Source organism: Uloborus diversus, chromosome 5 (genome assembly GCF_026930045.1).
Source record: "Uloborus diversus isolate 005 chromosome 5, Udiv.v.3.1, whole genome shotgun sequence".
In the NCBI taxonomy this organism is placed as follows: domain Eukaryota; kingdom Metazoa; phylum Arthropoda; class Arachnida; order Araneae; family Uloboridae; genus Uloborus; species Uloborus diversus.
This window is the reverse complement of record NC_072735.1, coordinates 33,169,883-33,241,971: the sequence shown is the minus strand read 5'-3', so window position 1 is coordinate 33,241,971 and position 72,089 is coordinate 33,169,883. Positions and strand designations below refer to the sequence as shown.

General features: G+C 32.6%; 1 protein-coding gene across 1 annotated transcript; it reads left to right on the top strand.

Moving 5' to 3' along the window:
• Positions 1–31,985: 31,985 nt before the first annotated feature.
• Positions 31,986–60,671, top strand: LOC129222672 (BTB/POZ domain-containing protein 3-like). Its single transcript, XM_054857205.1, has 2 exons — positions 31,986–32,221; positions 59,482–60,671. Exons 1-2 carry the CDS (start codon positions 31,986–31,988, stop codon positions 60,569–60,571), a joined length of 1,326 nt encoding a protein of 441 aa, XP_054713180.1. The 3' UTR covers positions 60,572–60,671.
• Positions 60,672–72,089: the final 11,418 nt, after the last annotated feature.

The window sequence follows — 72,089 nt, the reverse complement described above, 5'->3', positions numbered from 1 at the left end:
AAAAATTGAAACTGAGTTAGATAGACTGGTCCAGTTAGGAGTTTTATCTCCTGTGGAATTCAGTGAGTGGGGAACACCTATTGTGCTAGTAATTAAGACGGACAATACTGTAAGAATCTGTGGGGATTACAAAGTAACGTTAAACCCAGTTTTAGAAATCGACAGATACCCTTTGCCTCGTATTGAAGAGTTATTTAATAAACTGCAAGAAGGTGAAGAATTTACTAAGCTGGATTTGTCGCAAACGTATCAACAAGTTCTGCTAGATGATGAGTCTCAAAAATTGGTAACAATAAGTACTCTCAAAGGACTATTTCGATATCACAGAGTACCTTACGGAGTCTCTTCGGCACCATCAATGTTCCAAAGATTAATGGATCAATTATTACAAGGCATAGATGGCGTAGGATGTTTCTTAGATGATATTATAATTACAGGAAAAAATAGAAATGAACATTTGAGAAGATTAGAAAAAGTTTTGAGCAGGTTAGCAGAAAGTGGACTTAAAATTAATAAAGCGAAGTGTATGTTCTTTCAAAAGTCTGTTAGGTATTTGGGGTATAAGATAAGCAGTGAAGGTTTAAATGTTTTAACAAATAAAGTTGAAGCTATTCAGAACGTCCCGAGACCTCAGAATACAGGACAGTTAAAAGCTTTTATTGGTATGATGATAAACTACTACGGAGCGTTTATTCCAAATCTTGCAAATATTCTGCATCCATTGTATAAATTACTGCACAAAAATGCCCATTGGGTTTGGGATAAATACTGTGAGCAAGCATTTCAGAATGTAAAAGTTTGTTTGTGTTCTGCAAGAGTTTTAGCGCATTATGATCCTACGCTCCCAGTTAAACTTGCTTGTGATGCCTCTGCTTATGGTCTGGGAGCAGTAATTTCTCATGTTTTTCCAAATGGGCAAGAAAAACCCATTGCTTATGCTTCAAGAACCCTCTCCAAGAGTGAGGAAAACTACTCTCAAATAGATAAGGAGGCATTAGCCATAATTTTTGGAGTAACTAAATTTTCTCAATACCTGACAGCAAGAAATTTTATTTTAGTTACAGATCATAAACCGTTAGTCTCAATATTTGGTCCTAAAAAGGGCATACCGCAAATGGCAGCAACTAGGCTGCAGCGCTGGTCATTACATTTATCAGGATTTGATTTTGAAATCAAGTACATTAGTTCGGAAAAAAATGCTAATGCTGATTATCTGCTGGATAATGCTGATGCCTTATCCAGGTTACCATTAAAGGTCGAATCAGCGGAAGAAGGAGAATGGTCTATTTGTAATTTTATGGCAACGAATAGTGAAATACCAGTTGATTTCAACCAAGTGGCTCTTGAGTCACGTATTGCACTATGTATTACATGGATGGCCAGAGGTAGATGAATCAACTGTAGAGAATGAGATTAAACCATATTGGTATCGTAGAAATGAACTGACCTATGAGCAAGGTTGTTTATTGTGGGGTTACCGCGTAGTTATTCCGGTTCAATTACGAAGAAAGATAGTAGAAGAACTACATGGCAGCTTTGTGGGTATAGTTAAAATGAAATCTAGAGCAAGATCAATTTTTTGGTGGTCTTTGTTAGATCAAGAAATTGAGAAATTGGTTAAAACTTGCAATGGCTGTTCGAAGACACAAACCATGCCCCCCAGAAATCAGCTCACACCTTGGGATTGGCCAAAGAAACCATGGGAAAGAATTCATATCGATTTTTTTTTTTGGACCTTTGTATGGAAAAAAGTTCATGGTTTTGATTGACTCACATAGCAAATGGGCTGAGGTTGCTCCTATGTCGAATACGACTGCACAAAATACTATAGAAAACTGCGAGGAATATTCGCTTGTTTTGGATTACCACATACTCTGGTTTCGGATAATGGACCACCTTTTGATTCAGAAGAATTCAGGCAGTTTACAGCAAATAATGGTGTAAAGCATATTCTACTCCACCATATCACCCCCAGAGTAATGGTGCCGCAGAGAATTTAGTGAAAACTGTGAAAAGCTGGATTGTAAAAGCAGTCACTTCTAAATGTGAACGACAGAGCACTAGTAAGTTTTCTATTCAAGATATAATTCACAAATCCTTGTTTGATTATAGGAATACACCTCATACTACTACAGGCGAAACTCCTGCAAAATTGATTGGCAGAGCTTTACGTACTCGATTAGATCTTTTAAGGCCTAGTTTAGAAGATCGAGTGAAAAACCACCAAACTGATCAAGAAAGGAATTACAGAGGAAAATTTAGAAAAGGTTTTGAGATTGGGGAAAACGTTATGGTCAGAAACTACCGTGATCGAAATGACAAATGGGTTGAAGCAGTGATACTTGATAAAATAGGTTACAGTGTATATTTGTGCAAAATAAAAGAGACTGGTGTAGTATGGAAGAGGCATATTGATCAAATATGGAGCTGTCATAATGAGGATATGACCAAGTTAAAGGAATTGGAAGACAAAGACAATAATTATCGTAGTAATCATGATAGCAAAACGTTGGAATCACAAGAAAATTGGCCATACATCCCAGAAATAGACAGATCTAGAGAAGAAGCGAACAAAGGGCAGCTAGAAAATGAAAATATTAGAACAGCAGAAGAAAACCCTAAAGAAAATAGTAAAGAAAATCAAAACGTGACATCTCGGGAAATCAACAACAATACTGGTGCTTACAAGCACCCTCATAGAATACGACATGCACCAGACAGACTGGGTTACTGACACATATTATACAAAAAAAAAAAAAAAAAAAAATATATATAGTACTTTTTTTGAAACTTTTGAAGGGAGGAATAATGTAATATATTAGCATGTTTCGGCAACAGGACTTTTTATAATAGCGATTGGCAACAAGACTGCATTCCATAAATTACCATAAATTACCAGAATTAATACTTTTGAATATGGTGTTGTAACAAAATTAGTAGTAGCGTTATTAAATATTTAGTTTTTATACTCGATGTTATATTATTGTGCATATAAAACAGATTGAAGAGAAGCAAGTAACATTGCGTTTGACCAGAAGCTCTCACAAGATTGGAGTTCGACTAAGATTTTTAGTCTATTCAATTACATGTTTCTTCAGCGACTGAAGTGCATTTTCTCTTCTACACTAGTCTGGGCGGCAAATGAAAACGAGTGACGAGCGAAAAAAGCTGAATAGTTTTAACTGAAGAAAACATGCTTAGTTAAAAACCGATGAACAAAAAGGAGTCTATTTTTCAAATGGGCAATGTTCAAAAGAAGAATCTTTGGCCTTTTTGCAATGTAATCCAGTAACAATTTACAAGAGAAATACCATCTAGCAATCAGGAGTGGTAAGGAACGTAAAGTGAGTAATAACAAAGTAACGTAAACGTAATAACAAAGAGGAAATTATTTAGATCGTTGATTCAGAGATGAAAACGATTCTCAATTTGTCGAATGATAAAATACGAGCATGCACGAATATCATACATTCATAACACCTAATCGGAAGGAACGTTAAACATCATTAAAAAAAAAATTAAAAAAATTTTTTTAAAAGAAAAAAATCTCAATGTTAGAATTTTGTCTCCAAATTTTCCAAATAAGAAGTTTTTTGAGAGGTCTCTTTTGCGTTTTTTTCTTTCAATCACGGAAATTTTCCATCTTTTCTTAATTATTTTTTTTTTTGGGGGGGGGGGGCGGCAGATTTCAGATCTGCCTTGGAGCGGCGTGAAGCTAAATTCGGCTCTGATACAAACAAATATTTTTTTTATCATTTTGCTTGTTGTTAGGTTTTAAAACTAAAACAAAAATACTTGCTATAATCCTAATATATGTCTCCAAAAAGAGTTAACTAAACATCCTAATTAAACGAGCTGGTGTGTGCATCACATGACTTCCTTTTACTCCAATTTAGTTTCATTTCCCCATTATTGGCAATTTTAATGTGATTCAATTGTTTACTCTCTAAATATCACCAACAGTGGACAAATTGAAACCAAATTTAAAAAAAAAAAGAAAAATAATCTCCAAATTTGTCGCCAAGTTGTCGACAAAATTTGGCGACCAAAAGAATGACAGTATATCGCCAAGTGTCTGACAAATTATAACACAACTTCAGTTTACATCGAAATTAACAATGATTTCCCCCCAAAAAGGGGCAAAAGACCCCCTTAGGAACATATCCGAATGCAACCAAAAGGGAAGGTGCACAACTAGACCCCACTAGGAGGCTACGTACCAAATTTCAACTTTATAGGACATACCGTTTTTGAGTTATGCGACATACATACGCACATACATACGTACATACAGACGTAACGAGAAAACTCGTTGTAATAAACTCGGGGGTTGTCAAAATGGATATTTCGGGTGTCTGTACTTTCCTAAGTATATATCCGCGTGTGATCGGGTCGAAAAAAAAAAAAAAAAAACACTCAACATTCATTCGGGGGGTGAGAAAAATGGAAATTAAGGCCGATTTTTGAGTGAAATTTTTTTCGCGAATACAATACTTCCTTTTTTGTAAAAGGAAGTAAAAAAATAAAAAAATGTGTTCTTCAATACAGCCCCACTTTACCCTAATTTATATCTCCAAAAAAGAACCTCTACTTCACCCTACATATATAAAACTATGCGTTCTCTACTGTGTTGGAAAAAGCAAAAATCTTAACTTCATTCATTCGCCGCTAATGTATTTATTTCACACCAAACAAACGAAGAGAAGAAGTCAGTCACAAAGAAAGTAGATCGTCCCAGGTGGCGTTAGCTTCCTTTCTTCTCTGGACATGGGCAGCGATTGACCACCTTTTCAAGCATGGTTAGTGATGTGAGGATGCTTACAGCTACACCTCATAGTTGACCACAATCATCGTAGACTCCACAACGGTGCTTTTTAGATGAAATTGCCTCCCCAGCGTTTTAGGGCTCCATTCACTTTCAATTGAATCTTGCCCACTAGTGGCGAAGAGGTATAGCTTGCAGAACTGAAGTAAGTTTCAAATGACATTCATTAGTTTAATTATTGATAGCTTTTTGATTTTAAAAGAATTGAATCAACTGTGAAATGATTGCAACTGCTGTAGGAACTTACAACCGCTTTAATTACTTGGAATATAAAACTTACCATGTGGGTTTTCGCTGAAACTAATGACACATAATGGCAGTGTAATTTAAGAATACGATTACATTAAACAGTTCATGTAATAAGATGTATGTTTTGTACTTCTGCAAACGTATATCATGCATTGAAAATCGGAAATGCACTACAATAAATTTAGTCTGGCATATTTTCATGCATGGTTCTTTAAATAAAATTTTAACGTTATGGAAGAGGAAAAAAAGCTGAAATTTAAAAAGTATTACACGGGAATATTTTGTCGTTTTTAAATGCGAAATGACAAGAACTTGAATTGCTTAAAATGAAAATAGTACAGTGCTCTTCTTTCTCTGCTGTATTCTTTTTCATATTTAGAAAGTTCGTTTCTGTTATTTAATTGATCCTTATTATGACTTCACTACTTTCGTATATTTCACTTCTTCGAAATTAATTAGAATCCTCTGGAAAATATCAAAGAGTATTTTCACGCCTTTGATAAAGCGATAACTGTGTGTCTGTAATTCATTAACTACATAGTACATATAGTTAGCATATAGTTATGATAGTTTTAGCACATCAAGACTAAGTAAGCAGATTGTACAATATCGTACTTTTAAATCAGCTCTTTCAGATTCAGGATGCTCAGACTTTTTTGTTCCTCATTCTTAAAAATTTCTACATGAAAAGTTGCCTTAAACTTAGCGGATAAAACTATCATCTAATGTTTTTATCCATCTGAAAGCCTCCTGGGAACATTTATTTTGTATTGACTCTTATATAACAAACATAGTAACAGAAAAATAAACTCTAATCTGTTAAACAGTAATTCTTTTGACAAGCTGCGTTGGAAAACTTTTAGTTTCAATCCCCTTCACATTTCATTGTACGTATGTTATTTAACTTATAATAATGAAATTAGGACTGTGGTAAAAATTTTATTCTATTTCTTCGACTTAGATACAAACGGGTACGACTGTAATACAAAAACATTTAACACTAGTTTTTGTTTGCGAAGTTCTAACTTTTTTACTAAAAAAAAAAAGATTTTATGCCAATTAAAATGTGTTGGAGACAAAAAATTGTACGTTAATGGGTTTTTTTTTGTTGACATTTTACATTGTATCTATTTTTTAAAACAATACTACAATGTTTAACACAAACGTTTACTTGAGAATTTCAATGTTTTTGCATAAGAAAAAAGACAACGTAAGGAAAAAAAAAAGAACCTCTTACATGCTTCCTGTAAATGTTCTTCTGCTTGGTAATATATTTAATGTTGAACACACATCTTTGCAGAATTCTTTAAATTGGCGAAAACTTTTTGAAATTCAAAAGCTTGATTTTATATGAATAAAAATGTGTTGAAGGCATTAGCTTATACGTAAATGGGAGAATTTTTTTATACTTTATTCTGTAGCTTTTTTTTACACAATACAAAGTATCAAATACTAGTTTTTACTTGCGAATTTCAAACTTCTCACCTAAAAAGAAGATAAAGTAAGAAAAAACGTGCTTATATACTCCCTGTAAATGTGGCTTCTGTTAGGTAGTATATCAGGTGTTGAAAAAACGCTTAACAGTATTTGATAATTTAGCGAAACTTTTGTAAAATGCCGAAAAATTAATTTTATGCCAATTAATGTGTGTTGCAGGCTTTTGATTAAGTGTTAATGGGAGAATTTTGTTTATATTTTGATTTTAAATTATTTTTGGAAGCAATAAAAATGATTCATACTAGTTTTTACTAGCGAATTTCAAACTTCTCACCTAAGAAAGAAGACAACGTAAGAAAAAACGCTCTTACATACTCCTTGTGTATGCGGCTTCTGTTTGGTAGTACATCTGATGCTGAAAAAACATTTTAACGGAACTCTGATACTTTTGCTAACACTTTTTGGAATTGCAAAAAAGAAAAAAGAGAGAGAGAGAGAGAGAGAAAATGATTTTATGCTATTTAAAACGTGTTGAAGGCCATTTAATGGGGTCGTTTCCAAAATTTAAAAAGTATTTTCTTTCTGAAAGAGCATGCTTAGAAACATAGGATCTGACCATTTTTAAAACAATTTGTTTAAGTTTAATATTTTTAAAAAAATTCTTAAATCGATGTGTTTTTATTGTTTACATTTCTTGGCGATGACATCACAAATGATGAAATGCGATTCTGTGTTGCCATTTACAGAACAAAATATTTAATTCTCATCTTTACTCACGTGTATTGGCAACGATATGGTTGATAGCAAGCGTAGAGCGCAATATTTAATTCGCTTCTAGATTATCATAACGTGGAAACGTAGTAGAAAGATGCGGCAAAGTGCATCATTTGTGACCTCATAAAGACCACGCCTTGTTTGAAAAACCGGACATTAAAAAAAATTAATTTAAAAAACTGTTGGGAAAATAAAAGTATTTTCTGGGTCCATGTTTTTTTTTTTTTTTTTTGCCCATTTTATCCATTGCAATGACTAAAAGTAGTATTTTTGACTAAAGGAAACCACCCCATTTATGCCTATTGCGAGATTTTTTTAAAATATTTTATTTTGCAATATTAAAAAAAAACAATACAAGAATATTTAATGCTAGTTTTCACTAAACGAATTTCAAACTTTTCATCTAAAAAAAAGAAGATAACGCAAGATAAAACTCACTTACATGATCTCTGTAAATGTGGCTTCTGTTTAGTAATATATATGAGGTTAAAAAAACAGCTTAACGGAACTCTGATGATTGGGTGAAAACTTCTTGAAATTGCAATAAATATATTCTGTGGTAACTAAAATGCGTGGGAAGAATTTGATTATTAGTGGGAGGAATTGTTACCTTTTGTTTCATAGATAATTTTGTAAACAATACAAAAAAATTTATACTATGTTTTACTTGCGAATTTCAAACTTTTCACCTAAAAAAAAACGCGCTTTCATGCTCCCTGGAAGCGTGGCTTCTGTTTAAAAAAATAACTACTAAATACCCTACTATTTGATGGTGAAAAATTATCTTAATAGAATTATTATAATCAAGCGAAAATTTTTTGGAATTGAAAAAAAAAAGCTAATTAAAATGTTTATTTGATTATGCACAGTGTTGTAATTTTTTATTTTATAGCTATTATTGTAAAACATTACAAAAATGTTTTCCACTAGTTTGACTTGTGACATTCAAACTTTTAAATTAAAAAATTGAGATAACGTTAGAAAAAACGTGCTTTCTTGCTCCCTATAAATGTGGCATCTGTTTAGTAGTGTATTTGATATTGAAAAAAAATCTTTTCGGAATTCTTATAATCTGGCGAAAACATTTTGAAATTGCAAAAAAATTATTTTTTGCCAACTCAAATGAGTCGGAGGCATTTGATTATGCATCAGGTTGTAATATTTTGTCTTATAGCTATTTTTGTAAACCATTACAAAAATATTTAACACTAGTTTTACTTGCGACATTCAAACCATTCCCCTAAAAAAATGAGATAACGTTAGGAAAAACATGCTTTAATGCTCCCTATAAATGTGGCTTCTGTTTAGTAGTGTATTTGATTTTGAAAAAAACATCTTACCAGAAGTCTAATAATGGGGTGGTTTCCTTCAGTCAAAAGTACTACTTTTAGTCATTGAAATAGATAGAATGAGCAAAAAAAAAAAAAAAAAATTACATGGGCCCAGAAAATACTTTCATTTTCCCAACAGTTTTTTTAAATTAATTTTTTAAAATGTCTGATTTTTCAAACAAGGCGTGGTCTTTATGACGTCACAAATGATGCGATTTGGCGCATTTTTCTGCTACGTTTTCCACGTTAGGATAATCAAGCAGCGAATTAAAATTGCGCTCTACGCTTGCTATCAACCATATCGTTGCCAATAGACGTGAATAAAGATGCGAATTAAATATTTTGTTCTATGAATGGCAACATTGAATGGCATTTCTTCATTTGTGATGTCACACGACAGAAGTGTAAACAATAAAAGCGCAACGATTTAAGTAATTTTTTAAAAATATTAAACTTAAATAAATTATTTAAAAAATGATCAGATCCTATGTTTTTAAGCATACTCTTTCAGAAAAAAATACTTTTAAAATTTTGGAAACGACCCCATTGGCAAAAACTTTTTGAAATTGCAAAAAAAAAAAAAAAATTATGTCAATTAAAATGTGTCGGAGGTATTTAATTATTCATCTGTGTTGTAATATTTTGCTTTATAGCTATTTTTGTAAAACAATACAAAATGTTTAATACAAACTAGTATTAAATATTTTTGTATAGTACCTAGCAGTACTTGCGACATTCAAACTTTTCACCTAAAAAAGGAGATAACGTCAGAAAAAAACATGCTCCCTATAGATTGTGATTACTGTTTGGAAGTATAAGTGATTTTAAAAAATAATCTTAACACAACTCACCTAAGTTGGTGAACACGTTTTAAAATTGCAAAAAATTGACTTTTAGCTAATTAAAATGTGCTGGAGGCATTTGATTGTACGTTAATGAGAGTATTGTTTTATATTTATTTTATAACTATTTTTTAAACAATACAAATATCTTTAATGCTATTTTTTTTTTAAATTTCAAACGTTTTGCGTGAAAAAGAGGATAATGTAAGAAAAAACGGTTTCGACATGTTCTCTGTAAATGTAGTTCTGTTTGGTAACATATCTACCATATTTTCTTCCAGTCCAATAGACTTTGTATTTTAAAAAGAAGGAAATATTTTGTTTCAACTGATTGAAATATTTTGTACACGGCGTACTATAAACACTATTTAAACTTTTTACACTAGATACCACTAATTAGTTAACCTTTGTATAAATATTTACAGACTAATTAATTCAGCGTTTTAGCAATGTTTAACATTACCCCCCCCCCATGACTTGTTGACTTTTGTATTTGCAGTTTATGAATATTGAGGTTTTTTTTCTCTTTGATATTTTCTCTTCGTTTCCTATATTTTGTTAACAACGAAACTAGAAATATTCAAAATTTAAACCTGTAAAAACTTAAAATCTTTACATAAAAAGTTTTTTTTTTCTTTCTTTCTGCGGGAATTCAGTGATTTTTGTGTATATGTAAACAATTCTTTAATATAAAAAGGTTTTACTTTCATGTTTATCAACACAAAAGGATGAAATTCGAGGAGATGTATGTTATCCGTAGGAAAGAACTTCAAAAGTTTTTTTTAAATATTCTTTTAAGCGCGAGTGAGTTATTTACATATACTTTTTTTTCGTTTTAATTACCATTTTGCCGCTACTTTCTTTCTATTTTCTTGGCAACGATTACAGAAGATTTCACATTAAAAAGCTGAAAAACTAAATAAAAGTTATTGTTAATTCATTTGTTTAAGTTTGGTCTATTCCGGTTTAAAATCTTGCATGAGGAATAATTTCTTTTTGTATTTTAATTCTACGGTTTGGCTTTTGGACGATTTTGGTTACAATTATACGTTTAAATGTTAAAAAATTGCTTGACTTAAAAACGGCTCTTAAAAAGTTATTATAAATTAAAATTTATTGAAACATAATGCCTGACAGTTTGGGAGAATAAATTTAATATTAATTTTATATTAAAAACAGCTTTTTATTTATAAAAAAGATAAATTTTGTTCTTAGCAAGAAATTTTAAATATTATATTAAATGCTTTATAAGTTGTGTTTGAACCAATTTGTAGTCTCATCCAGTTAAAAGACATTTTTTCCTGAGGTTAAAAAGTAAATGCTGCTAAGTAGGGGTGTTTAGTTCTTGACGGAACTTCTTGTTTTATGTTATGTTAGGTTAGCTTTATCGGCAGAAAGTAAAAAAAAAAAAAAATCCTTTGAACTAGGATTATATATATAATCCAGTGCATCGTTTTCAGGAAGAACTCCTCCATAGTTGATGTCACACTTTGAGGGATTAGTTAAACTATGACAATTTATGACTAGAAAGAGGGAGGGGTAACAAAAAATATGACATCACACATGTTGACTGAAATAAAAACATTTTCAATAACAATGCGTTTAGGATACATAGCGTGACATGTGACAAAAGGAGAGGAGGGTTAAAGTGGTGTGACACTTTGTGACAAAAAAAGGCCGGATCAAATGTGTTGAAAACATTGTGATATGTGCAGGGTTCGCCGATATACAATCATATCACGATATATATCCAATATTTGAAAATATCATGATATTTTGATATTTTCGATATTTTTTTTTTTTCAAGTATGGTATTTTCGATATAAAAGCATGTTAATCATAATAATTATGTTTATTCAATATTAAAAATAACCAAAAAGTTGTTTACTATATTTTATAATGTATAATACGTCATTAATATAACAAAGTAATATAATATTCCTTTTTTACTTGTTTTACGTGTTTTATCTGCATAAAATTCTTAGTAATGTAGCAATTTTAATTTATATTGAAAGTGCCTAATTAAATGTTAAACGTTAGTCAGAAAAAAACAGAAAATGTCTTATGACTGTGCACCAGCTAATGCAGATTATTTATTTCAGAATCATATGACTGTGTAAGTAAGGAAAAATAAGTAAAACAGCTAATACTAAATTACCTCCATTAAAATTGATGAAAATGTAAAATAAAATATTAGATATAAAAAAAAATAATGAAAAAAACATTATTTCAAGCTTTATTGTAATAATAATATAAGAAAATGAAGAGTGATTAAAGATTTATTTTATATTTTAAAGACTAGTTTGTGCTGATTGAAAATAGCGGATAGATATCAGAATATCTGATATATATCAAAAAATCGGATGTTTTCGATATTTTCGGAAATATCATGATATTTTCGAACCCTGGATATGTGTAATTTGTGGTATTTTGGACAGTCCCTTAGAATTTTTTTAACCGAACATTTTCTGATGATGAATACTTTAATTTCACAATTTCCATCTTTACATTACAATCTCAAAAATTGCAGGAACCGGCAAACGTAGGGCAGTTCAGTTACTGGATTAATAAAAATAGAATATATAGTAAGTTCACTTTACCAACGTACCCTTAAGGATTATTATTATTATTATTATTATTTTACAAATTTTGATTGAGTTTGAACTGTTGTAGGCAGTGATGAAGTGGAAAGAAACTATTTGGTGGAACTCACCTTTCTCTCTCTCTCTTTACAAGTTAAATGTCATGATGGACGGATTTACGTTGCCCTCCCCCCTGAAAAGAAAAGAAGTTTATCTTTCTTCGCTATAATTAATTTTTAAATTAGGCCTTTTTTATTTTTAAATGGTGGTCAAAGCCAGTTTATATTGAACTTGCATTACTACCACAAGAACAACCAAATATTTCGGAACACAGATTTCTTCCCAAGGACGGATCCAGAAATTTTCAAGGCAGATGGATTGATTTTATTACATACTCATTACTACGTATTATGGTTTACACATATTGATCACAAATGTTTCGGACTTCAGTTTTAAACATCTCATCTTTTCCTTGATATAGTCAAAGGTCGTTTTGAATTTCAATTTCAGAAAATTAGTGGAGAAGGGGGAGGGGGGGCTCATACCTCCTATCCTCCTAACGTCGTAGAAGATCGACTAAAAAACTTGGAAAAAATCTAAAAAAACTCTGAAATTTCGATTTCGAAAAAATTGCCGGTACTAAGTTCCAAACCCCGTCACATTTCCTAAAACGTCACATGCAATAATGTTTTAAGCAATTCAATTTCAAAAATTTCCAAGGAAAAACCTCAAAACCTCCTTTTTCCTAACATACTGGAAAATCGCCTGAAATTGTGTTTTTGTAACTTCATTTTCAAAAACTACCAAAATTTTCTAACTTTATGGCGAAGAGATCTCTTTTTCTCTAACCTCCTCCTTTGTCTAAAAGTGCCTTTTTTGAATTTTCAATATTGAAAAACTGCCGGTGGAGAGCTCCTCAAAGGGAAAGGCAATCGCCCCCAGCCTCTGTATCTGGTTCCACTTCACAAAGTTTTTGTCTAAGTTGAAGATATATCTTACATAAAAAAAAATTATATATCTTCAAATCAAGCATTTCATAGTGTAGCTCTTGAAACTAATCTGTAAAAATTACAAGGAAACTCAACTGTAAAATTTATGTAAGAATAGAACCTCCGAAGAGTTTCTTCTCATTTTATTTTCATTCAGACTTTTTAATTTTGCTTGAAACGTAACAAATAGGGTAGATCGGTTCACATTTACAAGGATTTTTTTCAATGAATTTTCTAATTTTTATGTTTGAATTTAGGAAATTTTAGACATGGTGATTTTATAAAGCAGTTAATAAAGTCAAAATTTGTATATTCAGTTGTTGCTCAGCTTCTGTGTTTAACCGTAAAAAAAATGTTTTTTAAGTCCAAGTCGGTTGCGTAAATTTGTCCCGAAAACGGGGCAAGTTTACGCATCCAGTGGGGCACGTTTACGCATAATAAAAATGATACCAAGGAGTAAGTGATACATATAGTTAACCGAATTTAAATGTTTTATTTCTCTTAAAGCACTTTGAAAATAAGAAAATCACAAATAATTAACTAAAGAACATTTTATAGGCTAAACTAAAATCATAGAACTTATTACTAATTAAAAACAGAAAATATTTAGTCATTTTCTTCATCATTGTTAGATTTTACTAACAAAAATAAAGTATTCCTTTTTGCATACTTGTCATGGGATTGCGTTTTGACATCTAAGACATGGAACCCTGTCTTGTCCTTTTTTCGATTGGTTGTGTGCATTCAACAAACAATAAATGCAAGCACAATTTTCTACTTCGTTAACAGAATCGTTCATTAATTTCCTTTTTACAGAGTGTACTAACTGTTTCCCTGTCGCAGGTTTTGGTTTCCTACTTTTTTCTTTGATGTCTTCTGTTTCTGCTTCAATAGAAACTTGTAAATTTTAAAGTAATTTTTCCTTTTTTTTGTAGCTTCTAACTGCTTTTGTCTGAGAGCTTCTTTATTTGGAGTATCATTTAGGAAAAAAAGAGAATGCTCCGAATTCTTTCCTGATTCCTAAGCTTTGGTCCTTCCTTTTTTAAATGGTCTCATTTGGAGTAGTCCATATGTACACGATGTGGAAGGTCTAGTGGAAGAAATACTTGGATTATCCCCCCTAGGATGTCACCGTTATATGCCAAAATGATGATAAGCCTTTTCATTATCTTGACATCTAACGTGATTCTGTTAGTGTTTTAAACGTAATGTCTTACCATCTTTAAAATGAAGAAATGTATTACAGGCTGAATAGTGTATAAAGTTAAAGCTGAACAGGCATGAAGACAACGCTATATGATTGTAACGTATGAGATACGAATCTGTTACTTAATTAAAAATGAATGTTGATTTTCAAAATTAAATAACTTGAAAATACTAAAGGTTTGAGACAGTGCAGATCAAAAAAGCATCCGGGGCCCGTTCAGAAGTAAGACAGAGTAGTAAGACACAGTACGAACGCGTGTAAATGTGCCCCGATGAAAATGCGTAAACGTGTCCCGTCGACAAGTTAGGATTTATTTTTAATGTGCAACAAAATTTAATAACTTTTCTGTCCGTATAAATACAATTCTCAAAAAAAAAAAAAAGAATAAAATTCTGCTATTTTTTATATATTTATTTTTTTTAACAAAATCTGCATGCTAAACTAAAGCTCGACTGATGCTCGAAAACTCGTGACAATATTTGGTAGGCAGTAGCATCAATCTGGTATGACTCTTGGCTCCCCATTTATATTTTGTTTTGAAAAAGGGCACTGCGTAAACGTATCCAATGCATAAACGTGCCTCGGTCTACCCTACTTCTGGTTTGTTGAATAAAAAGGAAAAAACTTTTATTTACGTGCTTCCAATGAATGATCCATTAAAACTACGTTAACTCACCGTGGCTTCGGATTTTTTCGAATGCATGAATTCACTTCTAAAGATCAATATGTCTTTCTTCCTGATAATTAGATTCTAAGCTTTTCCTTGTGTTTTCTGAATGTCTGACCCAATGATAGAAATAAAGATTTACACTTATTGAATATTAGAAAAAATACCCGGCGTTGACTGGGTCAGTAATAATTGTGAGAAACAATCGATACTTTCATTCGTTTTCTGTTTTAACTGAAAGAACTCAAAACATACCGCTTTGACGTGATTAAAAATCGAGCTTCTTCCTTACTCATAAAAGTAAAATAGCAATAAGTATATAGAACGAAATAGTATTCAGTTAGAAACGAAAGACCGACATTAAGCATATAAAAATTTGAAGAATTTTCCAAATACGAACTAACAAAAACAAAGATTACTAAAGAAACTGTGCACTTTTTTTAATTTAATTAAATAGTACATACACAAAAAAAAAAAAACAAAAAAAACTCTCTACTAAGTTTTCCTAAGTGTGCAAAAAGTAATGTTTCTAAATATTTAAATGACTTCAAATTCATGTTTGCTCCGGAGAAGCCTTGATTCAATATTTTCATTATGATTGCTTTTAATATTGCTGTTGTAAGTCAACGAATTTTTGTAACAATGGGTTTTATATTTAATCATTAAATGGGGAAATTTCATGAAATGTACTGTTTTCTATTGTAACTTTTTTACACTAAGTTTTTTAGAAATAAATTGTGGCCTATGTTGCTTCCTGATAATGTAGCTATCTGTGGTGAAAAAATGGTTAAAATCGGTCCAGTAGTTTTGAAGTTTACCACGGACATACTTACATACAGAAGTAGCCATTTATGTATATAGATAACTACCCGTCTAATTGCATTTCATGTGCAGAAGTATCAGTGTACCAGAAAAAATAACAGTAAAACGTGTTAGGGTGATTCGAAAGTTTTGCAATATTTGACTGGTAAAGATTTGCAACGTACTGTATGCACATGTGCTGAAAATAACCAATAAAAACCCCGTATTTAGTCTTGCTCGTCGCACAATTCATTGGAACTCCATTACGAAGCATGTGAAGTGGACGAGTTAAAAATAAGCAGTAAATCTTTATTAAAAAACTTAACTTTATGAGTTTGGATAAGGTTATAACGTAATCATGGCAGAGCGAAAGATACGCCGTGGAAAACGAGATGGTTCTTGAATCAAACCACTACAAGATAATTATAGAAATATTAATATAATAATAATGGTTATGGATATTACCATAATAGTCGTATGAAAATATTATTTTCGCCGTGGTATAGAAGACAGGATGAAAGAGGGATTAAATCTTAGAACATAATGCCCTGTACTTCGAATGCTAGACCTACAGACGGTCTAATTTTTACGCTGTACTACTGCACACTCCAGGGTCCTGCGTACCTACCACTATACGTGGTTTAACCGATAGGATGGTGTCCTGAAGACAGCTCTGGTTTTTTTTTTTTTAAATCCAGGCCATTAGCTGAGCAACTCCTAAATCTAGCGGAATTCTTATAATTTGGCAAAAAAAAAAAAAAAAACAATTGAAATTGAAATAAATTTATTTTATGCTGATTAAAGTGTGTTGGAGACATTTGATTCTGCGTTAAAGGACGATATTTTTTAATCTTATGATTTATATGTATTTACTGACAAATTTCTAACTTTTCAACCTAAAAGAGCCGATAACGTAAAAAGCGTGCATATATGCTCTCTGTAAATGTGGTTTCTGTTTGGTAACATATCTGATGTTGGGAAAACATCTCACTTGAATTCCTTTAAAATGGTGAAAACTTTTTTTCATTACAAAAAATTATTATTTTTTTCATTACAAAAAAATAATTTTATGCGAATTAAAATTCGTTGAAGATACGAATATGATCAAATTCGTACAAGAAAAAAATTCCTGCAGTTTGTGGCAAATTTTTTTTAAAAAACAATACATGGATATTTAATACTAGATTATAGTTACGAATTTCAAACGTTTTGCATTAAAAAGATAATAGCGTAAGAAAAACGAGTAACCCTGTTAATGTGGCTTCTATATGGAAGTACATCTGATATTTAAAAAAAACATCTTAACAGAATTCTGATAGTTCAGCGAAAACTTTTTGAAGTTGCAAAATAAATAAATAAAAATAAATAAATGATAATAAAAAAATGATTATGATTTTATGCTAATTAAGATGTATTGAGGGCACTTGATTATACGTTAATGAAAGATTTATTTTATTTTTTATATATCCATGTTAGTGCAAAACCCATGTTTTTCGCAATCAGAATCAATGCACGAAATATTTTCTGGGCTTTTGCCATGCGGATATTTCACTTGGTATCTTCACGCAAGTAATAAGAGATTAGTATTTTTTTAACACGAAATGGATTATTTACTTAATGATTAATATTGACACGTTAATTGATAGTGTTCCAAAAATAAGAAAATGTGGAGAAATTTGGGAAATTCGTGAGAATTTAACGATTAATTTCATACAAATAACAAAAACCTTCTTTTTCAATGCAGAAAAGTTTAGACTTTTCAAGGTTAAACCAGCAGCAAAAAAATAAAAAAGCGCGTAACTGCTGCATAGCAATTAACTTACTCATCATTGATAATCCATTAATTTCTTTGTGATTGCTGATCTGCGATTGAACAACTGAACCTTGATAACGAATTAATTACTTGATAGTGCCGTACTGCGTCGTCGATTTAGAACTTTTTTTTAATCCTAATTAAAAGGAGATACTTGTGACTACAAAAGGCATACACCGTATTTGCAAAAATGTTTTGCTATGATTACTCTATTCTTAGTATTTTATTTTTTCAAGGAAAGGGCCTCATTTTACTTCTTAATAAACTTCACGTTTGTAACCACAAGAAAAACAATCTGATAATCGCACAAATCTGAAAAAATGGCAGTCACGTGTTTCATGGTTTCAAGGCACTCCCTTTTCCACGCAGAAAAGACTTTCTAATAGTATTATGCTATAAAAGTTTTAGCTTCTTACTCAAATTTTAAGAGGGTGCTCAATGACCCCTTCATTTAACATTAGCCGTAGCATAGAAAATGCAAATTTAGAAATATTTAATTTCCCCAGCTGTTTTTTTTTTTTTTTTGTAATTGATTATTTTATTGCAACGTATAAGCATATTACAAGTGTATATTATAATATGTAGCATTGCTTCTTCAGTTCAATGTTTTTGAGATTTTTTTCATCAGGTCCTAGTTTTTCCGTGTGATAATGATGTTAATTTAACCCGGATTGTGTTTGTTTTTCATGGAATTACGCAATTTTTACTTTTCTTAAATATAAAAACAATTTTAAAAAATGTTTTAAAATGAGCAATATTTTTTTCTTTTGCACTTTTATAATGTTAATCCACGTTGTTGAAAGTTTATTACGGAAACAAAAATGCATTCCTCAGACCCTTGGCCTCTTGCTGGTCAAAGTATTTCAACCCTGGAAGATGCTGCATTCACTTTGAATTTAGTGCCAAAAAAAAAAAAAACAATCCGCTATTGCGGAATAACCTAATCGCCGGGATTTGCAACTAAATATGTTAAAATGATATTAAAATAGTATGTGTAATGACAGTGGCGTACCTAGCATGGGTAACACCGGGGGGGGGGGGGTAATTTGTGGTGTTACCCTCCCCCCTAAAGACACAAAAGAAAAAAAATGTAAATGTGAAATTCATGCAATTTTCAGAAACAACTTTACTTGTGTTATAACGAAATTTTAAGTGGGCTAATGTTAAATGGCAATGAGGTTCTGGAGTTTAGCCCCCCGGGAAATTTTCAAATTTGTAGTCTTGAAAATGCATTTTAGTTTCATATTTTTCATAAACTTGCAATTCTACATGGGGTGTCACTCCCTAAACGGATGACTCACGGGGAGGACCCACTCTCCCCGTAGTGAAGCCACTCTGATAATGATGCTCTTTTTATTAAATATATATTATACTTTTGAGTGTTATTTTTACTACCTTTAGGTTTTTTTTAATTTGTTTTTCTTTTCATCTATTTTCCGTACGTTTTTTAACCCAGTCCCTTGAGATACATAAAATCTGGGTTTCACTGCATTTAATGCACAAATTTTCTGGAGTACATTCGATACTGATTTTAAATAAAAATTAAATTCTGGCAGAATTTCATACAGTTTACTTTTAAAATCTTTGCTTAAGAACTGCTATTTGCAACTGTGCCGTGTCCACGAATTAGTCATAAGCAAAAATTCATTTTCCTTCAGTGCATCAGGCCCGGGTGAACATAAAATATTATGAATAATTATACACGGTTTAAAATTTATCGGTATGCAATGTTCAAATAGTCCAGCCAATAACTTTTGGTTGAAGCATTCCGTGTTTCGTTCTGTCCCGTACGAAACGGGACCTTTAGGTACGAGTAGGGACAACGGGACAGGATACCAGAAAACAGGACGTATGGTCATCTTATGTATTACGTAACTGAGTGTGAGTTTGAAATTTCAACGAAATTCCTTTGTATTTAACTTTCTTACGTAAGTGTTGCATATTTTACTACTTTTTTTTTTTTTTACTTTCTAGGGAATTCGAACGAATTGAAAAATAAAGGATTCACGTATTTGTGGTGACTTGTTTTATTTTGGTTTACTTATAACCTCGTTCACACTATGAGCTGAAGAAGCACAGACATGATCGCTACTTCAACACTTAGGAAGCTTCTGATGAAAATGGAATTTCAGGTAAAACAGTATTTCAATAAGATGACTGTAAATAGAAATTGAATGTGTTATCGAAAATTTCAGTTTTTTTCGTTCCTAGATCATGTTTGACTTCTAGTGTTAATAAATTTGATTGTTTTTAAGGGGTCTTACTATTTTTCGTCCATTTTTTTATATTTAAAGATTTGTTACTTGTAACATGCTTTTGTCATCAAAGGAGGTGCTTATATTGATAAAAAACATAACTTTCGCATGAAAGAAAAAGAAATTAAATGTCGTAAAAAATTTTTAATTTGATTTTTTCTTTTATATCAAGGATTTTGAAGTTTTATTTATCTCTTTTGTTGCCAAATTTTAAGAACCCTCATAACAGTTTGGGTTTTGCAATTTATGACTCAGCTTTTGAAAAAGAACTGAAGAAATTCAATGTTTGCGGACATGCAAAAACTTAGAAATTTAACAGGATTTGTGCTATTCCTTCTTTTAAAATATTTCATGCTTGAAATATGTAGCGAAATCCACCTCATTGTCTGTTGAGCAAATAAATGTGTGTCCAAGTTATTTCTTGTCATCCTGTACAAGCTTTCTTTTTTTACTTCCGATGAAGAAAAAGCCCGAAAAATCGTCTAATGGGGTTGTTTCCTTCAGTCAAAAGTACTACTTTTAGTCGCTGAAATTGATAGAATAAGCAAAAAAAAAAAAAAAAAAAATGAGCGAGAAAAAACTTTCATTTTCCCAACTATTCGTTTTTTTTTTAAATGTCCGATTTTGAAAATAAGGCGTGGTCTTTATGACGTCACAAATGATGTAGGGGAATGTGGGGCAAAGTGAAATAGTTAAGATGACTAAGTTTTTTCAAAATGAAGAAATCCGAAAATTGTTTTGAAAATTACAGTACATAAAGAAAGAACATTGTATTTTATAATAAAACTTGCGTTGAAACAGTATTTTTTATTTTTGGTGGTAAAATTAAGTCTTCAAAAAAGAGTGGAATTTTTTCAGTTTTTTTTTTTTTTTTTTCCATGGGGGAAAGTGAAAAATAAAGTATTTTTCTAATGAAATATTTTTTATTCGATTATAAAACATATTTCTGACCGAAAAAATCAGTTAAAAAAGGTTGAATGTACAAATGAAAAAATATTGAAACAAAAGACGAATAAATGAATAAATCAATTCGTATGTGAAGAAAAATAAATGAACGCGTAAAAGAATGAATAAATAAGAAAATTAGTGAAAGAATGAATAAATAAGTGAATTACTAAATGAAAGAATGCAAATTAATTAATTAATAAATGAAAACATAAACCATTTGTATTAAATGATTGAGTGAGTAAATGAAGCAAACTATTTCACTTTGCCCCGTACATACTTGACTTATTGTACAATTTATTTTAAGTACAACTAAACTAAATATTAACTAAATTAGTAGTGCATTGAATGTTAGGAGGTTTCAATAAACATTTAAAATGATTAGAACAAAAACTTTATCATTAAATAGTAACAAAAATAATTTTTCACTTACAACAAAGTATTACAACAGGAGTATCATATTTTTAAAATTGTCTGTGTTACCAAATGCTTTAATCTTCGGCGATATTTTCTTCCTGATCCATCAAAATATTACAACATGAGTATCAATATTTGAAAACTGCTTGTATTATCATTTTCTTTGATTTTCAGAGTTTTTTTTTTTTTTTTTTTTTGACTGGAATAGACTACATGTGATACTACATTGTTGAAGTATTACTAGATAGGTTGCACTAAAAGCAGAGTAAATATTTCACCATTTCATTTTCCCCCGCTATTTCACTTTGCCCCACATTACCCTACACTGAGATCCTGAAATTTCAAATTATTTAAAGTAAACTAACTTTGAATAATTGCCTTCTAAATCTACAGAAGTTGTGAATCAAATATTTTTTATGAACCCCCAGGGTCCGACTAAAGTTTTTGAAGACACTGGGCACGAAATTTATTCGGTGCCCCCCCCCCCCCTTTCCGAGCTTATTTTATATGGAGAAGCAGTAAAATATCTTGATACTTGCGTATTAACATATCTGTACTAAATTTTGTGTTACCTTATAGTACAAAATACATATGCATTATAAAAAATAGAAGTGACACAGCATTACGATAACTAAATATGATAATATTAGATAAAGCTGTCATCAAACTTTGCCCGTTGCTGTAAACTGTTTCTATCAAAATTATCTATGGTATAACTTTAAAAAGTATTGTAAATATAGAACAAACTTGGAGTGAAGTAACGTAAAGTAACAACGTCTAAAAAGCACAAATTCGCAGATTACTGCAGACATATGTTTCGGCGTTTCGGGGAACGCCTTTTTCAATGCAAAACGTAGTGACCTTATGGATGAAAAGACATCCGACTTGGAGTGGTTTTGGGATTTGCGAAAAGAGATTAAATTTTTACAGGGTTTTTTTTTCTTTCTAGATTTAATATTCACATCTTGTGTTATAGTGCGATATGAAATGAGTCCAAAATCAAAAATTTAGCTGTTTGATTTAGAAGCCTTTAGAAAATTCATAAGAGGCTGTCCATAGATGACGTCACATTTTTTTAAAAAGTATATTTGCCCCCCTCCCTCCTCCATTGTCACAATCACACTTCACCTTACTCCCCCCCCCCCCTCGTCACATTCATGCTTTTATTTCATATAACGAAAAATGCATCGTGTCAACTTCTTGTTATACCCATCCCTCCCTTTGTCACAAACAGTCACAATTTCCCGAACCCACCTCCCCCCACAAAACGTGACATCAAATGTGACAACCCCTAATATATGCTTGACGAGTTCATGGCTCCTAATTTATGGTATAATAAATTAATTGTACGCTTTTTTCAATTAAAAAGTAAGCGAGTATTTATCCAAGCGAAAAAATGCACGAAGCCAACCATCCTTTAAGCAGGTGTGGTCCAACGATAACTTTCAACCTTCCCACCTCCATTTCATTTGGTTACCAAGCGAACACGAATTTATGCCTAATATCTGATGCGTTTTAAATGTCTGCTGTAGGCGGCTGAAGGTAGTTGTTATGTAAACGTTTTAGCTCGGGTGAAATTTTATATGCAATAAAGATAAGCAGCGACTGAAATCCCTGCAATTAGAAAAACGATTTATTCTGCTGATATCTTTCTATTTGGTTTTATTGAATGATGTGGGTGGGCTGTAGGCAAATTAAAATGAGAAGAGTACTGCTGTAAGTTGAACGAATTTATATATGGGTCATTCCTAAAAAAGTGTAACTTTTCTGTCACACGCGTTTTACTGAAAAAACTTTATCTATTTAAACCTGCCACCAATTTTTCAGTAATAATTTTTATTTTAATATATTTTTGGTTCTCAACATGCGATTTCACACCTCCGTGACGTGTCACACACCTGGTGTGACTGTTTATGCGGCTTAATAACTTGTTTAATTAAAAGTATATACTTATTTATCTATTATTCCTTTCACAACAGTCTCAAATACAATTTGTTTAAGTACATTTAATTGCTTAAAATTGTGGTTTAATTCGTTTTAGTAGGATAAGGAATCATTTCACACAATAAATTTTCACCTCCGTTACCTAAACACAAAACGTCAATTCTCATTAACACGTGGTAGTAATGACATCACATTTTATTTTCCATGATACAAGGGTAACCCTTGTTTATTTTCAGCCATAAAGAAGTTGTGAAATTTTTGTCGAAAAACAAGAAGATAGATTTTGTTTGAAAAATTAAGCGTGGTTATTGCGAACTCTCACCTCCGTGAACTTGAATTTCAGGGATGCAAAATAATGTAAAAAAAAAAGATGTGAACATGTTTTCATATGTTTAACATGTGCAAATTGTAGCAACGAAGAAAAAAAAATTTCCCAGAAAAATGTATCCATTTGGCCTATATTAATGGAAAATTCCTCACCTCGGTGACAGACCTTATCAATGTCATTATGTCTAAGGTGAAAATAAATGATGGAGAGGAAAAACATCAATATTAGACAGGTTGCCAAAATTATAAATTGCCAGTATATTCTCAAATTTACTAAATACTATTTTTAACACACATTTGAACTAAAAGGATAACTAAACATTTAAGTCGTACTTTAATTAAGAGAGCTTATTATTAGATTCCCACTAATCATTGAAATAGCTCATCGTTTGCACAATTAACATAATTACTACTTAAATATTAATTGGCCTCGATTTTTAATCCTTAAAAGTTTTTTTTTTAATTTTATTATTATTATTATTATTATTATTATTATTATTATTATTATTATTATTTCCGTGAACAAGGCTTTTTATTTTTATTTATTTTTTTATTTATGAGTAAAATAATTGGAACTTAGCTGGGCCATTGTTTATGGTTACTCCTAGTAGGTAACACTTTCATGTAGGAATGAAAAAAAAAAGAAAACAAAAGGTTTCGAAATTAAAAAATATTTGCGTTCAAAAGTTACGTTTTCTGGAGAATAACCCGTATGAATTTTATTGTTGAAAGGAAACATTTAAAATAAATAAATACAATTGCAATAAAAATTTTAATCAATTGTGTAGGAGGGTCTCGTTGTACTGCGAAACACGTTGAATCGGTCTCAATAATTTTGATGCTATTAATATTTTTTATTTTAATTTATGACCAGCACAAATAGCCCCCATAATCCTTTAAAACCTGTATCAAGATCGCGTGGTGCAGTAATATTGAACAAATTTTTTTACTAACATTTTTTCAGTGCTGAGTAATTCTCATAAACCTACAACTCATTTTTTAAAAAATAGTTTTAATGAAGAATGGAGTAATAAATTGAACTCCTCTCCAACAGCAGATTCCTTTAGCTGATAATTATTTGTAGTTTCTTTTTTTTTTGTCATGAAGAAAAAAATTATAGCCACATTTCTTTGGACCAAGAACGCGAGGTACGTTGAACCACTCTTAAAAACCCATTAAAAAGAATAATAAGGTTTTAGAAGAATTAGAAAAGCAAAATTCTAATAAGAACAACAGTGAAGTTGTAAAAAAGCAGTCGAAAACTTTGTACTATGGAATGAGTAAAACCAGAACAACGTGCATAAAGTACAAATAAAGTAATAAAATAGAGTTAAAAACTCAGCAACTAACTCTATTTTATTACTTTATTTGTACTTTATGCACGTTGTTGTCGTTTTACTCAACAGTGAAGTTGATGAAGACCCAAGGTGTGTCAAAAGGGTATGTAGACCAATAGGGTTTCTCTTCATTTTTTGACGAAGTACATATTAAATAAATTCATTTGATCTGGACATTATTGTTGTCAGAAATTCTAACTGATGATAAAGTGCTACCAACAAGCAGTCTTTAATCTCCATGCACCAGTGTAGCAAAAGTTATTGCAAAAGAGTGTTGTCAAAATTATTAGACATTATTCCACAGTAAGTTTTGTTTCTATCATGGTTCACTGTAGTTCGCTGCTATTATAAAAAAAATGTTCTTTGTTCTTGACGCCTAATTTATGTAGGGGAATGTGGGACAAAGTGAAATGGTGAAATAGTTACTCTGCTTGTAGCGCCACCTATCTGGTAATATTTTAACTATATGTAGCACCATGTAATTTATTCTAGTCAGGAAAAAAGCACCACCGATGATTAAAGCATATGATAATGCAGGTAATTTTCCAAAATTGATACTCATATTGTAATATTTTGTTGCAAGTCAAATGTTATTTTTGTTATTACAAATGATAAAGTTCATGTTATTAACATTTTAAACATTAATTGAGACCTTCTAATAATCAGCGAAACATTTATTTATTTAATATTAAGCTTATTTATATTTTAAATATTTTCTACAATCAGTCAAGTTAATGCGAGGCAAAGTGGATGGGGCAAAGTGAAATAGTTTGATTTGTTTACTCGCTCAATCATTGACTAAATCACTTACGTATTCATTTATTAATTCATTCGTTTACATTCTTCCATTTACCATGGTTTGAGCTGATTCTGAATGTCCCTAATTGGCCTAGGATGAAATCTGTCGCCATGTTTCGTTTATTATCTGGTCATGATCGCCTACGAAAACATCTCTGTCGTATCAACGTGGTTCCTGACCCTTTCTGCACTTTGTGTGATCTCCACGAAGTAATGGACATGCCTCATTTGTCCAGATGTCCTGCTCTCCCTCGGACATCCATCTGGGAACGCTATTGGATTGCTCGTTTTCATTTCTAGTTTTGTTGTAATTCTTTTGATATTCAACTGTCTTTAAATGTGCCACTGGAAGAAAAAAAAACATTCTTCCATTTAGTAATTCGTTTGCTGATTCATTCATTCACTTCTTTTTATTCATTCACTCTTTTACTTGTTCATTTATTTTTATTGATAAATTAACAAAATTTTCAGTGTATTGTTTCAGTATCTTTTCATTTATAAATTAAACCATTTATTTACTGATTTACTTGGTTAAAAATATTTTTTATAATTGAATAGAAAATATTTCATTCGAGAAAAATATTTTATTTTTCACTTTGCCCCTTTGAAAAAAAGTGAACCTTTTTTTTTTTTTTGGAAGTTTTATTTAAAAAAAAAATAGAATGTTCTTTCTTTATATACTGTAATTTTCAAAATAAATTTCCAATTTGTTCATTTTGAAAAAGCTCTGTCATCTTAACTATTTCACTTGTCCCACATTCCCCTACTTGACGAATTCAAAAAAAAAAAAAAAAAAGTCATTGTGTGCCGTCATTTTTTTTTTCTGTGATTTGATATCACGTAAAAGCAGATTGTTTCCCAATAAGGGCCATGGTTCATCTTCTTAGGACGCAGGAAAATCGGATGGAGTATATGATCCTGAGCTGCAAATGCTGCACATATGTGCACGAGCAGTGCACAGGAGTGACCAAAAACAGAAATTAGCCAATCATCATTGCTCTGTATGTAATGATCGATATTTCTCCTTTCCATTGATGGAAATATGTATATGATAATATTTTTGAGTTTATAAAATGAAATAAGGGTCAAATATTGTTATATTGCGTTTGCTCTTCAGACGGCAGTCTGAAGAGCAAGTTTATTTCATTCATTTATTCATTCATTTATTAAATCATTTTGTGTTCATTCATAACTTAGCTCATTTGCATTCATTCCTTTCTTCATTCATTCATTTATTTTTATCTTATTCATTCACTATTTTATTCATTCCTTGTGAATGAATTAATTAATTAACTCATGAATTAATTAAATTAACATATTTATTCACTTATTTGCTTCATTTATTTATTCACTCATTTGAATCAAAATATTTTTAATAATAAAATAGAAAGTATTCCACTAAAAAAAGATTTTGATTAGTAGGGAAATGTGGGGCAAGTGAAATAGGTAAGATGACTGATGTAGATATAAAATAAAAATATCCCGTATTTACACTCCAATTCGCGACTATTGTTCGGTTTTAAATACAAAACATATATTCAGTGTTCAAAATGCGCCTATTTTTCTAGGAGTTATTTTTTCATTCTGTTTTGTGATATGTTTTTCAAAACAGCGGAAATTCAGTACCTCTTTCCCTACGGATGACGTGAAAATTAAAGTACTCCTAAGTTACTCTCCGATCCGTGAATAATAGGGCACCCTGGGTGCCCTATTATTTACTGCAGTTTATTTTTGACTCACGTTATTCCCAAGTTCAAGTATAGCATATTGAGCAACATGATAATAGGTAACGGCAACAAAATGACATTACCTTCCCCTTTTTTGTCGTCTCTTTATAGCTCTTTGATTAGGTCATTGAATTTGGAAAGATATTCCCGCAGATAAAGGCTGTAAATCAAACGAAACATCATAGATACTTATTAAGCGTCGCCATTGTGCATTATGCTACTGAGATTTATGTGGACCAAAAGAAAAAAAATGCCCGTATGGATTTTCATGTTCATTATGAAACCAACATCGTCTTGAAATCTTGTCGTCCATGTATGTTATTCTTAGTGTATGTTGTGATTTATGATTAAAGACATAAAGGCGTCATCAGAATTAAACATACACTTTTAACATACATCTTAAATTATCAATATGACTTCCGGGCGACAGCAGTTTTAAAAGTCAGAAAAAATGGTATAAGGGTCCTCCACAAATGATGTTACGTTTTGCGGGAGGAGGACTTCTTGAAATTGTGACAGTTTATGACAAGGGGGAGGGAGAAGGTAACAAGAAATCTGACATCACACATCACACATTTTGGCTGAAATAATTTTTTTGCATAACAAAATGCACTGTAAAAAAATGTTTAAGGTTATCAATATTATGGGTGTTAACGTTACACGAATTCTGAAGAGTTTAGCATCATTGCTTTAAAAACTCAAATAGTTGGAGGAACCTTGCACTATGGTTTCAGTAGAATTCAAAGCGCATGCGTAAGGATCATAAGCGGCGCTTCGAAACGAAAACCGTCCTTGGTGGCCGAGAGGTAAAGCTCTTGCTCTGCGACCTGCCAGAGTGAGGACCCCACTGCCTGATCCCACTCAGGTCATTTCTTCTCTTAGTGCAACAAAAATGTCATGTTTGTATTTTAAAATAAATAATAATGGGGTCCTTTCCAAAATTTTAGAAGTATTTTTTTCTGAAATAGCATGCTTAAAAACATGAGGATCTGACCATTTTTTAAATAATTTATTTAAGTTTAATATTTTTCAAAAATTACTTAAATCTCTGCGCTTTATTGTTTACACTTCTGTCGTGTGACATCACAAATGATGAAATGCCATTCAATGTTGCCATTCAAAGAACAAAATAGTTAATTCGCATCTTTACTCAAGTGTATTGGCAACGATGTGGTTGATAGCAAGCGTAGAGCGCAGCAGTGGCGTAGCTAGATCCGACTTTCGGGGGGGGTTACTTCTTTTATATATATATATATATATATATATATATATCTATATATATATATATTATATATATATATATATATATATATAATATATATATATATATAAATATATATATATATATCTATATATATATATATATATATATATAATATATATATATATATATATATATATATATATATATAATATATATATATATATATATATATATATATATATATATATGTATATATATATATATATAATGTATGTATAATCGCTTGGAATTTTTTCCTTGTTCTTCCTTTTTTTTTCTTTCTCTTCTCTCTTCTTTTTCTCTTTTTTTTTTTGAGACTAACTTTTCGGGGGGGGGGGGGGGTTGTCCCCAAAACCCCCCCCTTAGCTACGCCCCTGGAGCGCAGTTTTAATTCGCTGCTTGATTTTCATAACGTGGAAACTTAGTAGAAAGATGCGCCAAATTGCATCATTTGTGACGTCATCATGACCACGCCTTGTTTGAAAAATCGGACATTTAAAAAAATTAATTTAAAAAAACTGTTGGGAAAATGAAAGTATTTTCTGGTTCCATGTAATTTTTTTTATTGTTCTATCCATTTCAGTGACTAAAAGTAGTACTTTTGACTGAAGGAAACCACCCCATTGTTGTACATTGGTTGGGGGTTAAAAAGCATGAACTTGATAAATTGATCCAGAAAGTCAGGTGAAAGTTTAATTTTTGTCAGCATACAGAAAGTTCTGGTGTAACCTTACTCAGAAATGAGTGAGACGTTACGCTATAGTTATATTACCAGTTACTCCAGTTAAGTTACTCCATAGGGGTGGAAGCAGCTAAGCTGCCACCGATTTTATGGAGTAACGCTACTCAAATGTATTTGCAGTGTGTTCATGTAATTATAGCATGACGTGTGACGAGAGAGGGGGGGGGGCAAATGTATTGACAAAAAGTGTGACATCACTTACGGACACCCCTACAAAATTTCGTATGAGGAAAGGCGAAGAAAAAAGAATTAAGTAATTTCTCCTTATGCGTTGATCCCATTAAACTTATAACAACTTCCTTTTAAAAAAAACCAAAACTTCCAAACACTATTTTAAAATGCAGATTAAGGGATAAAAATATTCAATCCGACATTTTAGAAACTTTTAAAACCCATAACATTGTCGTGATGTTCTTCGCTTTTTGTGATTTTCTGCATGTTATCGTTGGCTACTTCTCTTGAAACTCACTCTTCGTCATCATGGTCACCTTCCTTCTCATGCGCAGGTGCTTATGAGAAGGAAAGGGGGGGGGGGTCCATGGCCCAGACTGCCCCTTTAGAATTTTCAGAGTGAGTTTTTAAAAGACATTTTTCTCCTTTTCGGGTGCCCTCATTCTGGGGGGTATCATTTTTCTCTTTTGAGGGTTTTACCGTCGCTCTTGGACTGTATAGCACCCCTTTCATGTAGGATATGACCTCTGATTTAGATTTTTGCTCTAATCCCAGTTCAAGAAGATTTTACAAGAGTTTGTTCATTCACTTTCGTTCAGAATGTCTTTTCCCATTCGTGAAAACCTGGAAACGAGCGTGTGTAACTTTGACGAAACGATAGTTGCTTATTACGGTGCACCCTTTGCCGAACCACTGGGGGTCCACGAGTTTGTACTGGAGGATCCATAGTCAAAAGTTCAAAATAAGAAAAAATAATCATAAAAATACTTTTTATGGAATTGGGCATACATTTGTAATAGGTTTTGAAAATCCTAGAAGGTCATTTATACAACTCATATGAATAATGTTCTCACTTAAATAAGGCTAAAATTAGTCTGTTCACAAATTCCAACAAGTTCGTTTTTATTAATAAACTTGTAAGAGAAATAATTTCATAACATTTGTTCTTAAATATTGTTTTTTAATTTAACTTTACTACCACTGCCTAAAATAATAACGTTAAGTAATTGAAACTAGACAGCAGTTTTAAAAAAACATAATGAAAATTTAATAAATATACTTATTGGAAAATAATAATATAATTATTATTAAAAAAATAACTATATAGTAGAAAATAATAATTAAATGTTTGATATAAAGTTCTCTTTTTTTTTGGTAAGGGGGGGGGGGCGGGAGATAGGTACGTCTTCATGTGGGGGTTCATGATGGCCTGGAGTTTGAGAAAATATGGCATGGCACATGATACAATCCCCCCCCCCCTCGTCCCAATTTCAAGAATGCAGTTTCAGAACATATTGAAACATTTGACGCATAAAGTAATGCATTATCACAAGATTTTTTTTCGAAATCTCTAATTCTATTATTATAAAGGTAGGAAACACGAAATGCTGCAGTTTGATCGAAGTATAAACTGTGTAAAACAGCCTAAAAACTTTCTACTAACCACAAAAACCCACGAATTGAAAGTGTAATGCTTTTATTGAACGAATGTTTCAGCTGGTGAAATACTTTTCGATCAAGAGATCTCAATTCACTTTCGAAACATGTGAAACTCGGGGGGAGAAGACATCTTTTTTTAAAACAATTTATTCTAAATGCTACACACTTCCCTTCCCACGTCAATTTCAAGGAGAAGTTTTAAGACGTAAAAGAAGGTTTCGCACACCGAAAAATATGATACATAAAGTAATGGTTTATAACAGTGGCTTAGAATGTTTGATATTTGGTATTTGAAAAAGTAAAAATTAACATTTCAAAGTAATTAATTTTAAATCTCAATTTTTTTTTTTGCTTTCATTTTCCGCAACGATAAATTTTTATTCAAAATATAAAGCGTTTAAGTTCGCTTGACTAAACTTGTGAGGCATAGTTTCTGAGTATTAATTCATTAAACACGTTTGCAGAGGCACTAAAAATATCACTGCACACAACATTTCAGTTTAGACGTTTGTAATTGGAACCTTTTATCTGTTTAATTCATTATATCCCATATTTGTAAGATAACGCTCCTATGTGAAATGAATTTGTTCCGAAAAAATAATTTCTTCATTTTCAGTGAAACATTAATCACAGCTCTCTTTAACACGATAGCGCTGCACGAACAATCTGTATTCTAATTAAACTACTCTTGGGTAAACAGATTTATCATGCCGTTGCTGCTCATACTATGCATATAAATGAAAGTTAAAATATTTATTTTAATTACGATTGAGTGATACTGCATGTTTATACCGTTTGAACAAGATCCAAGCCTTAAGTGATACAGATTGTTAAACTAAATTAGAAAGTGTGGAAATTGGGTCAAAGGAGCAATTGGCATACGCTCCCTGGACTGAATCGCGATATGCAAAGTGAATCCGAGTTTCAGGGCTAAATTGCTTCTCGCTCCAAAGATATCTCTGCGGACCTCTATTAGCGGGAAAATGACTCACACAATGTGGGTCGGACATAACTCGAGGAATTAATCTTCTCTGTTTCATGTTTGTTCAATTGGCCATTTCGAGATATCTCTTTTGTCTTTGCAGGGAATGGCCACTTAGCTTGAGCAACGGACCAATCACTATGGAGAGCGAGAAGGTGCTGCAGCGGACGTCGTCCCTGCTGCAGAATACAGCCCTCAGCGATGTGACTTTTATAGTGGGGCCCCCTTCGGCGTCTAAGAAGTATGTAGGGCACAGGGTCCTGCTGGCCATGACGTCACCTGTCTTCGAGGCCATGTTCTATGGAGACATGGCGGACAAGTCGAAAGTCATCAGGATAACGGACCTGGCGCCAATAGGATTCGAAAATTTACTCAGGTAAGTGGTTTGTGATAATATTTTGATTTCTTTCAAATTAAATATGAGGTATGGTTTCCTCAGCATCTATGTTCAAAGTTAGAAGGGGAATTCCTTCATTATTTGAATCGTTTGCCAAATATTCGGTTTCTTTGCCAGATATTTAGGCCAACGTATAGTTTCAGTGAGCTAGAAATTTCAAGGTCAAAAAGGTTCAACACAAAAGTAAAAAATAAATAAATAAATAAATAAATAAATAAAAAAATGCCTTCAAATTACAGTGAAACTTCAATAAGTCGAAGTTGCAGGGACAGCGAACAAAATTCGTGCTATCGAAAATTCGGCACATCGAATAAGAAAAGCAAACTATATAGAAAAATAAATACCACCACTGACACTCATTAAATTTAAAATATGAGCAAAAAAGTGATACAGTAATGTATCAAAGATGATATCGTCGCTGCAAGGGAACAGAAGGATATCTTACTATTATTCCTGGGATTAGATGTCTTACCGTTGCTCTGAGACGATGACGCGACATAATAATTGTAGAATATAGTTCTATTAATTCAAGAGCTTGAATAGGTTGGAAAACAAGTTTATAGTTTTATTTATAATATAACAATTTTTACTTTCTTATTTTTTTTTTTTTTAAATCTGTTATCAAACACTGCTTTGAGTTGAAATTTTTTCTCTCATTTAATAGTCCTCAGATACTTTTAAAACCTCAAACAGGGAGTCGGGGACATTCGGATGGGATTCTATAAAAACATGCAATACATCTGCTGCTTTTTTTGCACCGTGGTTTTTTCTGGCACCGCCAATCAAAAAATGGCCGAAACTTTTTTTGTTAGGTGTTTCGTCTTCAACTCTGTTATGGGTTCCATAGATCGAAATGGTACTCCAAGTGAGGCGAAGTGTAGATATTGTACCTCTATGCAGTTTTTATTTTATTTTAGTTTTCATTTATTTATTTTTTAAATAAAAGGTGTTGTTGACACCTTCCCAACCTGATGTTATCCTTTTCTACTAACTAATAACAAGGTACACTGGATTTTCTCTATTCTGAACACTCATGGTACCGAACAAAAGTGTTCAGATTATGGGGGTGTTCATTGTAGAGGGAGACTGAATAATGCGTGCATTGTCCGTTTTTCACAAGAAGGCACTTGACTCTTCCCCCGTCACGTGGTATCCGATTCTATATGATTCTATGGTATATGATTCTATTTCGCTGTATTCGGCAGAAGGTATGTTCGGATCATAGCATTTTGTTTTAAAAGCAGCAGTTTTTAAAATGGAAGAATAACTAAAATGACAAGAGACAAGTGAAGCAAGTGATGTAAATGACACTAAGACTTTTTCTCAAATTAAAATGCACGCCCAAGTTAAATCTGACTGGTTGTCTCCTTTAGAAGAGCGCAGATTGCGTACCGATCACCCCCGCATAAAATGGAACTCTGCGTTCGAGGGGGCGTGGCTAAGTGCCTTCTCTTGAAAAAGGGACAATATGTGTATTCTACTGTGTTCATGAACTATGTTCAGTACTTGTGTGCAAAACCCTCCCTGTGATATTTCCCACCTAATTTTCTGGCTGCACTAAATAAAAGCTGTAACTTCCTTTATGAGCAGGTTTTTCTTTTCTACCGAAAGAATGAAGTAAGCAATAATTTAAGCGAAAAAAAATTACCAAATTATGTGCAAATAATCAGTGTTCGAGATCTATTTGATCCACTTTGTCTAAACGCCTTTTGATGCAATGGTGCCGATTTTTTTCTTTCTGTTCATACTTTTTGGAAAGTAAATTTCGACTTATAGAGTTACGTCAGCAAAGAAACTTTGACGACAGTCGCGAAATAAAAATTTGACTTAGAGAATATTTCGACTCAACGAACTTTGGCTTATCGAAAATAAATAACATTGATTCTCCATTCAGTTAGACGGGAATAAATATTCATTTCGGCTTACCGAAGTTTCCGCTCATCGAAGTTCGACTTACCGAAGTTTTACTGTATTTCATTTTTACATTATAGAATTCGAGTAAAAAATTAGAAAAAAATATTCCAGATCAAAATTTTAAACGTAGACACTGCGAAATATAATTATTTTCATAAGGTATCAAGTAGGGTTTCCAATCTCGTGCCGATTTCAGTCCCGCGGAATTTCGGGATTGTAAGGAGTTAGTCCCGCGGGATAACAGAATCCCACGGGATTGACTTTGTTCTTCGAAAAATGGAAAAAGTTGTACTTTTTAGGAAAAACTGCTTTTGTTTCTTGAATTAGTAGTTTTTTTTTTATAATTCCGTACATCAATTAAAGAGCACTACAAAGTAAAATTCCAATTAGTAATTATTGTTTGGTACGCAAAAGTGTGCCCTAAAAAGGTCCAATGCATCTTAACAAAGCATCGCTAGTACAGGATGAGAAAGGATTTTGGCTCAAAAAATAATGCGCTTGATGAAAACACGTGCTGTGGCTCCACTTTTGCAAACGATCCCCATTATCTTCATCATCATCTGAAAGAGATTTTTCTACTCTTATGATTGGTTTCCCCCCCAAGAAGTGCAAATTTCGGATAAAAACGATGGCTTTGTATGTTTTGCTCTATCCAGTTTAACTTGCATTAAGAATACCATTGTTCTTTCATAAACGTTGGTCATTGAATCAGTGAATTTGGTTCATTACTGCAACGGGTGAGTGCTACTTAGTTTCACTAAGTCGTAGGATCAGTAAAAGTTTTTGGACAATTTCACTAATTTTACCTCTCACTTTAAAGAGACATTCAAAAATTTGAGCAATTTAACTTACTGCACTGTCATGCGAGTCATCCTAGGTTTCATCAAAGTTTCTGTTGCCTCTTTTAGAGTCGTGCCGAATGTATAAATAATGGCAGGTTTTACATTGCTTTCTACTTTGTAGAAAAATATTGTGCACTTTAAGTTAAACCTTTTGAGTGCATTCCTTAAGCTTACCGAAGTTCTCTAATATTGCATTGAGGTTACACCAGCGGGTTTTGCAATCTCTCTATTTTTTCTAAAGCGATATTTTCTGAAATTTAAATTATAGTGAAGGTTTTCAAAAATGTTTTTAAATTATACACATTTTCTCAATTGCTGAACGTATGAAAACTAAATCCTCCGAATGAGAATACCAATTCAATCTCCGAAAAATAAATTCAATTTTTTATTGTGTTCTTAAATGGTAAATCCACCGATCATCATATTAGATACAAAGGTTTTCTTGCTCTTCTTGCAGAAATAAGAGGAAAGTTCTTCAAACTTCAGATGATGCTTGTGAAAATAGTCATTTTAAGAGCGGCAAAAGCTGGAAAGCGTTTACATGGAAAAAAATTGCGGAATTGGAAATCCCGCGGGAGTTGACTCTCAATCCCGCGGGATTAATCCTGCTAAATATCATGCGGGATTCGGAATCGAGATTTCGGGATTGGAAACCCTAGTGTCAAGGCATTTATTGTGTCTGCTTGAGTGGAACACGGTTTCTCAAAAAACTATGTAAACTGAATGTAGGGGAAGGTTGCCGTCAATGAACTGGTTCCATGACTAGACCGCGAAGATGTTTCCAGTACCAGAGTTAGTGCAGATGCGTAACCAGTTTTAGTACCTTCCTTTGTCTGAAAACAGTCTACTGCAGAGTCGCTAAGTAGCTAAAATTACTTCATCATATTGTTAATCGATCAGAAAAGATTTCTACCATTATCTTACTAGTTATTAAGATTTTCAATTAGCTATAACATGCTTTGAATATCAGAGTGCCTTTTCAAGTACAATCCCCCATACAATCATGTTTCATCCTGATTCGTCACAGCAGTAACACCTATAAGAATATTCAAATTGATGCAGTTGCTATCATTGGATCGCTAGGTGTTTTCACGAATGGACCACCTGACAAAGTGGTGCATTCATGGAAAATCTCAAATATTGCTGTAACTTCAACTCAATTACCTTTGAAAATTGCTCAATTGTTTTAAAATAAATATAATAATGAAAAAAGTTTCTTAGTAACTCATGAAAGCTCTTTTAGTTTATTATAATTTCAACTCAAAATTCTGTATGAAATTGATTAAATATTAAACCATAATAATACACTTTCAAATACTTTTGCTGTTCTAGAAAAATGTAAAAATTAGTAAAATATGGCCAATGGACAAGTGAGAGCATGTAACTTGCTACAGTAGCTTACAGAAATGGTGGTATGGACCTTAACGAAGCCTGCCGGCAATAAAGAGTTTAGAAAGCAACTTTAAACAGTCGCATGGAAGATAAAAACCAGGTTGTTGTTACCTTAGTCACTTATTAGAAATTTAGGAGATAAGCCCTTCGGAACAGGAATATGATTGGTGAATCGTATTTTGAAACTAAAGAAGACGTTTTTGGAATTACTTCTGAAAAATTGGGGGAATTGGCCTTTCAAGAGGCTGAGAAAAATAACATGTCCCACAGATTTAATTAAGACAAAAAAATCTATTAGTACTATATCCTCTGTTAATTTGAGATTCAAGCTTCTGGTTTCATAAATAAAACGGTCAATAAATTTTCAGACATTTTAGAGAGCAAGTACAATTGTGCGTGTAACGAAAATTTTCAAAATCGATTTAATAAAATTCCCAACAGTTCAAAAGAGGTTAAAAAGATATCAGCTAACAACAGTGTTGGACTGGTTAGGAAAATATCAAGTAATGAACGAGGTGTGATGATAACGGCTGTGTGTTGTGTGAGTGCTGTTTTTTTTGGGGGGGGGGGGTGGGGGGGGGGTCCTGTTATCCGAACACAAAATATTATCGAAAATAAATCTCTTTTTCTATAACTCATTGTTATTTGAAGTGTTTATTGATCACCTGTTATAAATATTTGTACGTTACGCATTGATTTTTACTTCCTTTTACAAAAAAGGAAGTATTGTATTCGCGAAAACATTTTCACCCAAAAATCGGCCTTAATTTCCATTTTGCTCACCACCAAATGAATGTTGAGTTTTTTTTTTTTTTTTTTTTCAACCTCGCCACACGTGGATATGTGCCTAGGAAGTTACAGATACCCGAAATATTCATTTTGACGATTCCCGAGTTAATTACAACGAGTTTTCTCGTGACGTCTGTATGTACGTATGTATGTGCGTATGTGTGTATGTATGTCGCCTAACTCAAGAACGGAATGTCCTAGAAAGTTGAAATTTGGTACATAGACTCCTAGTGGGGTCTAGTTGTGCACCTTCCTTTTTGGCTACATTCGTATGCTTCAAAGGTGGTCTTTTGCCCCTTTTTGAGGGGAAATCATTGTTAATTTCGATGTAAACTCATGTGGTGTTATAATTTGGCGGACACTTGACGATATATCGTCAGTCTTTTGGTCGCCAAGTTTTTATCGCCAACTTGGCGGTTTTTTTTTTTTTTTAAATCTGGTTTCGATTTGGTCACTGTTTGCGATATTTAGAGAGTAAACTATTGAATCATATTAAAACTGCCAGTAATGAGAAAATGACATTAAATTAGAGTAAAAGGAAGTCATGTGATGCACACATCAGCTCGTTTAATTTGAGAATGCGGTCCATCGATGGGAACCCGATGGTCCATTCATAGCAACCGGTAACCATGAATGAACCACATGCTAAACTATTTATTAATTTTCATTCTTTATTGTGTGTATTTATCATGAAAGTGAATGTTGTTATCAAAAGAGAAATATACTGAGAAATATTTTCAATAATTAACGTGAAATTTGAGTTGTATTTTCTTTCTGAAAAAATCGAAAACTGTTATATGGACGGCAACCTTCCCCTAATCATATAGTAACTAAAGGAGACAGATAAAATAGATAATATCGATTTCAATTTTAAAACTGACGTCTTCTCTCATAATAAAGATTACTCTTTTTTTTTAGAATATCGTTATGCAAATGACATACCTTTAATCTAGGATGTAAATTAGAAAAGTTAATGTAGTTATTCCCATTTAAAACGAATTCTGAGTCCATACGCCAAAATGTTTTTTACAAAGAGCATTTGATGAAAAGAAAGAAGGAAAACAAAAATGTGAAGCAGAAAGTATTTATTAACGCTGTGGAATATGCAGAGGTTTTGATTTTGTTGAGTCATTGTTAGTTTGGGAAAAAGGCCTGTAAAGTTAAAATATTTATGGAGCTGAAACTGGGGATGTATCTAATTAAACCTTCAACATTTTTTTAAAGCAGTCAATCATATTCACACTTTTCATAAAATGAATAATCTAGAGAGACCAAAAACAATTACCTGAAGTAAATAGTAACTTTTAGCATTTAATTTTGCATACGCTCAACAGCATTACTTGGTCCTTATTTTCTCACTCGACGTTAAATCTCGGTTATCACAAATTTGCCATTTCAACTGCGCTTGCGCACGGACTTAGCTTTTTGGGCTTTCTGTTTTAAGATTTCGTGTTGCTTCTTTATATTTAGGTTGTGCTAGAGTCCCAACAAATTAATGAATGCGATTAGAGTATTTTCACAGCAATTTCGGGATACATTATATGAAACTATGGATATGAATAACTGATAATCTTTATAAAGAAAAGAGAAAAATTACACTTCAATATTTATTGGTTTGGAAATATTTATTTAACGTAAACGTAAAACACGTTATGTACTTCAAAAATGATCGGAATATTACAAATATCCGTATTTTCGGATATTTTACGTTAGGCGTAAACAGCTCAGTATTATACATTTGTATTTAGGTTGAGGGTTCGGCTTTGTATTGGAAGTGATGCTGCAGATCGAGTACACTCTTCTGAGGTTAAAAATTTGGCCCTGAAAAGGGCCTTTGTTTGATAGAAAAATCAGACTCCAAATCCATTCATAATTAAGACGCAAAACTCAATCTTTACCGAGGCGTAAAAACTAAATCAAAGAAAGCTTTGTAATTTCTAATTTTTATCTGTTCTCATCTCATATTAACAAATTTAAATGTTTTTCATAAGTTTGAGCAAGAGTTTCGAAATCAGCTAAGTCCGCACGCAAGTGCAGTTGAAATGGCAAATTTGTGATAACCGGGATTTAACGTCGAGTTATTTTCTCCTCATTCAAAAATTTTTACGGATTTTCAGATTGAACCAAAACGTATTTTTACCAACTCAAAATTTCTAAGTTCACTAGGCTTATCTCGTTGAAGGCAACCATGATTTTTTTTTCCCTGAGCAATCACGAGTTGTTTATTATCCTTACGAGACGAGAATAAGTCTATTTTGTTGTTTTTTAATATTTATTTAGTGAGTCTATTTTTCGTCGTCATGTTACAAATCGTCTGCGGTTTCTCTTCTCCCCCCTCTCTCTCTCTATCTTTTATAAGGCTTAACTCAAGCCGATTTTACATTGAGAAACGGATGTTATGCGCAAAATCCCGTTTTTTCAGGAAAAACACCTATTTACAACTCCAATAGACTATAGGAGGCGCTGTCTAATGGCGGATGAAAAAGGAAAAACAAACAAATGCCGTAACTTGTAACTTGTTTTGACGCTTAGTGAATGACATTAATTTTTCATCGCGTTTGTAGGAAGCTTTCTTTTCTATTCTTCTGAAATTACATTACACCACAAACTGTCTGAAGCCTGCAATTTACACCAATGAAAACACGTGGAATGGAATGTTTTACCTTTATCTTTAGCATTGTTAACCACCGCAAGGTATCGTATTCGAGCTCTAGAGTTGCGAATATATATGAACTCAATAGCAAAACTTCATATATAAATGAATCGATTATTGCAGAAAGGGCATAAGTAACATTTTTTTTTTCAAAATTGAGTTAGCTGTGGTTTTCCCATATTTGTATGTAGAGACATCGACTAGTGTAGCACGGAAGTCAATCCTTGTACAACAAAGCACTTTATTTAGAGGTCACACTTTTCGTTTAGTGCAGAAAGGGCATAAGTCCCTTTTTTACACTAAACTCGAAGGAAAAAATAGTAAGACGCAGTGGAAAGATCCCAGAAAAACTAGATTTTTTGGCGAAATGATGTAAACACAAATAACTCCTTTGATCTAGCATAATTTCGGTAATGGTAAATTTGTCAGTTCGGGGATTAGGGGGGAGGGGGATTCAAAATCACGGAATCGAAATGAAATTTGCTAATTTCTCAGGGTTTTTATAAACATCACTTTAGGAACTGTGAGAAAACTGTATGCTTTCAGTGAGATATACGTTGGTCAAAATAAGAACAACACTGCAAGAGACGTTTTCTAGAAATAACACCGAAGAAATTTAACAAGATTGCTGATGACTTTCCTCTGAGAGAACATTCGTTTGTCCTTTGCGACCGGAATTTTGGGACAGTAAAGCGAATGTTCAACAGATATAGCAGATTATAACCATGTGAAATCCAATCTTACTACTATTATATGTGCGAAAGTTTCTCTGTATGGATGTATGGATGTATGGATGTTTGTTACTCTTTCACGCAAAAACTACTGAACGGATTTTGATGAAACTTTACAATAATATAGCTTATGCATCAGAATAACACATAGGGTAGTTTTCGTCCCGTTATGGGGGGCAAAACCCCCTTAGGGGGGGCAATAAAACACAATTTTTGTATAAATTCTCTAATATTGGGATGAAAAAATACTTACACATATTTACATTATATGTCCATCGAAATCTCTGATTTTTCTGATGAAGATGGCACCTATTCAAAATTTCTAAGTAGAATAAAAAACGAGTTATGAGCTTTTTAGTTCCATGTTCGAAGGCTTTCCTAAACTCAATACAGTATTTAGTGTATCATCTCAACTCCCTATCGATAGCGACAATTGTTGTATTGTTGACTATCTTTGCTTTTCGTGACTGTTCAAGGCTTTTCTCAAGTCAAATCTTGAAGTAAGATTTTTGCACAAGATTGGCAAATAATATATGATTTGGCTGATCATTTTCCATTTAAACGGAACTTTAATGTAATTAATAGTTTTTATTATTATTTATGCTGATTGAACACTTACTCATTATCCAATCAACCAGCAGATCGCCAAACGTTTTGCAGAAAGATTTCCGTAGCTGATGCATATGGCAGTTTTTTCAACGTCGCTGTTTTTGAAGCCGAAGACTATGTCATAATGTTCCTCAGCTTTCACCATGTAAACAAAATATCGCCAATCAAAGAATCTTTAAAAAACTTTTTTTTACTGTGTGTTAAATAATCCAGCAACTAAATTAGGCAAATCCTTAAACAGCACAAAAACTTCTATTAATTTTCCTTTTTGCACAATTTCAAACAATCGCCAAATTTTACTACTTATTTTGGAAACATTTTGGATGAAACTCTTCAGCGCCATTTTATGGTGACCAAAAGTGTATCTCAGCACCTGGCGATAATATCTTTGTAACGAAAATTAATATCATATCGTTTTACAAAGTAAGGAAAGAAGGAGGGAGCATCATCGAAGGTATCCCAAAACGATTCCCGCAAATTCGGTAAAATCGCACCAAGAGCCCACAATGATTGAAATTTCCCAAAATAACTAAAGCAAGTATAAGGGGATTACGAGCAACTTCAATAGCAATACAGAGAAGGTTTTAGACTCCATGCTAAAAAAAAAAGTATCAACAGATTAATTTTTTTAAACAAGAGAAGAGTAATTTCATGTTTTGGAAATTTGTATATGCTTAAATATAGTGCTTTCGTTTCTAAATCAATACTATTTTGTTCTTTATACTTATTGCTATTTTACTTTTATGGGTAAGGAAGAAACTCGATTTTTAATCACGTCAAAAAGATGTGTTTCAAATTCTTTCACTTAAACCAGAAAACAAAAGCAAGTAACGATTTTTTCTCATAATTATTACTGACCCAGGCAACGCCGGGTATTTTTGCTAGTCTCTTATATGAGAAATCCTGAAATTCACCGTCAAATCTGTTGAAAACGATGAAATCTGAAACTGCTTAAACAGATGCCCTAATTTTTTTAAAATGACTTATCTCCCTAATTGAGATTTTGAAAAAAGATTCAACTGGGCGACAAATGTTTTCAATTATCAACATTCATGATGTTTAAATATTCGATAGAACACCAAAGGAACGGTTTCAGGCTAGCTATTTTAAAGACGGTTTTCAAGAGAATACTACAAAGTAACGCTTGTCTTTGCAATAGGTTCGTCAGTTTTGTCCTATTGCAAAGGATGTCAGTATGTAGAAATGTAGGCTGTTAGTTCGTCGAAATACCTTAGACAATATTGAGTATAAAGGGAAAATTTTCGTACTGTTGGAAGAAATAACAAATGTCAAGATGATTATTCAGTGCAATTTTGAACACAGTCATACTAATATGTACATCGAATTTGGTACACAAAATTAGACAAGAAGGATAGGAAAAAAGATTTCCTGGAGTATGTATTTGATGATGATGAATATGAATATAGTTTTATACAACATGTAAAACTTTTGCTTTTATCTCAATTTGTTAGTATTTATATTTTGTTTAGATTTTTTTACACCAGACTTTATTATTTCTCTACAACAAGACGAGAGAAAGTGGAAAATGCACGATGTATTTTCTTAAGATAATGAATTTATGAATACGGACTTCACAAATTATTTTAGTCACTTTGTTTTATTACTTTTTATTATCATAAATCAGTTTGAAACAAATCTGTTTCACTTGATTTACATTTTCATCACTCTAAACTAGTCTTTCAAGATATTTATTTCAGAAAGGGCATAAGTCCAAATTAAAAAAAAAATTAACTAATTTCAGTGACGAAATGAAACGTAATTTATGGTGAGGCAATGATCCTACTTGGGGCTAGATTAGTTATAAAAAATTTTGTAGAATACAATAGAAGTGAATGAAATAATCACTTTTTATTGATTCCTGAAAAGTTCCACAAGATGGACTTACGTCCTTTCTGAAATAATCGATTCAAATATGAAATTTTCAAATAACTAATTCCCAACCGTTTTTTAAAGAAAAAAATTTAATTGTACGCGTTACTAAAACTGAATAAATTTGAAATTTCACTGAATTCTTTTAAACTCTGCTGAACAGAGCTGCCATGTAGTGGGAGTCTTGTTAAGTATTTTCTTTTCCTGTAAATATTGATGGATTTGATTTGAAGTTACAGGAATCATTATTAATTTTTATTGAACTAAATTTCAAGTTCGTTGACTCACTTGAAACTCGTTTCAAATGGAAGATATTTGAATTTTTTCTCGTATCCTTGGCCCTATTAAACGGATTTTGGGTCCCAAAAAGCGAATAATATTAGGCTTGTGTAACGAGCTTTATTTTGGTTCTTTAACATTTGGTCTGAATAAGCTACTGGTCCAATTAAGCGGATTCCACTATATTTCTAAAATTGCAATGATACTAATAATTATTCTACATTGATTAAAGAACTTCTATTATTAATTTCAATTTAAAAAAATATATACCGACTTTCAGTCTACAGACATATTTTAAATTCAGTATCACATGCTGTTTCTTCTTTTTCTAGATTAGAAGTTAGGGTATAGAAAATAGTCTTAAGCTTGCCCTTTACAAAAAAATGAGATAAAACACAATGAAAAGAGAACTGTGGTATCGGCAAACATGATAAAGCAAAGATAAAATATTTAGAATGCGTCAGTTATCATTTTCAAATGCTTAGTTTAAAAATTGTAATCAAACGTTTTGCACAAAAGAAACACTTGTGAGAGTGAAAAGTATGAGATACTTAATTACGTTTTAAGTAATGGATATACCGAAATTTCACTCTTTTCCGTCTCATTTCTTGGAGAAAGCAGGCAATGAGCTCTCTGAGTGTGAAATACACGTACTGCGAAAGGATGATGTAGCTTGGTCTATTGTTTTGTCGTACCTCATGTGTTGGAAGTCCAAAACTTGTACCATCGAAGAATTTTACCGCCGGGTTTCTCAGCTAATAGACTGTGATGAGGACTTCCTTAGAAATGTCAGGAAAAGTGTGCTGCACTTTAATCCTTTTCGAAACAAAAAGTCTTGTTTCTATGATGAATGTCTTCAAAAAGTTGTTGCTTCCTTCACAGAAAAATTGCACTGGACTAATTTATCAACAGAATGGAAACTGCAAGCAGCTTCGGATTTTCTGCAATGTGCAATTGTGAAAATAACAAAGAATACTGATCCAGAAATTGAACTAATTTTTCCTCGGGGAAGCGAGGTGGAAAATCCAAGTATCACTCTGTTTCAATCACACGAAAAAGGATCAAATATTAGTTTTGGAATTAAAAAAGAAACTGGCTTTAAACTTCAAAAAACAGCTTTAGTGCGTGCTTTAGAAAACGCTGAGATACCTTTTAAAATTATATGGAAATTTCAGAAAATTGTGTCTCTAAATGATCCATTCATCATAAGTGTCCTAAAAAGTGACTGTAACTGCAAAGACTTTATTCCTCAGCTGTATCAGTCACCATATGCCTTGCATAAACTTGCCGAAGCTGGTTTAGAAACTGATCCTACAATAGAAGACAAAGACGGTTATCCAGCTTTATTTCATGCCTTAATTTGTTATAAACATCCGATAGTTTACTCCTTGTTCTTGCACGGTTGCAATGATTGCCAGAAATCCCCTGCAACGTATCGTGAACCCAATGCGGGCGTAATCACTAGTTTGAAGAATATGCGTGACGTGCTGTTCACTTTTCGATATAAACTTGACGGACCCGAATTTCAGGAAAAAAAAAACAAAAAATTCTGTCAAAAATACAAGATCTGTCGCTCTTGAATCAGTTTTTAATTAAAGTTAGCTCTGGAATTCACAATATAAAAAAAGAGAATTCTTCGGAGAATACAGATCATTCGGAGGCATCTAAAAGAAAAAGGACAATTTTGTGCATTCTCAATGCATACGAAGAATTTTTCATGTCTGGGAACGTCCTGTCAGGGAGTTCAGTTTTCAAAGACTACAAGCAAAACAAAGTTTTCTACAAGATGTTGGACTCCATTTGTGCTATGCTGTTTTTTGACAATATATTTCTCTTAAAAGATAGATTAGAAATGGAAGATAAATTCTTATATTCTGCTACAGAATCTTTCTTTTACTTAGCTGTAAGATTCGATCGCATGATTTATCCTCACTGCAGAACTCTTTGCAATTTAAGCAAAAAGCAAGTTCCAGACAATAGTTTATCTACCGATCTTGTATCCGTTTTCCTGAGAATAGTTTTCAAGGAAAAGGTCATAAACTTCAGAAATGGGTTGAAAAAAACGAAAATTAAAAAGGATAACACTTTGAAGTGCATACATGAAGATGAAATTTTTCGTACTTTCCACGATTTTCCTGAAATAAAAGATGAGATTCTTATCAGGAAGTTAAAATTTTACATAGATACTGCATTAGGAGTAAAAGTAAAAGACATGAAATCAGTCTTAGTGATTGAAAGAGCTTTGCAAGTAATTGGAGAAGATGTAGCGTCCTTGAATCATCCAGAATCAGTCCGACGGCTGCTGGCTCTTAGTATTTCAACAAAACAACTGGCAACGTTGAAGCAGCTTCGACATAAAGTATGCCATTTAGAGACGAGTTCATATTTTCTGAAGCTAAAAGCAGAGACAGATGTTAAATTATTCAGCGACATGAAACAAGAAATTTTGAAACTAAAAGAGGCGTTTACGCCAGTTATGGAGTTAAAGCGTTACAGTGTCCCTCATAGCGTCGTTAACTTCATAGGAAAGTTAATTGAGGAGGCCCATCAAAGTAAGGCTAGAGATATACAATTTCGTGGTTTTGACTTGAAAAAGATGACTGAATCTTGGAACACAGTCATACTGAAATCAAATGTTTTATGGAAAAAGGGACTTCAAATCATCATCCGAAATCATTTCTTAAGATTCAAATCTATTTTTGAAAATATCTTTCAGTACATGGAGAATTCACTGCAAGAAGATTCGTTCTGGAAAAGTAATAAAAATAACAAAGTTGATTTCGTTTCTAAAGTCAAAGAAGTTGCTTGGCCAGTGCGATTCCTGCTTACTATTTTTAATGAATCAGCAAAATTTAATATGCCTGAAAATGTAATAGAAATGTGTAAAGATGACTGGCTTCATGGTAACTGTCACACGGTAACAGATGCCAAAAGCAAAATTAAAGAATTGTTGATTTGTTCGAAAAACTTTGCCTCGTTCTTCGATATGCCCTAGGACAAGAAGTGTGAAGAACATTTTTTGATTCTTAATATAGAAAAATTCAAAAAAACTCATGCAGGTGTATTCTTTTTAACTGAAGAGGAAAAATCACAGATTAGGAATGAAGTTCCGCCCCTGGCCCGAACAGCTAGGAGAAAAGTTTTAGAATCCATAGAAACCGGAAATTTGATTGAACAAAAAGAACTTGATGATTGTTTCAATTCTCTCATGCTTTCAAAGAACAAATGTAATGACTTGAAGAAAAAATACCGTACTAACCGTGAAGCAGCAAAATGTATCGTTGAAGCTTCAGCCGACCCAGTTGAACAACTGGAAAAAGCTCTTTATGGAAACCGTGTTCAAGAGAAAATGTTTACAATGTTGGATAACGTGATGCAATTTTCAGATGAAACTAAATTACTTCTTTCAAATCTTATCGAAGGTAAAGAGAAAGAAATTCCAAATGTGAATAAATTATCTGTAATTTTAAGTAGAATTTCTGCTTTAAGACAAATACTTATTGAAGAATGTGCAGAAATTAATAACTTATGGACCGCAGCAAAAAACAAAAAAACAAAAGAATATGCAGTATATAAAATTACTCGGAGATTTATGCAAGATCCGCTAGTTCGAGCTTCTTCGGAAATGCTTTTGTTTGAAAGCATGCATTGTATCTCGGTTACTGAAGAAAAAAGCGAGGAAAAGAAAAAAATGTTGACCAAAACTTCTAAACTGTATTGTGGTGTAAATTTGCGCAACGCGCTGGCCCTTGGAAATCCAATGCTGGAAAACATTGGGCTGCTACTGGATATTGAAGATGTGCCATCGGCTTTTGTGATGAAGATGCTGCAATTGATTGAAGATGAACCATTGCTTAAACTTATGTACGAGTCGGGGTTAGATTTCTGTATGTTTCACATGATGATGAACAGCGAAGACGACGAACATGGTGCTTTACGATCCAGTATTCAAAAATGCAAAAGGTGGAAGACTGCGTGGAAATCGTATTCCTATTTAATTCCAGAAATACATGAAAATCACCCAGAGGAAAAACGAAAAGATAGTTCAATGTCACTGAACCAACAGGAAGAAATTTAGGTATCGTGACAATTTTTTTAAGGTATCCGATATAGATAACAAAACATTTTGGGTTTTTAATCTACGGCGAATTAGAACTCACGGTATAAGCATTTGAATACTAAGTGTCTGCAGTATAACATGTGTTAAGTCGAATCTTCACTTACGTTTTTTTGAAGAAAGCAATTTTCGCTCGAAACTGTCTACGGAAAACAATGATTTTGCAAATTCTATTCAGTATTGAAGCATGAAATTTGGCATGCCTGTCTTGTAAGTACTTGTGAAAGTAATAGACTGCAAATTATAAATGATAAAATATTTTTTGATTTAGAGCCTTTTTACCCAAAAAAAAAGTGACTAATTTTCCGAAAAATTTCTGGATAAAGTCACGTAATTTGTCAGAAATCTTAAAATTCTTGAAATATTTCTTATTTCTTAACCTGCGTTCCGTTTCATTTGTAGCATTTACATGTGAAATAATCTAAGGTAGAATCCATGTCAATTCAACAAGGGCTGTAACATGATGGTCACGGATTTTTGAATTTAACATATGTTAAAATTCATGAAAAATTAAGAAATACGTTTTTTTTTTATTTTGCCCTAAAAAATTCCTGGACAGAGATACAGGCCGCCAGAGATGGCGGTCCTGTCATGATTTCTCACTTGGGATTTTCGTCAAAATCTTTAAAGTACATTATCTCAGGAACGGCAGAACATATTTTGTTGCGGTTTGTTTTATGTAAAAGGATATTTTTTCTTGTTTAAAAACATATGTAACATTTTGAAATATATTATTAAGTTTTTTTTCCCACAGTCTTGTGAAAAAAAAGTTTGAAATAATGTTTTTGATTTTTCTCAAATATGACAATTTCAAAAAATTTATTTATAATTTTTTTTTTTACAGTTTATTAGTACCACTGAGCACTACGTTCCCTAAAAAGGAGAGCTTCCACTTTTTTGTTTAATAGATTTTAGAGCCATTTGAAAAATGAGGGGCTCAAAATGAGCAACCTTTTAGCGTAGCGCCGAAAGAATCGTTAAGCGCAATGACATCTTGCTCTCACTAAATTTCATATCTTTACTAATAATAAAGCTGAAAGTCTCTCTGTCCGGATCTGTCTGTCAGGATCTCACTCTGTCCGGATCTCTGTCTGTCATGATCTCTGACGCGCATAGCGCCTAGACCGTTCGGCCGATTTTCATGAAATTTGACACAGAATTAGTTTGTAGCATGGGGGTGTGTGCCTCGAAGTTTTTCGAAAATTTGATGTCATTCTTTTTCTATTCCAATTTTAAGAACAAAATTATCATAAGATGGACGAGTAAATGACGAAATTATCGTAACGCGGAACCGTAACATGGGCATAAGCCAATTGGCGAGATACGAAATTATCATAACGTGGAACCGTAACATGGGTACAAGCCAATTGGCGAGAAAATTTACCATACATTATTTGTAAATATACAGGCGAACCAAAAGACCTTTTAATTTTTCTATTACGGGCGAAGCCGTGCGGGTACCACTAGTTACTAATAATAAAGCTGAAAGTCTCTCTGTCTGGATCTCTTTCTCTATCGGATGTCTGGATCTCTCTCTGTGAGGATCTCTGTGACTGTTTTTGTGAGAATGACCCCTCTATATACTAAAAATATAAAATGAAAGAAATTGCGAAAGGATGTCTGTGGCGGGCCTGCGACCAGACATAGTATCTACAAATTTGAACTTTTGTACAAAATTACTTCCAACCCCGGGGGGTTGCACCTGGAATTTTATATTTTAAATTTCGAATTAAATTTTTTTCTACTTATTTTTTTAAACTAAATATTCACGTAAATTGCCTATTAAAAGAATGAAGGATTTCTCACACCCCTTAACATTTTTTGTCGTTCGAAAGAGGTTTTCTTTTCTGCTTCAAATACAGCTTGCTCCACTTTTCTCAATTCATTAGAACAGCCATCTAATCCCGAGAAACACACTAAGATATTCTACTATTGCTCTGAGGCGACAACATAAGGGTTTCTATTTTAGTGGAAAGCCCTTGACTCAAAATTCAAATAGCAAAATATATTACTAGGGACCACGAATTTGAAAACGACTTTTCAACCGTACCAAACTGCAGTTTTGCAGTGCTCAGGAGCCCCTTAGCACCTATAGCGGTGCAAGTTGGTACGAGTTAGTTTGGAACCCGGGAAAGGGGTGCTGTTCAAAGTGTTTTTTTTTAATATCTTGGTAATGCATATTTCTATAAAGTTTTTTTTTGTCCTCGTGTGGGAGCGGGATTGTGTTCTAATTATGAGCTTTTTACTTAAATTCTACTTTATACATGAAGGAGATTCATTTTGTTCAAAATGAAACTCGTAACCTGTTTTCTAATATTATGCTTTCTAATCGACGATTTAAACTTTTGAGAAGCAAATAAGATTCGAAGCACTCTTCGGGGGTTGGTGAGCGCCAACGAGCAGCGGGCGGAGCACCTAGTCATTACATAAAAGTCACATGATAGCTTTTTATCTCTTATTTTTTTAGTCCAAAATCTGTATTCTGATTTTAGTTGCATCGTAACCGCAACTGAAAATATTTCTGCGAATGTGATCTTCATAATTTTTTCAATTCATTCTCATGAAAAAAAAAAGATTGATGAGAACAAACAAAGAAGCAGAACAAAAGTAGCAGTAATTTGGTGGGACCTTCGTAGAAAAGTCTTGCAATAATTCTTCATTAGAGAGATCCGCGGAAATTCAGGCACTATCACATATAGGCCAAGTGCAGTGATGTGCAACTTCGGCGCTCTTACAGCACGGGCCATTTCCGCGTTACGTCGGGTGCTAAATAATTGAAAGAATATTGGTTTTTGAAGCACCCGGTGGCTTTGCCTCTTCGTATCGAGGTCGGCGGGAATCGATAAATCAAGATATTTGGGATTGAGTTTTCCTGGATTCGATTTATAAACAACAAGACGATAAGACTTCCGTTAGTTTTTTTTCACAATTTTAATGTTCTTTTTATATCTGTTCCTTAAAAAATTCCACCAATGGGGTGGATTCCTTCAGTCAAAAGTACTACTTTTAGTCATTGAAATGGATAGAATGAGCAAAAAAAAAAAAAAAAAAAACATGGACCCAGAAAATACTTTCATTTTCCCCAAATTTTTTTTAAATTAATTTTTTAAAGTGTCCAATTTTTAAAACAAGGAGTGGTCTTTATGACGTCACAAATGATGCAATTTGGCGCATCTTTCTATTACTTTTCCAGCACGTTATGAAAATCAAACAGCGAATTAAAATTGCGCTCTACGCTTGCTATCAACCATATCGTTGCCAATACACGTGCGTAACGATGCGAATTAAATATTTTGTTCTGTGAATGGCAACATTGAATGGCATTTCATCATTTGTGATGTCACACGACAGAAGTGTAAACAATGAAAGCGCACCGATTTAAGTAATTTTTGAAATATATTAAACTTAAATAAATTATTTAAAAAATGATCAGATCCTATGTTTTTAAGCATACTCTTTCAAAAAAAAAATACTTTTAAAATTTTAGAAACGACCCAATTGCTTTATTCGTAAAAGTAACAGAAGGTATGCTGCACATATGCTTCAAAATAATAATAATAAGAGAGTCACGACGAACCTCTTGAGCGCGAAAAACATGGAAGGGAGGGGGGGCTTCCGTTTCTTCTGCCAACATAGGAACAAGTTGTTAAACAACTACATAATGATACTATTAAAATAATGTGTATTTTTCATAATATAACTGCCAAACTTAAACCATCCTAGAGGGAGTGGGGCACATTCATACACTGTTTTTCAAAAGCCGGTAGTATTTAGTGAGACATACATTTTCGGGCTATTCCGAATTGACAATGTGTTTACAAACAAAACGGCGAAATATCTTGCGCCCCTTTGATAGCTTGCTTTCAACTGATGGGTGATGAAACTTTGTTGGGAACAGGTTCACCACTAGGGCTATATCTCTATGTCATTCCGTGAACTTCTCACTCATTTCATCGTCAACATACTGTCAGTGTATCTATGTGCCCCTTGTATTAATGTGCCCCATTCTCCCCTATTGCTGTTTGCTATAATATAAAATAAAGTTTTCCAATTTCAAAAAATTTGAACGCTCCCGTTAAGCTCGGGCATTTTTTTTTTTTTTTTTTTTTGAGCAATCACATTTGCTAATTTGTATTACTTGACCGTCGTTGACGTTACTTTGATGTTACTTTTCTATGTTTGTAATGCGAACTCCTCTGGTCTACGAGTCTCCACGAGCAAGTCCCTCCTCCTGGGCGATGGTGACCATGTCGACTTCATATCCTACCCTCCCGACTTAACACAATCCTCTTTTGACAAAAACCATAGACTAATAATAAGAGTAGACCGAGCTTTCCCAGACTTGCTGATGAAAAAATTGGTTCATGGATACATCATGTGACTAGAGGAAGGCTTGGCGAAAACTTTGGCAGCATGGTTGCAAGATGGCAACATTATCTATATTAATTACATATCGACATGTATTTTAAGACGTAATGTGTTTTCATTATAATTATTTTCCAGGTGCAGAGATTGAAGTTTTTCTTTTAGTTATGCATTATTTTGACATTGGTAATTAGTTTTCTATCACAGTTTTCAGTAACTTTTATTTAGTTATGCATTATTTCGACATTAGTAATTAGTTTTTGATCACACTTTTCAGTAACTTGTATTCCATTCGGAACTGCTACGTCAGCGTCGGCGTAAATGTAATGGCGTAAACGTTTTGCGTTAACGCAAAAATGTACTAATCGGTATCTTAAATTGAAATTGTTGGTAAAAATCTTACCGTTTGCCGATTCTTTTTGGGCGCTTGCATCTTTAATTGCTTAGAGAGTTATTGAAATTGAATAAAAAAAAATGCTCAATACTATTTAAACGAAAAACTCACTATATTAACAAAATGTTTACAACTTAGAATAACAAATTTACAAATCGGACTCCATAAAAAATCATTCTTCCGTGTTCCATCAATTCTATTTATTTTATTTCACAGCGGACGTTGATCGTCTGCTACGATCAACGCCCGCTGTTGCTAGGATATCCACCAGTCACATGGTTTGGTTTATGAGCAGCAAAAGGGTTGCCATAGCTCGGTCTATTCTTATTATTAGTCTATGACAAAAACAGTATCCAGCACTAAACATCCAGCATCTAACCAAGACATTCAATTGAATTTCGATGTTTTGAATACAAATTAAGCTTTTTGCAATTGCGATTGCAATAGAAGCCGTTTTTAGAAGTCAGAAACCCAACGAGTAGGGTCCTATCGCAATTCGTAGTAGCGAAAAACGTAATTTGAATTCAAGACGTCAAAATTCAAATGAATGCCAGATGCTAGAAAAAAGATGTTTTACTATTATTTTTTTTAAACATTTTAAACTCAGTTAGCTTTTATGCTAATTATGTATGAATGTATGTTTTAAAAAATTTAGGGACCCTGCATTTTATGATAAAAACCAAGTTCTTTCCATAAGATTAATAAACAGTAGGGGAATATCGGGCAAATTAAAATAGTTAAAATAACTTACTTTTTTCAAAATGAATAAATTGAAAATTTGTTTTGAAAATTACGGTTTATAAAGAAAGAACAATAAATTGTTTAATTTAACTTGTTTGAAACATTATTTTTTATTTTTGGCAGTAAATTTGTACCTTCAAAATAAGATGGAAATTTTTCACCATTTTTTTCATGGGGCAAAGTGAAAAAAATAAACATTTTTTCTAATGAAATATTTTCTATTCGATTGTTAAAGATATTTTTGATTAAATAAATGAGTGACCAAGAGAATGAATGAATAAATGTAAAGGCAAGGAAACATCAAAAGAAAAAAAAATAAATAAATAAGTTAATATATGAAAAAAAAGTAAATGAATGAATAAAATAGTGAACTAATAAGAGAATAAGTGAAAGAATAAATATGAGAGAATAAGGGAATTATTAAATGAAGGAATGTAAATGAATGCGTAAGTGGTTTGATAAAGGATTTAATTCGTAAATGAAATGAGCTATTTCATGCACTTGAATAACTTTACAAAGCTTTACAAATGCAAATTAACTTAACATTAAACAAATAAATACTGCACCGAGTATTAGTAGCTCTCAATTAATAATTAAAATATTGATAACAAGAACTTTACCATTTAATAATGACAAAAATAATTTTTGACTTACAACAAAATATTCCAATATTAGCAGTAATTTTTGAAAATGGCTTTGTATTATCATATTCTTTGATTTTAAGAGGTAATTTTTTTCTTGACTGGAATAGACTATAAGTGTTACTATATAGTTAAAATATTACTAGGTAAGTGGCACTAAAACCAAAGTAAATATTTCACCATTTCACTTTGCCCCTCTATTTCACTTTGCCCCACATTCCCCTACTTAATTTGATGTAATCAAAATCACTAAAGATACTCGTAAAAATGTTATGATAATATTTATTAAACTACATCAGTGTTTATTTCTGCTGTAGAGCAAAGTAAATTTAATGCCATATTTCACAAAGATTTTAAGTCGCCCTGAATTTTCCGCGAACTTACTTAATCCTTGAATGACTTGTGCCTCACCAACTTTAACCCGCCTGCATACTTGCTTCTATGTATCCACAAGAAACATTTAACGCTTCTACATGTTTCATACACATAAGCGCTATATTTATTACAGGCAGCTCTTTAATCGCTAATTATTAAATAGATGGATTTCTTGTGGTCCTCAAAAGTCTTCTTTGCTTAATTTAAACTTACGATTTTAACTTCAGCGAAATGTCTTTAAAATCATTATTTTTTTATGTATTTATTAAAAATTTTAATACTTAGTACCCAGTCATTTGACACTTCTCCAAGTTGACAAAATAGCGAACACGTGCGCGAATTATATCGCATCAAGTAGTTGTTCTCTGAATTTCATTGGATGAAAGGCTATAAATTCCATTAGGGTTTTGTGGGGCAAAAAGAATAATATTATTCTGCAGTTGGCGCCAAGCTTAATCATTGCAGGAAATAAGCGAACATCCTATTTTCCTAATGAATAGGTCTGATGCGTGCACGTATTAAATTTGACAGACTGTTTCAGTTGGAAAAAGATAACTTATTTGAAAAATGACTTGGGCGAAATTAGTGTTTTCCTTGGATGTACTTAGTGATTGCAATACCGGTATACCGAATACCGGTATTTCGAGTAATTTTGCAATTTCGAAATACCGGTATTTCCTGAGGTAAAATACTAGTATTTTCGGTATTAGCTGAAAATAATAAATAGTTTCAGTTAAAGAATGTTTCAATTTAACCAACTCATTATCTACTTATACTTTAAATGTACATTTCTTTCTCCATTTACAGATTTAAAATAATTGCAGTAATACTTTATGATTTTTTTAAAATACATTTGTCTCAACTGTACTAAATTTTGACAAAAACTTATTCTTGTTCGCGTAACAAATGGTAATTTTTTGTCACTAGTATTGGTTTGTTGTCCGGTCTCGCTATTTGGCTTTATACTTGGCAAGATAATATTTAATAAAATATATAGTGCCTTGAAAATTTGCATAGAGGTAAAGCTTAATCAATTGAAACATATTATTAGATCCTTATATATTATTTCTGTAGCCTGTTTTTGGTTTCTACGCCAAATTTCCCTCAATTCTTAATCGATTTCTTTGATTTACGGCTAATTTTATAGCTTATGGTGCTGGCTACTGACGAAAAATAGACCCAAGGTCTAAAAATTGTTTCTTTTAGCCGAAAAACCTGTTTTAAAGAACCAGAATAAGGTTTTCGGTCAAACTTATAACTTTAATTTGCGCTATGACCGACAGAGCTGAGTAGCTTGATCGGCAGAGCGTTCTCTTCGTAACCAGGAGAATGCGTGTTCGGACCCACGTCCGGACAATCTACAACAAAAAAAAAATTAGAGAAATATCGCGCATTACATGAACACTGAATTAAATGAATAACAACTATGAGGGAATAGAATAAATGAGAAGGAAATGCTCTTTGCTGATATGAAAACATTCAGTGATTTTGTGCTAAATTACTTCAAAATTGCAAGTGTTTTTTTTTTTTTTTTTTGAAGCTTTGGCTCTGGAAAGAAAATTAAAGCATAATGTAAGCGAAAATATAAGTAACAGGTTTAAGATTTCAGACTACAATAGAATTGTTTTTTGTTCAGAAAAAAAATAATAAATCGTATATTGAAATATATATTCTTCTAATGAGTTTTTAACTCTTTGTACAAATAAATAAAATACTACCTCAATTTGAAGGGTAAAATATATATTCTTTCTTCTTTTTGCTAAAAAACAAATAGCTTATCACATTTTTACTACATTCGAAAAGCTACGCTTAAAAAAGAGCATAGTTCAATTTATTTTGTATTTTAACCGTGCTGTTAAATGATGAACACGTGCTGCCATCTAAGTTATAACGGTTTAAGCAGCCTGCGATAACAAATTGTAAAAATTTTCAAAAATAAAAACATTTTTCTTCAATATCTTATCTTATATATTAATCCCCTCTCATTTTAAAACTTATCAGGCTGGCCAATGACGAAAAAAAGACTTACGGTCGAAAATTCAAGTTTTCGAAATCGCCTCTTGCTGTTTCAAAACCTTGATGCTGCCTGTAGTTCTTATGCATTTTTTAAAGCAAAGTTCTAATGCAGTTTTCCATTTTTTACGTCGCTTTCGGCAAAAAAAAAAAAAAAAAGCCTTTGTGTGTGTTCATATTTTAATAAAGCTTAACAGCACTGGACTTAGTTGTTCGGTTTAATTGATAAGTTTTTTTCGGTAGAGCGTTCGGCTATAAACTATCTGAACTTCGGGCAAGCTTGGGCTGTCCGACATAATATCAAATTTATATTACTATTACGCATTACATGTGCTCATAATATACACACCTAATTAAATAAATGCAGTGGGAATGCTACTTGCTGTTTCGACTCCTTTATGCAGGCTACAGTTATCATTCGGATAAGTTGATTGTTAATCGAACTGTGTTCTTTGACTACATCCATACCACTCAACATAATGTAAGCATAAAAAAGTATTAGATTTACCTAAAGAAATCCTTTTTGTGCAGAAAAACATTTTTATTGTATGCTAAAATGTAGATGTTTCTAATAGCAGTGTTCGACCTTTTGTACAAATGAAAAAATACTACGCCCGATTAAAACTACGAGTTTCACTCAGTAAACCTTTAATTTTTTATTCGCGCGAATACGATATAAAGCATTAAAAGTATTATCAACTTCTTTAGCAAGAAGTTATTTTCTACTCCTCTGCTTTCTGCTGAAAAAAAATGCATTTTGTCTACGTTCGAAAAATTACACTTAAGAACGGACTCAGTTCAACTGGTTTTGGTTTGGAATTTTAAGTGTTCGATTAAAAGAGAAACATGTGAGGGCATTTAAGCCGTAACGGTTAAAGCAACCTTCTATGTGAAATAGTTCAATATTCAAAGATAAAAACACTTATTTTCAATCAAATTTATTACTTCTCTAGAATGTTTGTTTCAATCGCTACGTGAGATCTTCGTCATTCTTTAATCAAATTTCATGCTTTGCGAATAATTTTAAATCGTATCATGCTGGTTAATGACAAAACACAAATGCATGATCTTATTATTATTTTTTTTTTTTTTTGGCAAAAAGCTTTTTTGCTGTTTTTTACTACGCATTCCTTCAATGAATAGCTTTCGAAAAGGAAGGCGCAATTGCTAGGTTTGTTAGGGTGTCGGGCTGTTAGTCAGAATGGCGCCAATTCGAATACGTGCCAATAAATATCTCTTTAATGTTTCTTTTTTTCACGTCAGATGCTGACATGTGCAGGACTGTATTTGCCACAACCTGTTTTTTCACATGCACAATTATTGCTTTTTCACGAGTCACCCCTAAGCCACACTTTTAATGACATTTATGTTTGCATTGAAAATATGTACGATTATAAGGGGAGCTGTGATCAAATTATCACAACGTTGTATTTAACGAGGTTTTGTTACTGATGTCTTTAAATTACATGCCTTCTCTTCTGCGCTTACTTTTTTTTCGGTTCTTCTTCATAATGTTCTTCTTTTGAAATCCTTAAAGAGCGAAATGCCTTATGAAACGATTTGAAGCACAGTGCGGAGTTCCGCACGGGTAGACTAGTATTTACATAATTATAATTAAAAAGAATTTTGAAAAGAATGAAAACGGATAGGAGAAATTAACAAGATCAAATTTAATCAAGTTTAGGCAAGTTTAGGGTAGACCGGTGCACGTTTACGCATTGGGTACGTTTACGCAGAGCATGTGTTTTCGAAAACGAGTTATAACTGGGTAGCCAACTGTTATAGCAGAATGATGCTGCTCCCTAGCAAATATTCTCTCAAGTTTTTGAGCATCAGTCGAGCTTCGGTATAGCATGCGGATAGGAAAACCTGTTTTCTACCAAGCCGAGTAAATTTTGTGTTGATAGTTTTGAAGCTTATTGTGCATGAATAATACTTTGCTAAAAACAAATAAACACATAAAATATAATAGAATTTTACCCTTTTTTGAGAACTGTATTTGTATGGGCAGAAAAGTTATTAAATTTAAAAAATAAATAAATCCAAACTTGCCGATGGGGCACGCTTACGCATTTTCATCGGGGCATGTTTACGCACGTTCTTACTGTGTTTTACTACTGTCTTACTTCTAAACCGGGCTTTTAGAAGTAAGGCAGACGATTTTTTTGCTCTGTACTGTTTCAAACATAGACTAATAATAAGACTAGACCGAGCTTTCTCATTCTTGCTGATGAAGAATATTGGTTCATAGATGTATCATGTGACTGGTGGAAGGGCTTGGCGAAGACTTTGGCAGCATGGTTGCTAGATGAAAATATTATCTATAGTTTGGCACTCGACATGTATGTTAAGACGTAATGTGTTTTCATTACAATTTTTTTCCAGATGTTGAGATTGAACTGTTTTTCTTTTAGTTATACATTATTTTGATATTAGTAATTAGTTTTTGATCACAGTGTTCAGTAACTTTTATTTCATTCGGAACTGCTACGTCAGCGTTGGCGTAAACGTTTTGCGTCAAGGCAAAAATGTACTAATCGGTATCTTAAATTGAAATTGTAGGTGAAAATATTACCGTTTGCCGATTCTTTTTGAGCGCTTGCATCTTTAATTGCTTAGAGAGTTATTGAAATTGAATAAAGAAAATGCACAGTACTATCTAAACGAAAAACTCACTATATTAACAAAATTTTTACAACTTAGAATAACAAATTTACAAATCGGACTCCATAAAAAATCATTCTTCCGTGTTCCATCAATTCAATTTATTTTATTTATTGTTGATCGTCTGCTACGATCAACGCCCGCTGTTGCTAGGATATCCACCAGTCACATGGTTTGGTTTATGAGCAGCATAAGGGCTCATAACCAAACCATCTCGGTCTGTTCTTATTATTAGTCTATGGTTTCAAACCTTTAGTATGTTCAGGTTATTTAATTTTAAAAATAACCATTCATTTTAAATTGAGTAAAAGATTCGTGTATTATAGCTTATAATCATAGAGTGATGTCTTCATGCTTGTTCAGCTTTAACTTTATACACTATTCAGTCTCTGATATATTTTCTTTATTTTAAAGATGGTAAGACATTACGTTCAAACAGAACCACGTTAGATGTCAAAATAATGAGAACGGTTACCGTTTGTTTATTTATCATCTGCTGTGCTTTGAATTTAATTTTTCTTTTTTTTTTTTTATCGTCAGCAATGCATAAAATTCTACTTAGTATCTATTTTTATTTATCGTATGCGCTTTTTATTTGTTTTTTGTAATGGCTAAAGAAATGCTCCATTAAGAAATGTATTATTTTTTCCATCCTCTCTATAATGTACTTCAACACTTTCAATATATCTGAGAAAAATGTCCAGTGTAAGTCAATAGATATTTTTCTGAACAGCATTTACTTAATGCAGCTCACAGAGAAGTCAAAATGTTTTCCACTTGCATTTTTATGAATAACTATACATTTTTAAATTATTTTTCTTTTTAAATAGGTATGCGTATACAGATACGCTTAACCTGTCGACAGTTGAAGATGCCATGCTCACAGCTTACGCCGCCAAAAAGTACCTCTTGCCTCATCTACTAAGGGAATGCTTTGTTTTCATCGAATCTCACGTGTCTCCCAAGAACGTCTGCCAGGTCTACGAATTCGCCACCGTCCTCGAAGCACATCACCTCATCTACGAATGCCTCAACATCATCGACAGACAGACTCACCACGTCCTCACGTGCAGCACATTTCCAGCAGTGTCGGTGTCCACCTTGGAGACCATCGTGGGCAGGCCGTACTTGAACATCTACTCGGAGTTTTCTTTATACTCCGCAGTTCATCTGTGGGCAGAAGAAGAATGCAAGAGACGAAACGTTGAAATTGAGATGGAAAATCTTCGAATAGTCTTGGACAGTGTGTTGCCACACGTTCGATTTCTCGCTATGACGGCGGAGGAATTTTGCAAAGGTCCTGCCAAGAATGGACTGTTATCTAAAGATGAGTGTTATGCCATTTTCATGAATCTTGCCATTCCGGGAATTGTTCCCATGCCCAAAGGACTATCCTCAGATATGACGAAACGGACTGTACCACCAGACTTTTTCGTTGCTTCTAGATTCAAACCAACAGGATTCCATTCTCCTGTACGACCAATCAGGGTTTGCGGTATCCGCTTCACAGTCACCAATCACGATATTTTCTTAGTTGGGGTCGGGTTTCCCGTGAGACTGGACACAAATTACTTCTCAGTTCGGCAACCAAAGTTTGAAGGGAACCTCCGTTTCATGTACAAGATACAGGAAGACAAGATCGAACGAGAAGATATGAACGTCAGCTTCAACCTCGCCAGAGACAAAGATGTCAGGTTGCGGTTACGGAAAACATATTACGTCAGGAAGGGGATCGAGTGCGAACTTGAACTACATGTAAATTCCATGCTGGCCGAGGACGTGGTCATTCCTAATATGCGAAACAGAAAAAAAGACGATACAGTTGATGGCATTACTTTTCATTTTCATCAGTTTAATCGAGGTCAAGCAAATAATGCTTCTGAAACAATGGAATTTTCCGAGATCTATTACTATTTCTGAAGATGGTGTTTGTAAAAGTTAAGTTTGCCAACTTTAAAAAAATATTTGTCATTTGGAAAATTTAGCCTTAAGTGAATTTGGCTAGGGAATTTTATTTAAAACGAGCATTTCCTTGACAGGAGATCAAACAAAGTAATAAGTTATAAGAATCACTATTTCTTGTTATTTAAAATGTTATTCCTTGCTACTATAGCTGAAGAACATTTATGCCGATAGCAACTTGTAACAGTACAAGAATTGTATACAGTTTTTAATGCTTTTAAACTATCCACGTTCCATACAAAAAACAATATTTTTTTTCTCATGGTTTTCATTGCATATGCTGTCCTAGCATTTTGAATGTCGAAATATATGCTACTAGTTTTGTACAGTGTTTGCAAATGTTGCAAAACTATATTTTAAAAACTATGAAATTTTATAATTTCTAATCTTGTATATCTATTACATTTTGTACATAACTAAATAATTTTTATGTAAATACACACATTTTTATCTTGGTATTATCACTTTCGGCACAAATTTAAACGCATAAAAATAATATAAATATTCATTAATTGTTGATATTGTTCATATTTTAAAAATTTTCAAGTTGGAAGAAAATATTAAAAAACTATACATTTACAATGCCAAAAGCAATAGATTTTTAACCTTTACGTTGAGAATCAAAATTTTCTTCTAACAACACTAATTCATCATTTATCATTTAAACTCTTTCCTTAACAAAATTATGAGGAATATTATTCTATTAAGTAAGTTTTAGTTATGTAAATCAAATACCATAGATTAATTTGAAGAATTTTGCTTCGTAGACATTGTGTGTTGTACATTATGCACTTTTGTTTATTTCTATTTTATTTAATTTCTAATGTAAAAGATACCTACTTGCAGTTCTATTATGAAACATTCCTTCTAAGTTTCAAACACTATACCTAGTTTCTATCAAAATCTTGTTATGTTAGTATCAAATCAGATGTATAATATAGTAATATCTACCTATCTTGATCTGCGTAAGACCAAAAATTTTGAGAATGATACGATTAAAAAAAAGTTTCTTTAGAGCCATTTTTCCATAGTTCAGTGACTTTCACAGAATTGTAGTATAAAAAAATATCTGAAAAAATATTCTGTTGAAATTTTCTAAAGCTTCTTTGCCTGACAATCTGCAATAAGTTTAGGAACAGTTCCTAATCCGTCATAGTAAAATTAAGACCTCAAGGTGTGCAAGATGTTTGATCCCTCTATAGCTCTTAAAACTTTTTAATTTATGGTTTTTAACTATTAAGACCTCAAGGTGTGCAAGATCTTTGAACTCTCTACAGCTCTTAAAACTTTTTAATAATGGTTTTTAACTATTAAGACCTCAAGGTGTGCAAGATCTTTGATCCCTCTATAGCTCTTAAAACTTTTTAGTTTATGGTTTTTAACTATTAAGACCTCAAGGTGTGCAAGATATTTGATCCCTCTATAGCTCTTAAAACTTTTTAATTTATGATTTTTAACTATTAATTAACAATAACTTACCATACGTTCCATTTGACTAAAATTTTTTATCGGCTCTTTGCAGAAAACTAGCGCACAACTCCTTTGTTACATCTTCAGAAATATTTTCTTCAGACTCTTTTGTCTTTTAATTATTTTATACATTTTTTTTTGTAATTATGCTTAAACTAACGACTAATATTAACAATTATTAAGTTTAGTAGTTATTCAGTTTGAATTACCATCTCTTTTAAGATCCCCAACTTTTAAGTTTGAATTACCCTAGTATTAAGATTGTTCGTTTTAAATGACACCAAACTTTAATTTTATGTAGTAAATAAAGTTTAAAATGTTCATACATACTTCCCTGTTCATTAAATTTTTTCCCATCAAAATGGTTTTATTTTTATAATCGCAATGAGTTGAAATTTGTTTGCAATTTTATAATGAAGAGTTTCTTCAGCTTTTCAATTTTTATTTAATAGATGTTTTACTTTTGTGTGATATTTTCCTGCTTCGAAAAATGTAAAGAGAAGAAATAAACTTTAAATAAATTGTTTCTGATATTTCTACAGAAAGAAAAATGTTCTTTTTCTTTCAATACGTTCACTGTAATTTTGTTATTATCATGCTTTTATAAATCACCGAGGGAGTGATTTTTTTCTGCGTCACATATACATTTTATATCAATAAACTTATTAAAAACAGGCATTCCTTTGCTCAGTATTTAGGTCCAGAAAATGCTTTGCACTAATACACGTTATTAAATATCTTGATAAGTACGTTACTGTTTATGAGAATTTACCAAATTCACATTAACGATTTTCTACATTGAAATTTTAAGAACACACATTTTTAACCCCTTAAATCTATTTTTGAAAGCGTTAGCTTTAAGTGAACAGCAAAATTCGATTATTTTAGTTTTGAATCCAAAACGCAAGTTTATGCTTAGACGATCAAAATGATGGAACGGTATAAATATTTAAATTCTAATTTGTAATTTTTTGTTATGCTTAAATTTTTGACAAGTATTGTAGTATGATAATAAAAGACTTTCCGCTTTTATGAAAAATCGGGACATGCCCAAAAAAGAAAGAAAAAAAAAATAGTTTCAAATTAAAAAAAAAATAAATAAAAATCAGTTTTTCTATTCTTTTTTATAACAATTACTTTGCTAGACTTTTCACAGAATTTTTTAACTACTTTTTTAAAAATATTTTCCTTTGAATGATTTTGACAGTAAAATCATCCTGAGCAGTTACGCGAATGAGCCTTAAGAGGATTAGAATATGATTATATCGATTTTTATGTATATTTTAAATATTTCGGAATTTTACTCCTTTTTGTATTAATAACAGAAAAAAAAAATACAAAGCAATGTAAATAAAAATAAAAAATAAAAAAGTGGGGCAACAAGAAGTAATAATTCGTTGATAACAATGAAGAGAAAATGGGATAAAATTTATAAAAGAAAAGTGCAAATCTCGAATGATGTGAGACTTTCATTGAAACTTTTCTAGTCCACGCTGGATTTCAAGCACGTTTCAGGTCTACTATTAGAGTTTTTATACCACTATACAGATTGGTATTCCGCCTCGGAAAAAAAAGTGCAAATCTCGAATGATGTAAGAACTTTTATTGAAACATTTCTAGTCCACGCTGGATTTCAAGCACGTTTCAAGTCTACCATTAAGGTTCTTTACCACTATATAGATTGGTATTCCCCTTAGGAAAAGAAAGTGCAAATCTCGAATGATGTAACAGCTTTCATTGAAGCCTTTCTAGTCCACGCTAGCTTTCAAGCACGTATCAGGGCTACCATTAAGGCTTTTTACGACTATACATAGAGGTACTCCCCCTAGCATTTGCGCTAATTATCGCTAAATTTTCTCTTTTATCATGAGCAAACCTTTTTTTTTTTTTGAGCAATCACGATTGATTATTGTTCTCACTTGACTGTTTTTGATGCTACGCTGATTTTATTTTCCTGACAGTACTCTCTGCAGCACCACCGTCGACCGGCTCCTCACGATGCTGCTCCTCTTGCGGAAGCTGTCTCCAGGTTGCAACCATATGCCACACACACACACATATATACATACATATACCTACACACACACACAAACACATACACACACAAGCATACATACAGACACCTACACATACCCACACATTCATGCCTGCACACAGACACAAACACATATGCCTACACACACATACACATACCCCGCCCCCACGCACACAAACACTCATATACACAATTACCCACGCACTCATGCCTGCACGCAGAAACAAACACACATGCCTACTCACACATATTCATACCCCTACACACAAACACACATACCTCCCCCATACACAAACACACACATCTACATACACACACTCGTGATTGCAAAAACATAATTTGAATTCCAGATGTCAAAATTCAAATTAATTTTTTTTTCTAGGTTCCATTTCTTAAAATTTACTCTCTTTTGAAGTATGATTGCAGAAAATTCTGTGTTAGACGCAATATTTAAAGTTATTTTTTGTTATCGTCAATATCTGGTGAGTATTTGGCAACTATTATCATTATTAATTTTTTCATTATGCTTGTAAAAAATGAAGTGAAAGTATCGTTTTTATTTGAAATCGATAATTTTTTAAGTAATAGTTACTACTCAAAGTTAGAAAAAAAAGGAGAAAGAAAGAAAGAGCAGAAGAAGAAAGAAAAGAAAATGAAGAGAGAAAATACTAAAATAATAATGTGCTTTTAAAATGCTATTTATTTATTTATTTATTTTTTTTTTTTTGAAAAGTGGTAAGGGAAGAAAATTGGTATAGTTTTGGAAACAAAAATACATTTAATCACATTTCTAAATGCCTATTAAGCTTTTCCCGATACAATATGCTAAAAAATTTTTTCAAAAAATCTCTTCTCGACACCAATTGGAAAACCGGTAACCCCAATTATAATCCTATAATTAATTTCTATCTGTCATGTAGAAATGTCAGTAACAGGCAGCGATCACAAGGAGTGGGTGTGACTTTTACTAATACCGCCCACAACGGATCGAAGATTGACTTAACAGTGCATGCGGCTATAAAATAGGCTCATTCAGATGCGAAACACGTAAATCATGTTACAGCGGTTTGCCCCCATTACGAAACTTACGTGGCCAATTAGGCTAATGAAACGATGCCATGTTGGATCTCCGGTGCTGTGATTGTGGGAGAATATCTTTTAACATCGGCTCAGAAATTATCTATACATTCTTTCCCCATAAATCATTTCATAGTTGATAGTTCCGAAAAAGTTGTTCTTTAACGTTTAACCCAAAGTAAAAATTATTGCTATAAAAGGAAGGGAATTTGCGGGGAATTATCGTCCATTTGTGAAAATTAGCATTCGATCGCTCTTTGTCACCTAGTTTTCATTGCGTTTCTGCTATATCTCAGCTAATCGATCACCTTTATAGTTAAATAATTTACAAATCTACAGAAGTGATTGTAAATGGAATGTAAAATTATCGAAATAATGATCCAGTATTTTCATTGCTGAACAGAAAAATGATGAAGTAAAATGGAGTATTTTTAAATGATTTGTTTTTCGAAAAATATTGCAGTAAATAGTTTCTCTTTTTCCATTAAAGCTTTTAAACCGCAGTTTGAGTGGTATCGTATTTCTTGCTTAATTAATTTCATAAATGGTGGTTATAATGGGATCGTTTCCAATATTTTAAAATTATTTTTTTCTGAAAGAACATGCTTAAAAACGTAGGATCTAACCATTTTTAATTAAATAATTTGTTTACGTTTAATATTTTTAAAAAATTATTTAAATCGGTGATCTTTCATTGTTTACATTTCTTGCCGATGACCTCACAAATTATGAAATGCCATTCTGTGTTGCCATTCTCAGAGCAAAATATTTAATTCGCATCTTTACTCGCGTGTAGTGGCAACGATACGGTTGATAGCAAGCGTAGAGCGCAATTTTAATTCGCTTCTTGATTATCATAATGTAGAAACGCAGTACAAAGATGCGCCAAAGAGCATCATTTGTGACGTCATCAAGACCACGCCTTGTTTGAAAAATCGGACATTTTAAAAAATGAATTAAAAAATAACTGTTGGGAAAATAAAAGAATTTTCTGGGTCCATGTTATTTTTTTGCTTATTCTATCAATTTCAGTGACTAAAAGTACTACTTTTGACTGAAGGAAACAACCCCATTGTCATGATTATGATAGGAAATAAGAGCCTTCATATATGAAATTACTTTCCTTATCCACTATTACACTCATGTTATCTAATATATTACACACAACGTGTGAAAAAAGACCCTATAAGACGTCATTACAACTATCATCTTTTACACATTGTTAGTATTGTGCATTGAACAACGCACAGCAGACCACAGAGTTCTTACACACTATCACTAATCTATCAAACAGTGTAACGTGTTGTATGATAAAATAAGTACAAATGAGTGACAATGTTTCTCCCACTGTCTGTTGTCCGAGCTCTTTAGTCAGTTTTTGGAAAATTTCTTGAATGTAAAAAATCTTGAATTATGTTAAAATAAACAGTTTTTTTTTTAAATAATCGATTCATTTATTTATTGTTAATAAATGTATTCATCACTCGGTACTGCCGATTAATGAGCTCATCTCTAGTGTGAAGTATCGCTATCTGCTTTAAACCGTTAAACACTTGGGGAGTGTATATCACTCGATCACTGTATAATTGAAAGGGGATAAATGTATTTATAAATAGCGTTCAGCTTCTTGCTTTTCAAACAATAAGCATTACCTTCAGTAGGAAAATATTACAGAGGCCAGGTGGGAGGAACATTGTCACTCATTTATATTATCATGTCTTATTTTATCATCCAACACGTTACACTGTTTGATTAGATTAGTGATAGTGTGTAAGAACTCTGGTGTGTTGAGCGTTGTTCAATGCACAATACTAACAATGTGTAAAAGATGATAGTTGTAATAACGACTCTTTAAAAAATAATACTCATTTTTCTATTTCCTTAAGCTTTAGGGCTATCCTCTATCACGGATCTTGTGACCCCTAAATCACCACTACTGCTACATCTCCACAGTGTGACGTGTTGAATGATAAAATAAGTACAAATGAGTGACAATGTTTCTCCCACTTGTCCTCTGTAATATTTTCCTACTGTAGGTAATGCTTATTGTATGAAAAACAAGAAGCTGAACGCTATTTATAAATACATTTATCCTCTTTCAGTTATACAGTGATCGAGTGATATACACTCCCCAAGTGCTTAACGGTTTAAAGCAGATAGCGATATTTCACACTAGAGATGAGCTGATTAATCGGCAGTACCGAGTGATGAATACATTTATTAACAATAAATAAAGGAATCGGTTATTTAAAAAAAACTATTTATTTTAACATAGTTCAAGCTTTTTTTACATTCAAGAAATTTCCCAAAAAACGACTAAAGGGCTCGGGCAACATTCGAAACGGGGATCTCTTGAACTCGAAAAAAAAAAAAAAAAAACAATTATACCCCTTAAGGTATAACAGTTGAACTCTAAAAACGTTCAATTGCTCGGATTAATATATTGCTGAGTATTTGTCTAATCTAACTAATCCATACCAGTCATCAATGTATGTGCGTCAAAATCATATTTATATTACTTTTAAAATTTGAGAGACATTTCAATAAAAGCATTTTTCAACAATGAATTGCCAAATGAAGGCTTACTTACATTTTGGCACGAAATTAGTTTCAAACAATTATTATTCCCGTTCCAATCAGGGCCCGACTAACTAAAAGTAAGGCACTGAGCCCACGTTAATTTGGAGGCCATCTGAAGACTATGCAGTGGTTGATTTGCAGGTTTAGGGCCCGTCGGAATGCACATTTGGGGTAGCATAGATGCACAGACATAAACACACAAAACATAAAATCATTTCAATAATTCTCTATTTTTTCCTAGTACAAGAAAATATTCCTCTCTCCCAGTCTCCAAAACATTCGTTTCTTTGTATCATTGAAGAAGATACAAATTCTGGGATTATAAATGGTTAGAATAAAAAAAAAAAGGTCCCCTTTTCCTTTGTCTAGTAACCAAATTTCTTGGAATTCTGCCCCTGCTTGCAGTGACGTAACTAGTAAAAAAAAAAAAGTTTTTTTTTCAGACCTGATAGGAAAGGGGGGGGGGGGGGTCTGATCAAAATTTTGCAACTCTTAGTTTTAAAATCGCAATTTTAGACTCTCTTTGCCGATGCTACGGGAAATAAAAAGTGTACGGGTCTCAGCGGAAATTTCTAGAAATTGAAGCTTTAAAAACGCAATTACAGTCCATCTTTACTCAGAAGCAGTCCCTGATCGATTAAAAAAATAAAATAGATTGAAATCGATTCCTCCTGCCCCCTGCAAGTTTTTCAAAAACACAAATTTATAGATAAACTTTGAATTTTTATGGGAAGGAGAATCTGAAGCCCATCTGAAAAATTTTAGAAAGTTATGGTCCAAAAAACAGGGGCTATGTTCTACTTTAATTTTTTGTAAGTATTTTTTGAAGAATCCATTGCTTTTGATACTAAAGGAAGTTGTTATGGGGACTCTTGCCCGAATATTTTCTGTAACTCAAGTCTTAAAAATGCAATTGTAAGGCCATATTTTGTAATACTGGGGCCAATAATTTTTGAAATAAAAGCTCCAAAAACGCAATTTTAAGCAATTTTCAATGTTGCTGAGTATTTATAGGCTTTCTCCTGAAACTTACGAAAATTTGATGCAAAAAAATGACATCATTGTTTTTTACATATATGAAAGCTGGTATTAAATTGGAGCAAGTAAAACCAAAATATTTTTGAAAGAAATCATTGGATGAGTCTATATCGATATTTAACTTTAATGTAATAGACTTCAATCAATACATTTTCTATTTATAATCAACAAATTATTTATTCGTGTTCTTAGTTTGATCAATCTGAGTAACTAATTCAGTTATAGTTGTTTGTTTTTTAGCTTGTGGGGTAACATTTTACAAGTTAAATATTTAGATTTTAAACATTTCCATTTTTCGAAAAGTTTTTGGGGGTACCTATAAATGCATAACAAATATTAGAAACAGATTCATTGGTTGCGTTTTAATTTGTATTTTCAATACCCCTCCGATTGTTTTGTTTATTAATATGAAAAAAATGCAATTATGGCGCGTTCACGCGTATGATGCACTGATGTTAACCAACTTGATTTTTCTGTGTGTATGGGGGGGGCAGGCAACTTTCGCCCCTGGCGCCGTCAGCTCTTCGGACGGCCCTGGTGGCGGTTTGCAAGGCTCTACTGATTCAATGATAGCTGCCACACTTATTTTTTTATCCTTTCTCAGAGAAAGCCGACCAAAAAACCAGGATGGTTGACGGGCTCTTCTTGAAATGATTGCGTAAATTGTCGTTCGATTTTAGAACAGCAGCAATACTGGCGAAAAGCTGCGAAAGACGGAACAAAACACTCATTTCTAAAAAAAGAAAAAAAAAATTGAATTTTGACATTTTTAATTCAAATTATGCTTTTCGCAATCACGAGTGTGTATATGTAGGCATGTGTGTTTGTGCGGGTATGTGTGTGTGTGTGTGTGTGTGTAGGCATGTGTGTTTGTGTCTGTGTACAGGCATGAGTGTGTGGGTGTGTGTATGTGTGTATAAGTATAGGCGTGTGTGTTTGTGTGTATATGTGTGTGTATGTGTGTGCGTGAGGGTGTAGGTGTATGTTTGCATGCGTGTGTGTGTAGGATATGGACGCAACCTGGAGATGGTTTTCGCTAGAGGAGCAGCATCGGGAGGAGCCGGTCGATGGTGGTGCTGCAGAGATGCGGGGGGGGGGGACATAAAATCAGCGTAACACACAGGACAGTCAAGTGAGAACAATAAGCAATGTGATTGCTCGAAAAAACCTCTTTCTTCTGAAGTTTAACTTCCCCAAAAGAACTTCCTAAAATTGAAAGCTGTAACTATTCACCGACGTTTTTTCCATTGTCGCATAAATATACGGAAACGTAATTTTGAAAAAAAAAATCATTCTTGAGTATAACTATTTGCTTTCTAAAATGCACGAAAAAAAAAAAGAAACGATTTTGAGATAACAATGATTTTTTTTATTAAAAATAAAACTTGAATCATTTTTGACGACTTTCTATCGTTACTATAAGTGTTTTTCTTTCTTTTTTTTTCTTTCGTTAATCCTTATTTAATCTCACTAAAGGATTTTGGAACCATTTTACGATTTATGTTACAGAAGCTAAACAGATTTGCATTGAGCAAAGAGTTAAACAGATTAACATTGAAGTTTCTAAACGAAAATTTTACATTTCAGACAAAAAACACAATCTGCAGGTCATTATGTTTCTGTTTTTGTAGAGAAATGTCGTTAAAACACAAACATCAATTCAAACATAGCAGAGTACAAAGCATGTCTTAGAACTGATAAACAACAACTATTGACCAAAATATGAGGGAAAATATTTTTAAAAAACACCACAAAAAATTATTTATATTAATTGCTTATGTGTTCTGCTGCATATTACGTAAGGCACAGAAATTTCAGTTTTTAGTGTCAAAAGAAATGTTTGAAATTTTTTATTAGTTATTTTAGGTAATTTATCGAAACAATATCACTTCTAAACCTATGTGTTTTTTCAGAACTGAAAAAATCTTCATTTTTGACATAGATATAAAGGAGACAAAATGTATTAGGCGGCCATTTTTGATCCGCCATTTTGGATAGAAGATCACATAGGATCTTAGGGGACTTTTCAGGATTTCTTCTACACATGTTCAGGTACTATTCCTGTAAAATTCAGCTAGTTACAAATTTGTGGTGCATCGACCCTATTTTCGGCCTAAATTTACTGGACTATCAAACAAACTTTGTAGGAAAAAGTTTTTGAAGAAGAGTATGCACAGAAAGAAACAGATAAAATGTACTTTTTTTTAGATACTTCTACTAAATGATGTGCTAGTGAAGTGCTCTCAATTGTTATAAAAAATGTATCAATGACTCTGAAAGAAAAAAAAATGTCGAAATTTTTGATTTTTTGGCGAAAGCAATTTGGTGCAGCTTCGGGGCAAAATGGGTTGAAAATACTTTTTGTTCCAAAAGGCGTTTGAGCTTTCAGTAAACAAAAAGAATAAAGCTATTCTCAATCTTTTTATTCCTGTTTCTTTGTAGCTCAATATCAAGATTTTTCTGTTCATTGATTATAAGATGATAGTTGGAAATTATCGTAAGCCATTCCATTTATACTGGCTATTTTCTTAAAAGAAATATGAACAACAGAAAAATCCGAGATGAGAAATTTCGTGATCTTTCGCTAATGGCGGTCAGCGGGAACAGCCCCCGCAAAAAGGATTTAATTTTATAATGACCCCAACCAAATAATTAAACCACCTTATTTTAAATTTCTTGCGGGGGAGGAGAATTAAGGAGCGTCGCATTTTGAAGACTTATTTTCAGACTGACTAGGAAAGAAAATGGGAGAATGAAAAAAAGAGGGGAACGTAATCTGCTAACCAGTAATCTGCGTCTGTAAAAAAATTTTAATTTAAAGATTTCTTTTAAGAAGAATAAAGTTTTTTTCCAACATTGTGGAGGCTTTGATATAAAGAGAGCAGTGAGACAACAGCAATATATTTTCTGCTTGAATATCAGTGGGGTTCCTCAAGGATCAGTGTTAGAGCCTGTTTTGCTCATTGTTTTTATGAACGATATTCACAAAAATATTTCTGGGAACGTGAATTTTTTTGCTGATGATGTCAAAGTTATGGGACTATAGAAAATGAAGAACAAGCAAAACAGCTGCAAGATGATCTAGATCAGTGATTCCCAACCTGGGGGCGATCGCCCCCAAAGGGGCGATCAAATTCTTCTAGGGGGCGATAAATTTCTGGGGGGCGATAGGGGGGCGACGGCATTCGGATACCTGGTAATGGGAAATTCTTGACCTTTCAAAAACTATATTTATTAAAACAAATCGGTACACAATTCAGAAATATCTTTCAGAAT

Coding starts and splice junctions, on each gene's coding strand:
- LOC129222672 (XM_054857205.1), top strand. CDS start 31,986: ATGGAGAGCGAGAAGGTGCTGCAGCGGACGTCGTCCCTGCTGCAGAAT. Junction 32,222..59,481: donor GGATTCGAAAATTTACTCAG/GTAAGTGGTTTG, acceptor CTTTTTAAATAG/GTATGCGTATACAGATACGC.